The 72,089-nt window shown below is 28.0% G+C and overlaps 1 protein-coding gene across 1 annotated transcript; it reads left to right on the top strand.

The window, feature by feature from the left end:
- The first annotated feature begins 23,773 nt into the window (after positions 1–23,773).
- On the top strand, positions 23,774–69,711 carry LOC129981076 (rho GTPase-activating protein 17-like). Its single transcript, XM_056091723.1, has 17 exons — positions 23,774–24,084; positions 26,781–26,928; positions 28,263–28,339; positions 30,752–30,863; positions 32,597–32,673; positions 32,830–32,953; positions 38,961–39,111; positions 40,446–40,573; positions 40,653–40,700; positions 44,457–44,523; positions 46,316–46,397; positions 49,061–49,141; positions 51,419–51,547; positions 53,935–54,011; positions 64,307–64,391; positions 66,995–67,821; positions 69,196–69,711. Exons 1-16 carry the CDS (start codon positions 24,032–24,034, stop codon positions 67,818–67,820), a joined length of 2,265 nt encoding a protein of 754 aa, XP_055947698.1. The 5' UTR covers positions 23,774–24,031; the 3' UTR covers position 67,821; positions 69,196–69,711.
- The last annotated feature ends 2,378 nt before the right edge of the window (positions 69,712–72,089 follow it).

Genomic DNA, 72,089 nt, shown 5'->3' with positions numbered 1-72,089 from the left:
TTAGCCAAACTCCGATCAGCTGCTTTGGCTTCCTTCCATCAAGTGATTATGACAACATAAGAATAAGGTCCATTTAAAGTAATGCTAATAATTACTTAGAAAAGTAGCTTTGAAAGACGCCACCCTCTGAGTGGTTAAATTCTAAGTGTAAAACCTTTCTAAAATCGATAGCAGTGGAACTAGTAGCTGTTGTAAAAGCTCATGGGTTTTTTTCTATAGAGATGCCCTGAAAATGTGAGAGAGATTTTTTTTTTAAGTTTTTTTCCTTCTGCTTCAACCATTTGTAATCAATCAATTTGAATGAACTAGTCACTCTCAAAAACTTTCAAAGGCAGCTAAAAGATATAAACGATTCCCTTAAGATATCATATATAGGAATATTTTATTCTTCCCATTCTGATTCACTGAATATTATTATTCAAATTTTAATTTAAATATAAGTTTCTAACGAAGATCTCTCTTTTTTTAAAAATAAACGCAAATGATAATGATGTAAATTCTAATTCTCTTCCCATCTAAAAAAAAACATTGTTTACTACCAGATTTTCTAGCTTTATCTAGAAAGTAATTGACAAAAGTTTCTGTTACAATTAGGTCTATTTTTTTTAATTTGATGAATTAAATATGTAAAACCCATGTGTTATAAAAAAATAATTTCGCATCCTTCCATTTTCTTCCTTTTATTAGCGACCGCTTGGAATGGAAATAACAATGAATTGATATATTTTCGTTTGTTATAGTTTGCAACTGTGGATTAAATATAAAAAAGCTCTTTCACTTTAAATTGAACCCCAATGTTTTCCCAATGATTATTTATTAATCGTGTTTTGTCGACGTACTATTTTAACATCAGTAAATGTTTTAGAAGACAATAAAATAACGATACATTTTATGTGACAACGAATATTTTAAGAACCGAACAAATAAAAAAAACAGACTTAAAAAGTTTTAAATTTTTAAACTAAGTTTGAAAATCTTAAAAATAAATTTTTTTTCATGGATTATTTCCTTAGATATAGAAGGAGTGCTAAATTATATAAGCAAATGGAGCTGGTGCTGTTTAGATTTCAGTGATGCAATAATTTTACAAATATTTGCCAGTCTATTTGAAAACTCTCGAAAATAGGAGTAAGGCAAATTGGAGTTCCATGTTTAGAAGTATTTATCGATGTCGGCAATTAATTTCACTTATGATAGAAACAAGGCTTCTGTTAAAGCCAGAATTTCAGACATTCACATTGAATCAGTTTTGAAATTATAAAAGATAAAGAGTTCCCCCCCCCCCTGAAATTCATAAAATTCTACTTTGCTAATGCTTCTTGTAGGGCATAAGAACTTTTTTGATTGATAGAGCCATCATAAACCATCATATTCTAAATTAATCGTAGAGTCATCATATTCTAAATTAATCATAGAGCCATCATATTCTAAATTAGCCAGTAATTAACATACTTGAAAGATTAGGAATAATTTCTTATATATCATTATACTTATTTAAAAAAAATCTAAAGTATACATTTAGCAAATAAATGCACTCAATATTAAAAAATATAGTTTATTCATACATCTTGTTTCAGCTAAAGATGAAGTTATCTCCCAAAATAATTAAATAGATAATTTTTGTGTGGGTATTTCGTTAGTGGAAAGAATAATTCACATGTTCATAAAATTTCATACTTAGATACTATGGTCTTAGAAGAGGGGTGGCGAACCTTTATGGATCAACGTGACATTTTTTCTAATGAAATGTCTAATGAGATATCAAATAACCTTCAACCAATGAGATATCAAATGACCTTCAAATAATTTTCGCCAGCGATTTTCGGGAAGATAATAAAACTAAATACTTCCGCATTGAAAAGAGGCAGTAGACTCTCCATGTCCGAATGGTCATAGCACTGATCTCATAATCAAGAGATCGTAAGTTCGAATTTCGCTAGAGACAATGTTATTCACAGACTGTGTAAATATTTAATTCCTTCATTTTATGTTTTCCTTTATTTCATGTTCCAGCAGATTCTGGACCTTTCTTTAATTTACCAGATAAGTGTTCTGAACTTTTCTTACTGTCTCAGAAAAGTATTTTGGAACTTTCCCTGTTAGTATAAGAGCAGAAGCGTTTCAATCAATTCCAACTTTTACCCGGTTCCAATAAATTTTTGAATCCACATTGAACAAGACTGGAAATCAATCAGATGCATTTCAAATTCTTCGCTTTCCAACAAATCGAATTGGGATAAATTCAGTTTATCAAATGAAATCACATGCCAGCCATTTTGCAAACCGTTTTTATTGACGGCGTAATATTGTGTATAAATAAAATATTGTGACGCGTGCCACTGGTTCGCCATCCCTGTCGTAAAACATCTGTTTGTCTTTTAACAAAAAATTCAGTTAGCTTTCATCTATATTTTTTTTATCAAAAAGTAATGGTTGAGTTTAAACGATTACAATTACTGACTTAATTTCACAAATTTATCAAATTAAATATTGATAAAAAATTTTTATTTTACAATTAGTTTCCATTGATTTATGATGATTTTACTTCTGATTTGACTATTTCGCACTTTGTACTGTTTTTCCACCAGTTTGCTTCCACATTTTCGAAACCATATTGAAAATGTCGAAATGAAACATACAGCGGAATTATTTTCTTCAAGAACGTTCAATAGCAGCTAAACAGATTAACAACTATCTGAGGAAATTACAAACTATCATTTTTAAATAAATATTTATTTCCACATTAATTTCAGCTTGCTTAGAACTTAATGTCATAAAAAAATAATTGAAATTAAATATATTTTGAAATGTACCGATGTTTTGATGCTATTTTAGACATTTAATTATTTTTTGCCATGGTTTTAGAGAAAAATGTATAATTTGCTATATAAATAAATGAATTATAAACTGATACACTTAGCATTTTCTTAAATGTTTGGAGATTTAATAATCTTTTTTTTTCTTTGATTCTAACAAAGAACAAGTTATTGCTACATTTACAAAACTATAAATTTCTATACAATAGAAGTCTCACATAAATTGCCTTTTTTTTCTTGAAATAAATATCTAAAACATGGTTTGTGTACATATAAATTCACATCATCCTGTTTCTTGTGATATTGGGGAGAAAATATTTAAATCAGATCGTAAACAAAATAGCATTTTAATCTTATATTCTGAACCACATTTGAAATCTATTTTAATCTTTACGATTAAGTGGTGGCTTTACGAGTAAGTTATATGGCACAATAATTCTTTAATAATTTAACAATCTTATTATTAATTAATTAACAATTAATCTTTCTTAATAATTTAACAATCTCAAAAATTCTTAGCAAAAAAAATCGCTAACATTCATAATACGTAATAATATAAAAAAATTCACAATATGTAATAATCATAATAATTCACATTAAATAATTATCACAAAAAATTTACAATATAAATTAGAGCAACAATTGCAGTCTTATAATTGCGCCTGCTGTATATTTCACTATTTGTTCTTAAGGCAACATACAGCATACTAACATGACTGCATTCTCATTTTTATATATATCAACTATCGAATATTATAGATATTTTGTTGTAAGATACATATAAGGTAAACTTCCCTCATAATGTGGAAGTAGCAACGAAAGTAATAAAGAGTTGTGAATTCCCGTTATAGCCAAGAATCCAACACTTCTCAATATCGATTCGAGTAATTTGTTGCTCATTCCCAGCTGAAGCAATTATTTAGATTATTTCGCATTAGACTTCTATAGAAAACATTTAATTAAAATTTACGTTTACTTCATAGAAAGCTGCGCAACCCATACAAATCTAATGCATTTGCGAAGCTATTCGCTTTACCTATGCAAATTTTGTCACTTATAGAAGAAGGTTCAACAACATATCTATAAAAATATATTGCTGAAAAGAACTAAGGATTAATACATAATTTTTGGCGTTCTTATTTATATTTTTAGAAATGTTTTAAGCTCTATATTTTTATCCAAGAAATATATTGCAATTTTTTTTTTTTTTTTTGCCAAATATAAAAGAAAAAACAATCAAGTTTCAGGCGCTATCAGATTCTTACAATTCATAATAAATTTACTCAATCATTTCATTTAGTCTATTTTACTCTTTGTTTTCATCTGCTTTGAGATACATTAAGGTAAGTACTACTATGAATAATTTAAAAAAAAAAGTCTAATTGGTATTTTTATGAATTTAAAAGAAATTATTTTCATCTGTTCATTAATGAAGTTTAAAAATTAATCACATTTAAAAACTGAACACACACACACCCATATGTTTGCACGCATGTTGAAAAATTATAAAGTTTCTTTTTGTCAACGCAACATTAAATGAAATACTCACTATAAACTGAAAAAATGAAATTAAATCTGAAGACCGAAACTATCTAATAATATATATTAATATATTCCTTGAAATTTTGACTACTTTGATTTTTTTTATCATTTTATTTTGTGCGAAGAAAGAAACTGTTGGCAGAGATTAAAGTAAAAAGAACACAGTAGTGTCATAAAAATAATTGAATTAAGGAGGAAAAAATCGACAATTTAAAAAAATATGTTTAATTACATATGAATAATAGTTTGTCTCTTATGTCTCTTTCGAAATTCTCTTATGTCCCAATGCGAAGTTTAGTAACAAATGAGCGTAAAAATCTATTTTGAGTAAAACTCAAAGGAATTTAACAACGGCATTTCGATTAATCAAATTATTTTTGAAAAATCCTACATGATGGAAAATACAATTTTATTCTAAATCGACATACAGCCATTATGGCATACGCGGAAACAAAAATCTGTTCTCCTCTTTCCAAACATTGACCCTTCAACGTGAGTATCATTATAATGCCGCACGTCTAAAGGAACCTGCTGAACCTCGGATTCTATGACGTCTATAAACAATAGTAAAACCGCCTTATCGGAACTCATTGTGTTGATAACCTTTCAATCTATCAAAATTTCAAACCTTCTAGTTGGAAGAAATACATTAAAATACGCCTGAAACATTCTTCGAGCGGTATACGACCTACGTAATTATACGTACAAACCGAATTTGCTTCGTCAGTGCCCCTACATTTAATACGTGCACAACGTTCTTGAAGTCGGCCAGGCGTTACATCGAAATAAGTGTGGGAACTCTTAGAGGGTGAAATAAAGCAAAGATATGATTAAGAATTTGTTATGTTGCTTCCTAGCACGGTTAGTTCTATCGTAGGAAAGACCATTTTACGATCAGCTCTATTGAATGGTAATGGGATGCCAGATCAATGACCTTCGGGCTTGGCTAAAAACTTGACGATGAATTTGGCGACTTTGACTACAAAATGGATGATACTAGAATCTTCAGGAATTTTGGCGATATGACCACTAGGAGACGAGTTATGCTTGATTGCTCGAGAACCTTCTGTGCCCTACTCCTGATGCTATAAAATGCCGGCAGTCCAAACCAAAGTAATCTTATCGATAGTCAACGATGAATTAGTTGGATCAGTCCTGTGAAACGCGAGCGTTGAGTGGAGCTGAAGCGATTAGCGGTTTTAATGCTCAAAGAAAGCAATTTTTTATATTTTGATTTAAACACTGGCAAAAGCAGGCGATTAAATATTTTGATAGGAGAAGGAAATTACTTTGAATTTCATCTTAACTGTAAAAATATGTGAATATCAAATTAAATTTTGAATATTTATTAAAAATAAACTTAAAAAATGTAACTAAGTGAAATTCTTATCAGTAAAAATATAATCTTTTTTTCCTGGAAACTTTAAGAAGGTATAAAAACTATTTATTGAGATAGTAGTTTTAGAAGATATAGTAATCGATTTCCATAAGTAAATTGTAGCGATAATGGATTTCCATAAGTAAATTATAGCGATAATGGATTTCCATAAGTAAATTGTAGCGATTACAGATTTGCTGAAGGTTAAGTGTATTTTCGTTCTTGATTCAACTTTCTCATTGATGCCTATTTCCCCATTTCTTTTACATTTTGTTTCTTATGATTAAATGGATTTTTGGCTTTTTTTTTTTTCAAAGCATTTCTAATACTATTTTGCAGCTTCATTAATTAGCATTACATATCTTCTAATAATGAAAATTAATATGGTGTGCATCTTAGCGTTCTATAGGCCTGACCATTTGACTTAAAGCAACAAAATTTGGCAAACATATATTTCAAATGGTGGAAATCTGCACCTCGAAGCGATTTTTAAAAAAAATTTAATTGAAATTTAAACTAGATTTAGATGTTTTTTTAAACCTTTTTAAAGTCCAAAAATTATCTCTTCAATGATGCCAACCTATTTACTGTAAAACATTTTAGTCTAAATTTAGTAACCTTTTAAACATATTTTGAAGCATATTTCATCACAATATTTTCATTCTTGTAAATGAAACCTAAATCGTTTTCATTGTTTCGCAATTTTTTGATCTCGTAATTTTCTACAAATGTTAAAAAAGATTTTGTTTAATATCAGTATAGTTTTCAAGACGAGTAACAAAGTGCTGTTACAAGAATACCGATAAATTTAAACGATAAAAGACCTACATATTTACTTTTTTATGTGCGCAATGATATCATGCAATTGGTCTCCATTAAAAGGGTCCATATACGCAATAAACAGATCATATATGAGACGCCAAAGGTATTAGCTGGTTTGTGTACATAATTCCGGCGAACCACCTGTTAGGCTTGTAATGAAGATGAATGTGAGTGTAGGTGTGTATTGGCGCTCCACAAGCCAGGCTGTGTGGCCTATATCTACCAAAGTTGGTACATATATAACTTGCAGAGTGGAAATGTGCTCCTCGGAAAGATTTTTAAAAAAAATTATAATCGGAATTTCAATTAAAAATTAAGCTGAATTTTTGCGTTTTTTCATTGTAATTTCCCGAATTAGAGTTACATAAAAATAAATTTAACACCATTTAGAAATTTTTGAAATTATCTTTTAAATATATCACTTTAATAGAAGTAGGAAATTTTTCGGAATTTCGGCAATTTATTAAAAAATATATACTTTCATAAAAAATATATATAAAACAATAATAAAAAAATACTCCTTATGCTGTTGCCCTAAAATTTAAGATGTTTTCGTTGTTTCATCTAGCATTCAATGGCATAATTTTCCTCCATTGCTAAAAACCGGGGAAAATGAATTCTGTTTAAGATCTGTGAAAATTATAAGATGAATAAAAAGGTGAAATGATCATAGAACGAAATTTAGAAAACAAAAGAACCGGACCTTTTTTTAATTTTTTTTTATTAAAAGCTATATGACGCCATGGGACTGGTCTTCATTAGAAAGTTTCTTATAGGCAATTAGTAAAGCAGAAGATAATAAAAATAACATTGATTTAATATGTGACAATTTTAAGGATATATGGATACGTAATTGTATCTAAGCTCATTTGACTGGTTGACAATCGATTTCACTGCGATCAAATATCCTTTAGTCAGCGATTCCCACTCTCCGAGTGAAGGGATAAAAAAGTGTCGAGCTAAGACATCCTTTTAGAAGATCCCTATAATTACCTTGTCTAATTCAACATATGTAAGGAAATCCTTATCAGAATCTCATGGTATATAAGACCAGGGATCATTAATTTCTTTCTCTTTTACCTTCTTCTTTTGTGCCGCGCTGTGAACGGGCGTGCCTTGTCCGCACCTCTTGTAAATAAATCCTGCCTCCCATAAGAGAATAAAACGAAATTAAAAATTCAAAGTGCCTCCTCTATCTTCGGCCACGACTCTGCTTCAAAAATTAAATGTTTACACACACACACATACGCACACGCACTCATGCACTCACTCACTCTCTCTCTCTCTTTCTTTCTCTCATACACACACACATAAAACATGCATACATACATATCGATAAATAAATGCTCACTGTAATTTCTGAAGTATTAAAGTTTGTATCAGGCATGTACGTCTAATAGGGAAAATATTTTAGATAAAGTAAAGAATACTGTTTTATGCAGCTTGAATCAATACATGTTCTGATACATTACGAATTTACATTTTTATGCGGATTCTCCGTCCATTAAGACTTATTTAATAAAATATTTTTGAGTCTTTAATATTTTAAATAAAAAGAATGGTCCATTCTATTGCGATGACAACCGAGTGAGTTATGAAAATTTGAATATTCTTCTTATCTTATTTCCAAAAATGGTCCTATGTATCCTATTTAGTAAACTATTCTTGTAGCACTAATATTTTAAATTTAAAACATGTTCAATCTTTGGTGATTAAAACTTAACTGTGTCACGAAAATTTGAATATTACTATTCTGCAAAAATAACCGATTTTAGACCATACCGTTGACTCTTTCTGAAAAGATATGTCAGTATCTCTCAAAGACTGACTGATCTAAAAAATGAAACCATGGATTGTCCTGAAATAGTGATGTTAATAAATCTGCCAGATTTGATTGAAGGAGATTAAAATGTTTCGTGGTCCAAAAGTTAGAGGTTCAAGAATATTTTACTGAATATAACTCTTTATTATCAATGGACTGCATAAAATTTAGATTTCATAATGTTTTCAGAAGTACATTTTTTTAGAGAAATAAAAAAAAAAATATTGTATGCTTTAAATAATTGACCTTATACCTTTTGAAAGTAAAACTAAAAACTGAATTTTATAGATATTTTTTATAGAAAAATTCTTTAAAATATTGCATAAATTATAAAAATATTCAGTAGTGCACATAAAACTTCAATGCTGGATGATTCTGCATTCTAAATTTACATATTTTTTAATTTGTTTGGTTTTATCAATTTTTTAAAAAAATTGAAGTTTAATCAATTTGTTTCAATTTAAAGTTCAAATTTTACCAGAGATGACAGAAAATTAGAAAGTTACAAAGCACAATGAAAAGAAGTTTGTAAGGCTTCTTAATAATATAAGAGTTTCAAAATTTGGAGTTTAAAAATATTTTACTGAAGTAGCTATAAAACGTTCTTTGACTGTTTTTTTTTTTTTTTTGTTTGTTTTTTTTTTTCGAAAATTGGCAATCTAGAAGTTGATGCCCTCAGAAAAACGAACAGTTCTTAAGTAACCGTAATAGTTTAATTGCTTGGTGATAGCATGTATACCCATCATATTTAACATATGAGCTGAACGAGAAATGTATTCTGCCAATGAAGTCTTATTTTTGATCAAAGATTGAACCCATTATATTTACAAGACATATTACTGCAATGAATTTTGCATTTATTTAATGCTGGCCTCTCGTGCCTTCAACTGAAATGCTGCCTCTAAATTCTTTATTTCATTGAATGTATGATTTATTAATGAATTCAATAAATCTTGTTACAGGATTGCCATTAAATAAAACATATCGAAATCATAAGTTTAACTGATCTACATAAGTGATTTCTGAAATGGAATCAACATTTATGAAATAATTTGGGTTTTAATTTTTCGGTTATTTTATATAAATCTTTTTTTACATATAAGATCCAGAAATTCTATATATCTTGTTTTAACCTGGGATATCATATTTTCCATGTGGTTGTTTGAAATACCATCTTTTCTGAAATTAAGTCTGAAATTCCTAAATAATTTTCATTGTTGAGTGATATCCAAAAAATTCATGCTTCCGTTGCCTCTAAATACTGAATCACTAATGCCGAACAAAATTTTATTACATAACAACACTCTTTAATTTTTTCCAAAGAATTAGCTTTCAGAAAAAAAAAAAGATTTTTACATTATCTTTATATTCAGCACTTTATTAGCGCTCTGGAGTCCTTGCGTTTGCTTTTTGAATTGATTAAACTTTAAACAAAAGAATTTCTTTGCTACACAAAATAATTTACGTGATAAGTGGTAATCATATCCTTTTGAGTTCGCATATAACATCCATGCTTCTGTTTTCATTTTCTTTTTTCCCCCGATTAGAAAAATACATGATATAACCTATAATCGTAGTGTTAAGCAGACTAAGTTCCGCAGTCTGACCTCCACATGCTTTCCCTAATCTGTGCTTACTATTTCTTCGTTTATAACAGCAGAAACCTTTGAACAGGGAAAGTTATTTTATGATCACTTTACATTATATAATATTTGTCAACATTGTTAAAAAACGTAAAGTTTTATAATACAATATTGTAATGATGCTGCAAAATATTTGTAAAGGTAAATCTTTTAGTAAAAATTAGCAGTACACTCCAGAGTGTCCGACCTAATGTGGCGGAAGAACTGGCCAGATAACAAAGAAGTCGGATAGGTCGGCAGTTCTATGAACTTATTTCTTTGCCCACCTTATTGAGTACTAAACCTTCCATGCATTTCAAACCAGTCGCAGCCAGATGAATCATAGAAGCAGTTGTCGGCAACGTATCGATTAAAATAAAAGGCTCTGTACTGATAGTTTACATATGTTTATATACTGCATTGCACGTCTCAAGAATTTATTAGAGAAAAAGTAAGTTTAAAGGATATAAACTGTTCCCATTTTTACATAAATTCTGTAATGCCCAACTTAAATGCAGGAAACATAAACAAAACATTAATGTAAATCGTAGGCCTAGTTCTTAAGAAATTTGGTTCAGACTGATTTTAATTTTCACTGTTAAAGGATTACACAGATATGAAAAGGTAACCCTTGGATAACAGTCAAAACTTACAGTTTTTAGGTATAAAAAAAGTCCTTAATAGATGACTTAATAGACCCCTTTCTCGTTTAATTACGATAAAAGAAAACTAGGTCGGATAGTACTGAAGCCGGATATGTATTTTGATCTATACAACATGCCTACGAGGACAAAGTAAGTCCTCAACAAATATGGATCACTTCTGTAACTTTATTATTTACTAGCCGCCTTTGGCGACCAGCCGGTTAGCCAATCTTAATGTTCGTTTAAATTTTAATAATTAAATAGGTTGAACCGGAATACTCCGGTAGTACCATTAAATATTTTACGCAATTCCAACTTTAATAGATTCTTCAGCAAAATATTTTAAAACTTCAAATTTTGATAGTCATATAATTCACTCATAATATTAGAAAGGCCTTCAGTCATAGCGTGGTATGTATCTCTCTAATTTTCTGTTCCCCCTCGTAGAAATTATGCTTTAAATTAAAGTGTAAATGATTAATCTGCAATTAATATAATAATATTTTTTACTGAGACAAAGCATTTTTTTTAATAATATGATTACTGATAATAGAGTCACTGAGCGTTTAAACTTTATGGTCACTAAAGAATATCTTTCTTAATTTATGTAATATCTCAAGAATTTGTCAACAAAAATTTATCAGATTCATCATGAACAGATCAATTAATTAACAATGTTTCATTTTAAATGCATCAAACACTAAGAAAATAAAATGAATCGTTTAAAATAATCGGTCGAAAATAGGTTTAAAAAAGCTACTTAAAAAACGATGTACTTAAAACTATAAGCATATACAAAAAATATATAACTAACATAAATACAATTTACTTACAAAAGCATGCAACTAACCTAAAAATAATTTAAATCATCCGTTGGTTGTCATGTCAACAATCAGAACACAACGCGCATGCGTGAATTTTCTTCGCCAGTTACGTTAACGCAAATGCCTGAATTTTTCTACGCCAGTTGGGGTAACGCTATGCAGATTATACATTTTTAATTTCCTTTATTCTGTGTTATTTTAATTCAAAAGTACTTCAGAATGAATCTGAAAGATTGATTCATTAACAATGTTTAATTTTAAATGCACCAAATATTAAGAAAATAAACAGAACAGATTGAAATAATCCGCCGAAAAATTTTAACCCTAGCCTCATTACTGTTGGGAGAAAAAAAAACTGAAGCCTTTTTCGTTTGGAGCTGGGGATAATGGAAGATTTTTTTGGCGGAAAAGTTGGCGGCGGGGAAAATGGAAGATTTTTTTGGCGGGAAAGTTAGTTTTTAATTAATAATTAAAATTCTAATTAAAAATTCGAAAAAAGGGACCCCAGGTGCGCATTCCCGACCTCTAAGGTATACATGTACCAAATTTGATAGCTGCATGTCAAATGACCTGGCCTGTAGAGCGCCAACACACACACACACACATTGAGCTTTATTATAAGTATAGATTATTGCATCTTCACAAAATGGATGTGACTTGAAAATGGCTTAAAGGCATAGTATTACTTAAATAGATAAGCCGATTAACCGAGTTTATCAACTAGTATTTTGAAATTTTTTCATTATGTAAATCGATATTTTTTACTCATCCAATTCAGAAGGCCTTTAAAAGTATGTATATTAAATTTCGTTTCGAAATTCGTATTGATTCTTGAAATACGTTTAATTTTGTTTAGAGAAAACTCCACCCAAGCCACTGGGAGCGCATATTAAATAAGTCTTACCCTGCTAATAATAATAATAATAATAATAAAAAAGACCCCCCTCCCCGTTTTTATTTATAGGAATTTCGGATAAATAAAATAACAGGATTCAGATTTATCCTTAATATGAATATATTTCTACAAATTATGAATATGTTTTTTTAAAAATATTGATGCATTCCCACTCCTTTTTAAAACGACTCATCATTCAGCCATTTTAGTTGATCCCGCCCTACGAAATCATCATCAGGCTTAATCATCAAACTTGTATATCTGTGTCAAATGTTAAAATTTCATTTCTATTAAACGATAGGAATAGATTAGGGATTGCAATACCGGACCAAAATTTCAATACCGGTATTCGGTATTTTTAAAATCTTAATACCGGGATACCGGTTTTAATACCGGTATTAGAAATTTTAGAAAAAGAAAGAAAACACAGGTGTTTCTTTGTTTTATTTGCCAGTTTTGTTAGAAAGTGTAAATATCTCAAAAAATAATTTGTAACTTATAAATTATAACAGTATATAATCACAAAAAGTAAAAAAACATCTTATTTATTTAAATCACAAAAAAAAAGTGTAAATATCACTATTTAATCAGTGGTACTATTACAAATTTTTGAAATGTGATCTTAAAAAAACCTAATGCATCAATTGTACTGTCATTAAGCCTGAAAAGTAATTTTGTGTAAAAATTACCAGCTGTCGAAAACGCTCTTTCGGCATCAACGCTAGTTGGTGGTACTGTTAGCAATGCGCGATATACTTTTTCCAAGTATTTACCTCTAAATCCCTCATCTTCATATAAATCGATTTCTTGTCGGATGGTTTTAGATATAGCCAATTTCTGTATTGTATTTTGGTTCGTTGAAATCTTTTTATTTATCGCTATTTCTAATTTTTGTTCAAGAGACAATTCCTTTTCACTATCGACAGTAGTGACATCATAATCTTCGATAACTGAACCGAATTCTTCTGAATGTGGATAGGTTTGTGGGTAAAAAGTTTTAAGAAAATTTACTCTAAACTTTGTCAGATTTGAATTGGTTATTTTCTTTTCTTCTTTTTCATTTTTAAGATCATTATAATTATGGAAATACCATAAGACATTTTCTATTTCGGTATGCCTATCTTCTGTGTGATTTTTCAATGTAATGTATAATTTTTCAGATAGTGATGTGTGCTGTTCTTTCAGTGACTGCAACATGAAATTTTTTGTTAATTAGAATCTCTCCGACATTAGAATCTAATATTAACTCCGACTCTATAAATTAGAATCTCTCCGACATAATGCCTCAATAGTCAGTTTTATTGGAAGTAGAGCTGATATAGTTCTGGATATTAAGTCGAATTCACTATCTGAAAAATTAATTTACAGATTTAAGTCGATTATTTCTTTTTGGATTGGATTTCTCAGTTTCAAAAATCGTTCCATCATTAGGAGTAAACTGTTCCAACGTGTTTTAGAATCTAATATTAACATATATTCTGTTTTATTTTCAGTTAGTATATATTTTAGTAATATATCCTTTTTATAGGGGAACGTTTAAATATCTTAACTATTTTTCGAACTTTATAAATTATAGGAAGCAATTCTTGATAGGTTAATATTTCATCCTCATTAGCAATATCTTCTTCAACAATTACATTGTCACTATCTTCATTGTCAATATCACTCTCACTCTTACTCTTTTCAAAGTTGGAATCCGAAATTCCTCTATCCACAATATTTCGCTTCTTCTGTTCTTCATTTTTTTTTTTTTTGGTATAATACATCTGTTACTCCTAATTGAATTCCATGTGCATAGCACAACTGCTGATTTGCACCAATTAACTTTCCAACATTTTTCATAATTGTTGCCCCATCAGTCGTTATGGACACAATATTTTCTTTCAGGATAATCCATGTTTCTCTAATTTAGATTTAAGCAATCAATTAAGCCATTAATTATCTAATTAATTTCCCCCGTTAGGAAGACATAAAAACAAAAACGTATACTATTTTGGTATGTTCGCGATACCTGAACATATAATGGAGACAATTTTAAAAATTTCTAGTAAATACCGAAAAACCGGTATTTAAACTTTTGAATACCGGTATTACAAAATTGTACAAATGGCTCAAAATACCGGTATTCGGTATCCCGGTATACTGGTATTGCAATCCCTAGAATAGATAGACTGGGTGGGCCTAACTAAATATTGAAACTTGATTACTCGTAAGTGGAACATACTAGAAACGTGAAATTCGGTTTACAGTTATAACACCTAAAATTGTTCTATATCGAATTTAGAATCAATCAGTCGAAGAAATGCAAAAAAGTATACTGCATTGCAGTAAAAGAAGAAGTTTAACAGAAGCATACGGAAAAATTTTGGAGTTTAGTATCATTGAGTTGGCTGAAAATACTTAATGGATTACAGGAAACTTCTTTTTTTAATCTGTTAATATTTGTTGATTGGTATTCAATCTATAATCTGCGTGATGAGGCAAGTGAAATCTCATTGAAAGAAAAAGGGGAAAAATAGCACTATTAAGAGTTACTGTGAGAATGACAGAATGGTGAACATTCTTTTTCCTACGCAATGGCTGATGCAATCAAGATAAAAAAAACAAACAACCGAATCGAGTCCGAAATATTATCATACAACAGTTTTTCGAACTAGAGGCTTAAAAGTGCGTTTTTACATAAATGCAACTGCAAAAAGGAGAATACTTTATAACTCTGAGAAAAGCATTTTAAATATATTGTGAAAATAATCTCTACTTAATCAAAGAACTTTATGAGTGAGTGCCCAACATTAAACCATATGGGCTCAATATAAACCTATAATATGTCCCCAATTATCATTAGTGTTTAGAGTGTGTGGATACCCCTTGGACATAATATTAATTTTTTTCACCTTATCAAGACAATTTATTTTAAAAATAACGTAGACGCACTAATGATTTGTATCCATGGCGTCCCCAAAATTTTGGCACTAAAGTTATAAATGTACCCTTGTAGCCATGTCACTGTAACTGACAGAGAAACCATAAAATTCTAAATAGATAAAGCATAAACAATCTTCAAAGAATTTGTAATGTTCGCTCCCTGTAAGTATAACTTGTTCCTGTCAATTACAGTAATTTTCTTTTAATGTTTCCCATTTCTATCACTCGAAACACATTTTTTGGACAGTATCCGAGTTACTTTAAATTTGCATCACTCAGGGTAAATTTTTTTTCCCTTTCACGCGCAGTTCATGGAAATACTGTGTTGAAAGGGAATCGTATTCACATACATTTTTAAGTCATTTTATAAGTTACTGTTGCATAGGTTGCATAGCAAAGTTCTTGGATATATTCGAAATCCATCGAACTACTTTGATTAGTATAAGAACTTTTTATGACATAATTTTTTTATCTTAGATCTTAAATTTTCGTTAAAATGTTTATTATATATGAATGCAACCTCGAAGCTTTGAAAAAGATCACTTTATGACACTATATAAATTTATTAATGTCTGCGACAGATTTCTCTCAATTAAAATTCTGATATTAGAAGAGATATTAAAAAGTCCTGCAAACTTGTCAAAGCTACATTCTCTACATTAGGTGTTACATTTTTGTCGAATTCTCATCTTCTTTGTGAGCCTATCTCCTATCCTGAAAAGCAATTTTTCCAATGCATTTATTATATAGATTTAGAGAATTTTTATAATTTTGTAAGAATATTTAATGAATTTATTTATTCTTGCAAAATAATTATTTAGCTATATTGGCGAAAAATGCTGAACACAACAAATTAAACTTACTACTGCAGTAAATAAAATACAAATCATTAATATTTTCTCTAAGCCTGAAAATAAAACAAAATACCTATGTTATTTTTTATAACAGTTATTGAATACTGAAACCTGTATGTTATCTAAAGAACAAATTTATACACCACACACTACTTATGGTACATAAATTATTGATTAAAAATAAAAGCAAAACGAGTGAAAAAACAGATGTGCTGATTATAGAATTATATGAATTATAATGATCCATTATATAAAACTATGACCAGCTTTTATGAATGCTAGAGAAAAATGTCTTTTCCAACGAATTATATTCTAATTATAATTTTCCTTTCCATATCTTTGCTTCGAGAGAATTAAATTGATGGATTGGGTCATTGAAGTAAAATTTTAATCTCTCATATAGTAGGAAATTATTTAACTATAAAAAAAATAGCATAATGCTGAAAAATTTATATAGAATTTGTGATCATCCAGAATCAGCGTTTCTAACTTTTGCCTTTTGTATATATATATATATATATATATATATATATATATATATATATATATATATATATATATATATATATATATATATATATATATATATATATATATATATATATATATATACATACATATATATATATATATATATATATATATATATATATATATATATATATATATATATATATATATATATATATATATATATATATATATATATATATATATAAAGCTCAATGTGTGTGTGTGTGTTGGCGCTCTACAGGCCAGACTGTCTGACCTACAGCTACCAAATTTGGTACATGTATAACTTGGAGGTCGGGAATGTCCACCTGGGGTCCCTTTTTTTAAATTTTTAATTAGAATTTTAATTATTAATTAAAAAATAACGTTCCCGCCAAAAAAAAATTCATTTTCCCCACCGCCAAATGAGTAGGGCTTTTTTTTCCAACACTAAAGAGACTAGAGTTAACATTTTTCGGCCGATTATTTCAAACGATTCTGTTTATTTTCTTAATGTTTGATGTATTTAAAATAAAACATTATTATATAATCGATCTTTGAGATTCATTCTGAAGTACTTTTGTATTAAAATAAAACAGAATAAAGGAAATTTAAAATTTCTAATCTCCATAGCCTTAACCCAACTGGCGCAGAAAAAATCACGCATTTGCGTTACCGTAACTGGCGTTGAAAATTGTGTTCAATTGTATTCTGATTGTTGACAACGGATTCAACGGATTTTCAACGGATTCGGACTTGATTTAAATTATATTTAGGTTAGTTGTGTGCTTTTGTAATTAAATTGTATTTATGTTAGTTATATATTTTTTGTATAAGCTTATAGTTTTAAGTATATCGTTTTTTAAGTAGTCTATTTTAACCTGTTTTCGACCGATTATTTTAAATGATTCTGTTTATTTTCTTAGTGTTTGATGCATTTAAAATTAAACATTGCTAATTAATCGATCTGCTCATGATGAATCTGAGAAACTTTTGTTGAGAAATTCTTGAGATATTACATAAATTAAGATATATATTCTTTAGTGCCCATAAAGTTTAAACGCTCAGTGACTCTGTTTTCAGTAATCATATTATAAAAAAATGCTTTGTTTCAGTAAAAAATATTATTATATTAATTGCAGATTCATCCTTTCCACTTTAATTTAAAGCATAAATTCTACGGGAGCTAACAGAAACTTAGTGAGATACATATTACGTTATGACTGAAGGCCTTTATAATATTATGAATGAATTATATAACTATCAAAATTTGAAGTTTTAAAATATTTTGATGAAGTTATTAAAGTAGGAATTGTATAAAATATTTAATCATTAAAATTTGAACGAACATTAAGACTGGCGAACCGGCTGGGCGCCAAAGGCGGCTAGTATATATATAATATAAAGCTCAATGTGTGTGTGTGTTGGCGCTCTATAGGTCAGACCGTTCGGCCTACAGCAACCAAATTTGGCACATGCGTACATTGTGGATCGGGAGTGCGCACCTGGGGTCCCCTTTTTTGAAGCTTTTATTCGAATTTTAATTATTAATTAAAAACTAACTTTCCCGTCAAAAAAATCTTTTCATTTCCCTACCACCAAATGAGTAAGTCTTCAGTCTTTTTTTTCCCCGCGCTAAAGAGGATAGGCTTAAGAAATTTTCGGCAGATTATGTCAAAGGATTCTGTTTATTTTCTTAATGTTAGATGCATTTAAAATTAAACATTGTTAATTTATCGATCTTTTAGATTGATTCTGAAGTACTTTTGAATTAATATAAAACAGAATAAAGGCAATTAAAAATTTCTAATCTGCATAGCGTTACCCCAACTGGAGTAGAAAATTCACGCATTTGCGTTACCATAATTGGCGTTGAAAATTCACGCATGCGTATTGTGTTCTGATTGTTGACAATATTTGCAACAGATACGGACTTGGTTTTTGAAGGCTTAATATGTTTCCGACAGACCATCTCACACGATTCTGTTTATTTTTTTAGTGTTTGATGCATTTAAAACTAAAGATTGTTAATAAATAGATCTGTTCATGATGAATCTGAGAAAATTTTGTTAAAAACTTCTTGAGATATTATATAAATTAAGAAAAGTATTCTTTAGTGCCCATAAGGTTTAAATACTCAGAGTCTCTGTTTTCAGTACTCATATTTTTAAAAAATGCTTCGTTTCAGTAAAAAAAATATTATTATATTTATTGCAGTTTAATCATTTCTACTTTAATTTAAAGCATAAATTCTACGGGAGCTAACAGAAAATTGGAGAGATACATATTACGTTATGCTCAAGGCCTTTATAATATTATGAGTGAATTATATGACTATTAAAATTTGAAGTTTAAAAATATTTTAATAAAGAAGCAATTAAAATGGGCGTCAGTCGCGCCATTCTTGGCAACTCCGTCACTATCAAAGCCATACACGATTGGTTGAGGTTCATTTGCAAACATCTTTAGACCACTATCGTCAACACTTTCAAGCTGGTTAGAAACAGCTCACAATGACGAAAATCTGAATGGGCCGGTTGTCTGCGGGCATAAACGGAAAACTGTCCACGAAAGTGTAGATGTTATTTGCCCGTCTGATAAGGCCTTAACATTCATTTTTGGGTCTATGAGAGCCTTTATGGAGCGAGACCTCTTCATATCCAGTATTACTTCTAAATGAATATGTTTTAATTTCGTTCCTTACTTTCCCTCTTAACACAACAACCTTATACAATATTTAGGAAATATTGAACAAGATTGTGAAACTGAATGACGTATAAGCAATGTTGTACAATATCCAACAATAGTCAAAAGATGCTGAAATTTTAAAAGATATTGATATAGTAAAACTCCAGCACAAAAAAGGTTAATTATAACAATAATTCATCTAATTTGAGATTTTATTCCGAAAATATTACTTAGAACAATTTTAATATATATATATATATATATATATATATATATATATATATATATATATATATATATATATATATATATATATATATATATATATATATATATATATATATATATATATATATATATATATATATATATATATATATATATATATATATATATGTGTGTGGGATGTTTTAGTGGAGAAGGTTGCAAATTGGGATAGTTAAGTTACATCCACACATAAAGAATGAGCGACGACTTTTTTTATATAAAAATAAACATCTTTTAATTTTTAACGCTAACACATCGACAGACAACAGATTTTGTGAAAGACCGGAAATTTATCTTTTTAATTCGCACAGCTTGCGCGCTTGATCGTAGATAACTGCTTCGTACTTCCGGTGCGCAGTTAGGAAAATAGTTTTTCGAATACAGTCATTTTGATGGAAGCTGGATCGCCACAGTACTCCCCCCTCTAGTAGTGCAGCAGGCACTGAAGTTAGAGGTAACGAGTGTTGAAGCGAACTCGTCGGCCAGATCTGGTCACATAAGGTACTGGAGTAGAATTTGTAGGTGACACAGGACTCGATGGAGACAGTTCAGGTACTGGTTTTGGTGATGTCGGAACTGCAACTGGTGGTGATATTGCTGGTGCAGAGGACTGGTGAGAGTTCTCGAAGAACGCAGGCTTTAAGCGATCAATGTTGATCGTGGACTGTTTGCCGTTCTTTTCAATTGTGAACATTTTATCAGTTCGTTTGAGTACGAGGTATGGTCCATCGTATGGCGCTTGTAAAGGTTTTTTAACAGTATCGTGGCGCACGAACACATGTGAGCAAGTGTCCAGAGCTGGATGAACGAATACTTTCTTGGTGTCATGAGGTGCAGTAGCAACAGGTTTAAGTTTATCCATCAAGGTCCGTAAATTTATTAGGAACTCATGAGGCTCGACGTTAATTGAAGGGGATTCAAAAAATTCTGATGGTAGTTTAAGGGTTGAGCCATAAACTAGTTCGGCCGATGTGCACTGTAGATCTTCTTTTAATGTGGTTCGGAGTCCGAGCAAAACCAAAGGAATTGATTCGGTCCATTTCGTAGATGCATGACATCGGAGGCTTTGTTTAAGAGATCGATGGAATCGCTCGACTATTCCATTGCTTTTTGGGTGGTATGGGGTCGTTCGGATCTTTTGGACACCCAAGAGTTTGCTGAGCAAAGAAAACAAGTTGCTTTGGAATTGTATATATATATAGAGAGAGAGCTCAAATGAAGCTACTTCTAAAACAGAAATGAATTGAGACAAAAGTAATAAAAACCAAGTTAATAGGAAAAAATCAAAATTAAACCAAATCAAGATGAAACCAAATAAAAAAAATTATTTGGTTTAATTTTTATTTGATTTAATTTTGATTTTTTTCAATTAACTTATTTTATTTTTTATTACTTTTGTCTTTATATATATATATATATATATATATATATATATATATATATATATATATATATATATATATATATATATATATATATATATATATATATATATATATATATATATATATATATATATATATATATATATATATATATATATATATACAGTGGCTCAAAAAATTGAGAGTACACCTTACTTTTACTTCATAAATTCGACTTTCAATATAAATAACACATTAACGGGAAGTGCAAACATGATTTTATTTTTACACATAACAAATGGTTTAATTTAGAGTAAAAATAAAGAAAAATCAACGAAAAATTTCTAAATTGAAAATTTTCAGAAGCATTTTAAATAAACATACGCAAAATTTTGCCTCAAAAAATTGAGAATACACCAATGAAATTCTTGTAATATTTCGCATAGAAAGAAAGTGTCATTATTAAACTGCATGTCTTTTGGCTCTTATAATGGCCTTTAATCGTCATGGTAAAGATTCGACCCATTTTTGGTGGTATTTGAAAATATTTTACCCCATTCTTCATGCACCACTTGTTTTAAATGGGTTTTGTTTCTAATTTTGTGTTTTTGAACCCCTTTTTCGGGTATGGCCCACGAATATTCAATGGCATTGATGTCGGGGTACTGTGGTGGTGTGTGTAACTGCTATTTACAATGAAAATGACACCATATTTTGAAGGTATGGGTATTCTGTTTGGGGTCGTTGTCTTACTGGAAAATGAAATTTCCATCTAAACCCAAATTTTTAGCACTTTCCTTTAGATTGCTGCGAAGTATATCCAAGTAAACTGTATCATTTATAATGCCATCTAAAAAAATTAAATTTCCTACCCCGGATGAAACCATGTAACCTCAAATCATCACGGAGTCACCATCATGTTTAACTGTAGGATGTACATTTTTTGGTTACAAAGTAGTATTAGGCTTTCTCCATACAGTAAGATGGTTGTCACTGGCAAAAATGTTGAGGTTTCTTTCATTACTAAATATAGATTTCTTCCAAGGGTTATTGTCCTGCAATTGATGAGTGTTTGCAAACTTCAAATGCTTTTTCTGAATTTGCAAGCTGGTGAACGGTTTCTCTCTAACAATGCTACTTTTATATCCAGCTTGTTTAATTGCATTTAGCACAGTTTCAGCACTTACACTTCTGCCTATGATTTGAAAAGTTTCTGCAACAAGTTGGATGAACCATATGGTAGCAGCAATCTAAAGGAAAGTGCTAAAAATTTGGGTTTAGATGGAAATTTCATTTTCCAGTAAGACAACGACCCCAAACAGAATACACGTAACTTCAAAATATGATGTCTTTTTCATTGTAAACAACAGTTACACACACGACCACAGTACCCTGACATCAATGCCATTGAATATTCGTGGGGGATACTCGAAAAAGTGGTTCAAAAATACAAAATTAGAAACAAAACCCATTTAAAACAAGTGTTGCAAGATGAATGGGGTAAAATATCTTCAGATACCACCAAAAATGGGTCGAATCGGTACCATGACGTTTAGAGACCATTATAAGAGCCAAAAGACATGCAATTTAATAATGACACTTTCTTTCTATGCGAAATATTACAAGAATTTCATTGGTGTATTCTCAATTTTTTGAAGTAAAATTCTGCGTATGTTTATTTAAAATGCTTCTGAAACTTTTCAGTTTAGAAATTTTTCGTTGATTTTTCTTTGTTTTTACTCTAAATTAAACCATTTTTTATGGGTAAAAATAAAAACTAGTTTGCACTTCCCGTTAATGTGTTATTTATATTGAAAGTCGCATTTATCCACTAAACGTAAGGTGTACTCTCAATTTTTTGAGCCACTGTATATATATTCATTCGGCCAAATGCTTTCTTGATTTAGGCAACCTGGATTTTTCTTTCTCTATAGAGAAATAGCTGTCTATGCTGAATCGTCTGATATTTCTTCAAATAAATCCAGGTTCAATTAGCTCGAGACGCTGTACGATGTCTTTAAAGCATTGTTCTGAATGCTGAACAATGTCGAGAAAATATTGAGACAATCAGAAGGTGTTTTTGTCCGGTCCCGCTAATACATGATTTGTCATAATATATGCATTTGCCCAGGAGATAACAGCCTTTTTTCGCTATATCTCTGGACTATTTATATTTATTACATGCATTTGTATAATTTTTATATGGTATCATGTGCCATAGCTTATATTATATGTAAGATCAATATAAATATTTCTTGTAATCTCTGTCTTGTGCATGCATTTCTAGTACTTATGATATCACTTTTCTGTGATGTTCTCATGCAATTCTCACTTTTTATGTAATGTTGCTGATCTTCTTTGAATATCAATGCTTATAGATATTCTGCATAATGTAGACATGTGTTTCAGTTCGAAATATCGCAAAAGTGAGTATAGAAACCTGAATATATCATTTTAGCTGCTATTAATGATTATTTTGTTGCGATTATGGAGAAATAGAATCTTTATGCTCATTATGCTTTATTAGAAAAAGAGAAAAAAAAACATTTATTTTTTTCCATTTTTACTGGTGAACTTCAGCAATCCACACAAATTGCTGATAAATATAAAATAACTTAATTTTATGGAATTATTTAAAAAATCTAGAAATGTTTGGTGATACACAAATAAGAGAGATATTTTTTTACTGATAAGGATCGTAAAAAAAAGCGAAATTTTAAGTGACTTAAGTATTTTTTTATGAGGTTCACATTCATACCTATAATTTAATTGACGTCTGGTGTTCAAAGGGTCAATTTCTATTCACTTCAACTCTTCAACTTACTAAGTGACCAAAACATTTTTCTGTTTAGTTTTGTCATGAATGTTCTTTCTTATTATATGAAATATTAGCATTTTATAAATTTAATTTTCTTCTATTTATAGAAAAACGACAATTATTTCTGTTCAGTAGATAAAAATAGAGAATAATGTGGATTCACGTCATTTTAAAAACATAATTGCAATTTCTCTGAAGTATTGCAGTAATTAAACAATTGTCATTTTGTTTATAAAAGATCTTCTATCTACAGTAAGGATGAAAAAGCAATTTCTGCGAGTAAAGCAGATTGCAGATCAAACATTTTTAAGGTAAGTGTTAAACATTTATATCGGTTTTTGTATTCTGAAAAAATAATTTTACTTCAAATTTTAAAATCGATGTTCAAGGAAAATGGAATCATATTTTTATTAAATTAATGAAAATCAACTCCTAAAAGTGATTTATTTTCAAGCATCTTAGAGATTGCTAAGTACATTCAACTACCATACTGTTTAGGAATTTCCATGCACCAATAAATTTCAAATGTTGCATTCGTAAAATGCGTGCAAAAATCAAATTATTTTGTAACTATTTAGTATAATGAGTTTTTTGCGCATTATTTTATAATTATACTTAATTATATTTTAGTATCTATTAATGAACAGTTTGAGCTTTTGAACTTCCTTTTATTTATAAGATGTAATAAAACACATTTAAATATGTAATTACCAGTAATAGTTCTATTAAATTTTACTAAAACTATAATTTTTTTTTTTTTTTTTTTTTTTTTACTTTAGGAGTTAATGTGCTTTTTATTTTTTAAATTATACAATTAGAGTGCTGTGCCAAAATAATTTTGAGGACATAAAGAATGTGAAATTTTTCCTTCTTTTTTATTAGATTTTTTTTTAAAGGGATCAACATTTAAGAGTTCTTTCAAAATGAAAGCTTGATATTCAAATTGTTTGTTGGAGTGCTAAAATTGCAGAAAATTTTTTAGTTATGCACTTTTTTATCAACTGACTAAACTGTGATTATAAGATACAAGTCTTAGTGTTTCCTGTATGGACATAGTAAAGCATGAGAGTTGGGTATCAAATTTCTTGCCAAGGCAAAAGTATTCTTGCCAGCTACAAGAAGTAGCATATGGCACCAATTTTGAAAATGGCCATCATTATAATCAATAACAATTGTTGCACTTCAATAATATATAGACTTTTTAGTTCAGTGTAATAATTATTTTTTGCTTAATCTTTTAGTAGGTATATATTTTCACTCTCTAATTATCTTATGTTTGATAGTACTTGTAATTATACTGTACTCTCTTCAAAGAAGATAGTCATTTAAATTTACATTTTTATTAGTATTTATTATTAATAACATTATTTATTAAAAAATGTCAAAAACTATCTGATGTAGGGAAAAAAAAAAAATGCTTAACTGAGAAGTACATCCTTTTATACTATAATAAAGAAATTTTTTATTGGATGTCTTTCAAATTTTATATGCAAGAGAATGCTTATGATCATATTATTGGTTCTATGGAAAGCTATTTTTGAACTTAACAAATTCTTATTTATGTGATTACTTGATGTCAATTCTAATCAAAATAAATGTGCACTTAGCTTGAAACTTTGACATAAAAGTTTGAACTGATTTTAAAACATTGTAATAAATTTAGAATATTTAGTTACTGAATGTAAAAAAACCAGATGGAATAGCCTCTCCATAGTTTTTCACATAATCTCTAATAAAATTGTTAGAATGCCTAACATGGCATTGACATACAATGATTATGAATTAATAATCCCTGTCTTGAATTCAGTATTTTTTATTGAATCTATCATGTGATCCTTTGTGAGTTTTTGGCGATAAATCCCTGGCATGCAGCTAATAGATCCGAAAATAGAATTTATATTTTAGATTCATTTTTCTCAATTGATTGAAAAATTTTTTTAACATAAAATCCCATACAAAATTTGATATATTTAAGTCATGAGTTTTGGAGTTGCTGCATTAACATGTTTCTAAAAGTATGAACCAACAGATAGTTAACCCCCTTGTTAGATTTGGCTTAAAATTTGATGTTTGTCTACAGATGTTAAATCTGTGTACTCAATTTTATCTATTTACTCTTTTTGTTTTGCAGTTATCGTATTTATATTCAAACAGATGCATAGACAGACTTTGTCTTAACAGATTTGTGAAATTTGATTGGAATTTACAAATTTGGTATAAAGATATATTTCGCATAATTTCATTCATCTAGATCAAAGTGTTTTTGAATGATCTTTGTTGGATAGATAGATTTACATTTTTCAAAAATGTATATATCAGACTCAGGGAGGTCTAAAATCTAAAAAATTGTCAATATTTCGAATTCGATTTTTTTTGTTTTTTTTTGGCAATGACATTACTTCTTCTCTACTGCGTGTATGAGAAAGTAATAAAATGATTAAAAGTAGTATTTTTTTTTGTTTAAATTCTAGTTTTCTTTTGATCTAAATTTTATTTTATTTTCTGATTTTTTTGTCCTTTTATTGATCTTATAATTAAATTTATTTTGTTTGATTGTTTATTTTGTCTATCGCAATTTTATTTCCCCAAAATCTGCAATTACAGCTAGCTTCATATTTACAAAAAAAAAAAAAAAAAAAAAAAAAAGCTTACTAAAATTACACATTACTTACTGCTTACTAGATGCACATTTTAGTCTGTGTATTTTCTGTAGGCAGTTCAAGGGCACATTTTCTACCACGTTACTGCACCAGACAACCAATTACAAGGTAGAAAATGTGACCTTGAACCATCTATAGGAAATATACAGACTATAATAATTAAATAATTTTATTTCAGTAATTACCAATTGTAAACATGAATGAATTTCTTGAAATGTTTCATCTTATTTAAATTTCTTTGAAAAAATATTTCATTTTTATGTATTATTAAAACTCTTAGTAAAAAAACCCTTTCATTTTAATGCTTATTTTCTAACTTCCTTTTTATATATTTAATTTTAATGCAGAGCTGAGAAAAGTGATGTCCTGACAGAAGACTTATTAAATGCTGAGAAGAGAGTAGAATCTATTAAATTGTCTTGCCAAGCTACTCAGAAGAAGATAGCAGCATGTCAAATTGACTTTGGCTCTGAAACTTCTGTTGAAAAGCGCATGGTATTTTTATTCCCTAATTTGAACTGTAATTATTATGGGCACACATGTGAAATCCAAAATAATATAGAAAAAGCTAAGATTTCTGGTTTCTCCATTCATTATTCTATGTATTTCAATTTGAGACTGTTCTGATGGTCACTTTCCATTTTGACTGCAGCAAAATACATTAAGCCTAAATGCTAGTATAAAATATCATTTTGAATTGTAATTATTAAAATGTGTAGATTTAAGCCCATTGTCATTTTTTAATCAGGATGTTAATTACCAAAATGTATGGAATTATGCCATGAAGGTCGTGAAGATTATTTTTGTCGCTTATTGCTCTGGACATGTTTGGTGCTATTAAAAACAAAACAAAACAAAAACATGATTTAACCTATACTTATTTTCGTAAATGATAGAATGACTTGAAGAATTTTTTTTATTATATATATTTAAATTAAATTGTTTAGTTTTAATATATAATACAAAATTTTAAAAGAAGAAAAAAATTTTTTTTTCAACATCCAAGAACATAGCTTTATGGTATTAATTTAATTTTTACTAAAATTCTTTCTTCAAAAAAATGTGCTTGTGTATTGTGATTGATAAGTTTTTTTAAAATTTATTCTTTTTTGTCCTGAAAAAAAGACTATATTGTTGAATAATCATGTTTTCAATGATCTATAAGAATAGATATATAATTTTTTGTATATTAAAATATATTATTTTTTTATATATAAATTTGAGCTTTTAAGCCACAAATTAAATTTTTTCCCCAGATTTTCCTGTCTAATTGTGTAAAATAAAATTTTCATTTGTTTTGTACATGTTATTGTTATGAATTAGAGAAAGTTATGCCTTAATCAGTTAGAATAAATAATAATTAAAGTGCATTTTACGTATTATTAGAAATTTTTGTATTATATAAGGTTTATTAAATATTTAAGTCATTAAAATAAATATTTACTTATTTAAATATTAAAAAATATTTACTTATTTATCAGAAAATGGCTTAACTATGTTAATTAAAACTCATAGTTCTCAGTTTACATTTAAATATTAAGTTTTTTAAAAGCATGGGTGCTGCTGTTTTATTCTAATTCAAAACAAGCGAACAAATAAAACAAAAAATTTAATGCTGGAAATAATTTGATCTGAAAATGAATCTTGTTTATTTGCCTTAAACTCCATTAATTATGGTGCAAAGAATAAATCCATCTCTTTTATGATTGCAAAAGTTTACTAGATATCTTAAACTCTTTAACTAACTAACATCTTAATTTAAAGATTTTTAAGCTAATTTGAAAAGTTTTTGTATTCAGTTATATTTCCTGTTTTTTTCATTACTACAGAGGAAGATACCTCAAGTTCTTCTTGGCACATCAATGCTAGAGAGTGGAAGCAGCTTTTCTAAGAACTCTGTGTTGGGGTAATGACGATATATATATATATCTTTTCATATGTCTTGCCATATATAAGAGCCGAAACTGAATTTAAGAGATTAACTTTGAAGAAGTAACCATTATATTTTTGCTCTTTGGATAGCTGTAATTCTATGTAAAATTTAAAAAAATGATTAAATGCTCATGACATTTTTTTTAGCCAAACACAGAACTATGACAAAAACAAAAAGTAAATTTACAGCAGTATAATTTAATTGAACATATTTGTGTTTCCTGAGGTGAATAGAAATTCTTTTTTATTTGTTACTCCATTTTAAAATATTGAGCGAATTCATCTTTACATCAAAGGCATTAGCAGGGTTGCCACACTATTGGGAAACACAGGAAATTTAAAAATTGTCTAAAAATACCCAGAAAATGCAGAGTATTTTAAGGTTCTTATTTATTTTTTCCCACCTAAAAGAAGGTGATCTCTAAAGATTGCAAGAATAAAATATTGTAGTTACAACTTCAAAAAATGAAACAATACCATTTGCGATTGTGTAATGAGGAAACTCTGTACTTTTCTCCTTTCTCTCTCTCTCTCTCTTTTTTTCCTGTATAGATCAGTTTAGTTTCGATTTAAAAGACAGTTGTTCTTTTTCCATGAGATTCCTGAATTACAGCTAATAAGCTTGCACAAGACTTTTATAACTGCGTGAAAGAATAGAATATATTTTTTTGGCAGGAACATTCAGTCTGTGGAAACAGCATAGTAATATTTGGCCTACCATACTTGAGTTTATTGGATGGTTTATTTATTATTTGAGAAACTGTGAGCTTATTCAAAGTGGATTAGAGAATTTTTTAAAAACAATGAGCTGCTAAAAATAAGTATTTAATACAAATTGGATGGATAAAAAAAATCCTGATTTTGCTGAATGGGTTTGAGAAGTTTTGCAAAATCCATTTATTGTGTACTGTTCACTTTGTAAGAAGATAATACGTCCAAGTTAAATACAAAAACAGACACTTACTAGTCATGCCAAAACTGATAAACATACAAGACTGTCTGCCAGTTAAAAAGAGTTGATGTTGAACTTAGTACCTAAAAGAAATACCGAAAAAGATGACTTTTCAAATTTGAAAACATAATTTAACATCTGAAAATAAACCGATTTCAAACTTTTTAGTTCAAGAACAATAATTTAAAGCTGGATTTTTATGGGCATTTAAACTTGTTATGCCATATTTGACTTTTAAAGCATTCAATGATATATTGGTAATATTTTCACATTTGTTCACTGAAAATAAAATAGCTAAAAGTACATTAAGCCATACAAAAATGTCTTACCCTAATTTGTTAAGGATTAGCTCCATGAAACTGATTGAAAAATCTGCAGAAATTGATGTCCAAATGCATGAATCGACGAAGATGAATAAGTAAAAAAAAAAAAAAAGTAGTCTTGCTTTGTAATGCATTTTTTTTTTGGTTAAGTAATCATTAAATAATTTGTATCATGATAACAAAGATGTTTTGTATTTTATTTCACCTGAGTCCTTGATTTTGTGTGACTAACAGTTAAAGAGCATGAGAGGTAATGTACTCTCAGCCCAAATTTATAAATTGTGTCTTGCTAAACTCTAGATAATAATAATGAGAAATTATCTTTTTTTACATGTAAATATAAAGCTTTTTTTAATATGCTATTATTTCGAATAATGTTAAATTGTTGCTTGCTTTTCTTGCTTTTTCCACTTATTACATTAAAACTAGCACATGTTCTATTCATGCATTTCCTCATATCTTGAATATATATGTACAGGGAGAAAATAGAGGGGGGGGGAGAGATTTTTTTTTTTTTCAAGATTTGAGTGGCAACTTTGATTAGACTCACCACATAATAATAGTTCAGAAAACAGTAAGAAAAAAATTTCTACGCTGACTTATTGTATTTAACTTAAAAATAATTTATCTTTTTCATCGAAATTTGATTCCAAGTTGTAATCGAGTTGATTATTACAGCATGATTCAATAGATTGTTCTTAATAATAGAATTTAAGAAAATGAAGTGGACCATATTAAAATTTAAAACAATTCTTAAGATGAAAATTTATCATCGATATAATTTTGAATGAGGGATGGTTTGGGATTCTAGGAATCATTATTTAAGATCTGCATAAATTTTCTTGAAATCATGTCGTAAGGACTATTGCAATAACTAGACCTCTTGAACGGAATCATCATAGTCTTTTGCTGATATTTCTCGTCTATAAATGAGTGTTTCAAGGTAACATGAATTATTTTGAATCCTTTTTTGCATGCATTTTAAAATGTTAATGAATTTTAGTATAATTTCTCTGAATTATCTAGCATTAAAACAAATATGCATAGGTATTTTAAATAACTAGTCAATATTTTAATATTATAAACTTCACTAATTAAATTTCATTTTTAGTGATACATTACGTGAATGTGCTTCTGTACAAACAAAATTGGGCACTGAGCTTTTAGATCACAATAATGAAGTTGAAAAACTAGTACTGAAACCTATTTCTTCTGTATTAGATGTGAGTAACTTTTATTTTCCCTTTTACTTGAAGAATATTTATTGTTAATTTTTTTTTAACTTTAATATGATTAAGAAGAAAAGATTACTTAATCACATTAGATTAATACCTTAATTATTAATGTTCCATCCAAATTAATAATTAAGGTAGTTTGTATTTGATAACTTGGTTATTTGGAATTTATGGAAAATTTTCTATTAATCTATACTTATATAAAGCTCAATGTGTGTGTGTGTGTGTTGGCACTCTACAGGCCAGACCATTTTGCCTACAGCTACCAAATTTGGTACATGTATACCTTGTAGGTCGGGAATATGCACCTGGGGATCCTTTTTTTGAATTTTTAATTAGAATTTTAACTATTAATTAAAAATTAACTTTCCCGCCAAAAAATCTTTTTCATTTTTCCAAATGAGTAAGGTTTCAGTTTTTTTTTTTTTTTTTTTTTCCAACAGTAATGAGGCTAGGCTTAACATTTTTCGGTCGATTATTTCAAATGACTCTGTTTATTTTCTTAATGTTTGATGCATTTAAAATTAAAAATTGTTAATGAATCGATCTTTCAGATTCATTCTGAAGTACTTTTGAATTAAAATGAAACAGAATAAAGGAAATAAAAAATTTCTAATCTGCATAGCGTTACCCCAACTGGCGTAGAAAAATTTATGCATGCGCATTATGTTCTGATTGTTGACAATGGATACGGCCATTTTGAAGGCTTAATCTGTTTTCGACCGATTATTTTAAACGATTCTGTTTATTTTCTTAGAGTTTTATGAATTTAAAACTAAACATTGTTAATTAATTGATCTGTTCATGATGAATCTGAGAAAAGTTTGTAGGAAACTTCTTGAGATATTACATAAATTAAGAAAGATATTCTTTACTGCCCATAAGGTTTAGTTTAAATACTCAGTGACTCTGTTTTCAGTACTCATATTTTTAAAAAAATGCTTTGTTTCAGTAAAAATTTCCTCATATTAATTGCAATTTAACCATTTCCACTTTAATTTAAAGCATAAATTCTATGGGAGTTAACAGGAAATTAGTGAGATACATATTTTGTTATGGTTGAAGGCCTTTATAATATTATGAACGAATTATGTGACTATCAAAATTTCTAGCTTTAAAATGTTTTGATGAATAAGCTGTTAAAATAGGAGTTACATAAAATATTTAATTATTAAAATTTTAACGAGCATTAAGATTGGTGAACCGGCTAGTTTAGTACTAAGTAAAAAAAAGTATTTAAAGAATCACAAAATAGATTTTGATTGTTTAATTAAATTTTTATTATCTTTCAAATTAAGTGTCGCATGCATGGCTTTTAGTTAATAAAACATTAATGGTATGATAAAAATATATATTTGTATTCATATTTTGTCTTGAATTATTTATCATTTTTAATAATGAATAACCATTTTTTTCATATGAACTATTATGCATATCTGAACCATTATTTTCAATCTGATGATTGGCATATATGAGATATTTGATCTAATTTATTTTTATTCTTTTCGAAGTTTATATTTTACTCTACTTTTTTGCTTTTTTTGATATTTGATTTTCATTTCTTAACACTAGATTTTATATTTTGTTTGAAAAAAATCCTTTTAATCATCTTTCTAAAAATATTCATATTTCTTTTCTTTTTTCCTTTTATTTTTGGTAATTGTAATTAAATTTTATTTGCATTCAGATATAATCACTTATATTTATTGATATCATTCCAGAATGAAATACACAACATTAATAAACTGCGCAAGCAGCTTGGTAAATTAGTATTGGACATGGATTCAGCTCGAACAAGGTATATAGTATTTTATAAAGTTTTTATATTCTTGTAGAAAATGGCAGATTTATGAAGAATAATATTTATTTTGCATGTAACAGTTTTTAAAGAAACTATTATGTGAGTATACTATAAAACTTCATTTCATCAACTCTTTTTGTCTGTTACATGAAGATTCCAAACTGCTGAGAAGCACAGCATGCAAGCCTCAGTCAATAACAACTTCAACACTGTGGGCAAGGTTGATAATTTGAAGGAGGAATTAGAGGATGCTTCTCAGAAAGTTGATCAGTGCAGAGTGAGCTCTTCTAATTTCTTTTGTTCTTGATGATATAAATTAATTCAATTTTCAAATCTCATGTAGTAGTCTGTTTGTAGTAGTTTTTAATTTATTTTTTTCTACTGTGTTTTATATTCTCTCTGAGAGAAACATTTCTCTAATTGCAAGTATTGAATGCATTGTTTTGTTCTGAATCTCAGATTTTTCAATATTTATTAGTAGATACATGGCTATGAAAATCTTGTTGATTTCATTATAATTTGCTTTCTTTATTAGTACACCGAATTAATTATTTAATGCTGTGTCTTTAAAAATTTGTTGCTAACTTTTATCTGGTAAAATTGGAATTTGGATTTCCACAATCATTGAAAATCCTGGAAAACTTCTGGTGTTTTATTTTGTTGTACTTGGGATCCCTGAAAAATACTTGATTTTCCATTGGATTTTTGAAATGTCTTTGAAAAATAGATGAATTTTAATGAATGTCTTTGAAAAATAGACGAGGACAAAAAAAAAAAAAAAAAAAATACTAACTTATGTATTCCACCAATGAAATTCCTAATTTATGGTATTCCACCAATGAAAAAAAAAAAAAAAAGTGTTGAAAGGAACTCTATCTTGTGCAATTTTTTCTCTCTGTATGTAATTTAGAGGAAGAGAGAGAACAAGCATGATTACTATAACAGCTATCAAGGAATCTTAATACACCCAGTAGATAGAGAAATACTATTATGCCATTCATTGTGTCTTCTTATTGCTTAGATGCAAGACTGAAATGATCTTTGAAGTGCATGGAAGCTATTATTCATATAATTTTTCAGGAAGATTTCATGTTTGTTCTGCTGTGGGCCAACAAAATGCTTTTATTTAATTTCATTTAGTATTGCGTCATATATTAAAGCCATTTTTATTTAAATGTGTGATTGATGTGTATAATCTAATATTTGATGAAGCAGTGAACAATCTTTGGAAATTAAACTTTTAACATATCTTTATAAAGAAACAAATGTATTTATACATTTAATTTGAGAATGAAAAGACAAGCAAAAGACCCCCCCCCTCCCTCCGCCACGCTCTTAATAAAAGGTTGAAATTAGATATGTGGCTACAATTTCCATGGGTCATTTCATAACTGAAGATATTTTCTGAGAATTTTATAATGGGAAAATTGGATTTGAGTAAAGTTTTATGTATATTTATGGATGGTCCATCAATAAATTGGAAGTTCTTTAATTAGAGATAAGTTATTAAAAGATAAAATCAAATTTTCATTATTGTTAATTAATATATTTTAGCCTGCATTGTTATCAACAAATCATGTAGAGATTGTAAAATAATATCCATATGTTATATTGATCTCTTTTTATGTAATGTATATTATTTATTCAAAGATTTGCCATCAAGGAAGGAAGACTATCTAAATATTTAAGAGAGTGGGAAATTGCCCGTTAGTTTTTATAGAATCGAGTAGCTAGAGAATGTAGTTGTTTTTGAGCATTCAATCAAAATGTGGGAAAGGATGTATTGAGTACATCAAAAAGGACAAATTCCCTGTGTTTAAATTATATTCATTTGTTATTAAATATAGCAAAAATCTGATTTTTATCTATTGAATTGAAGATTTCTTGTTGATCAAAATTATACAATCATTTTTAATATTCTGCCAGAATGGCTGTCCATTTTTGCTGTTTTGGCATAAGATATAAAAGACATCACTGACTGTTTGAAAACTGTTCCTGTCATGGAAAATCTAGTGCTTGAAGGCTTAATGACTATAAATAGCATTTCTTAGATTCTTCTAGCAAATAATTCATGTACCAATTTAGTACAGAAAAGTATTTGAGGCACCACCTAGTAATGAATATAGCATGATTAATTTTATTTTTCATTTTGTTTTGTATATTTGAGATATTAGCTTATTTTTATAGCAAGATTTTATTTTTATGTTTACTAAACAGCAATATTAAATGTTAAGTCTTTATGTGTTCAGTATTTTTGCATTTGTGTCAAAATATGGCACATTTAAAATATTGTTTGGTCAACTAATTGATTAGTGCATATATAAGGCTGAAAAATTAGTATTTAATTTAATAATTGATAAACTTCCTACTTATTGGCTTTTTAAAAAAATGTGGATTTTAAAATTGTATTTAACCTTCCATTGGGCGCAACTAATCTGTGAGATGAAGTCACATTAATTGAGTACTCATATATACTCGAATACTCATACTAAATATACTCAAATGTAAGTGAAAAGTTCTGTTTAATATGTTTTTTTAACATACATTCAAAAATTGCATTAATTGGGTACATTAATCTCTTAGATGAATTGTGCCCGATCGTGTTAGGATTTGCATTGCGCCCGACGTAAGGTTAATAATTAAGGCTTAATTGACAACATCACAGTATAATATAATTAGCTTACTGATTATATTTAAAGGAAAGTCAGAATAATTGTTCTTTGAAAGTTGATCTACAATTGGAGGTTTATTTTCATTGATGCTATTTGCTATATTTGGTACCCACTTGTGGAATTTTGTGTTAAGTTTTATTGTCATTTTGGAATTGCAAACACTTTTATTGATGACAAATTTTTGATTCTATTCTTCTGGAAAAATGGGGAGAAGGGTAAGACTATTAATACAAAATCTAACTTATGTGGCCAGCTTTGCACTGAAACTTTCAAAGAAGATGGTTTCTATTAAAATACTATAAAATGGTATTTAAATTTGTACTGATTGCAGAAAACTTTCTGTTTCAATCACAGACATATATATATTTCTGAGGCCTTTGAAGAAATTGGAAATGAAAAATAACAAATGATCAGTTAAATTTGAGAAGGGTTTAGATATTCCTCAATTCTATGTAGAGAAAATAATTTAGATGCAAAATATTTTATTGTCAGGGCCATGTATTTAGATATGTAACAATTATTATTATTTTTTTAATATTGTGCCACTCAAAATGCTGAGGAATTTGTAGATCCAAGAATCAAATTGTTTTTATCTAAATATTTATAAAATCAAAAGCTGGTTCAAAAATTGTGAGAATTAATTAAGATTCTGATTATACTATTCCATAGGAGGTTTTTGTTTTAAAAAGACTCGCCTTAAACAGGGTGGCCAGTTGACTAGCAAACCGAGAATTGTCAGGGAATTCCATGACGTCGAGAAAGATCAGGGAAATTTATTATAAAACTGGAATTTTTTTTATAAATTGGTAATTTTTATTGAACATGATAATTTGCAGGTATTTTTTCATAAGTAGAATGAAACATTTTTTTCAACTAATGAAAATCAAACTTTTACTGATAGTCTTAAAACAGACTATGGAAGAGAAGGTTTAACTACCATATCTAATTTATTGCATTTATATATAAATACATAATATTTTTGTTTACTTTTTTTCCCCATAGTATGAAAATGGTTTTGCGTACTATGGGAAAAGATAATCTAACTAAAGCTCGGCTTCTGTTATTGTAATGATTTTAAGCTTTAATGGGTCTCTTTTATTTAAAAAGATATATATGAAACTGTTCCCCGCTTTCCGTTTTTTCCTTCGAGCATCAAATCCACCACATGTACGAGAGCCAAAGTATGAATTTTAGGCATTAATATTCAAAGCTGGTTTTAAAATATTTACTCATTATTATAATTCCAAAACAATTGATTTTTAATTAAATAAATATTTTACAATAATTATTTTTTTCTTGGAGTTTTTTTTTTTTTTTGTTGAATTATAAATTATTGGATGTTATTGCTATTCTTTTTGCAAAACATTTTTTTGTTTATTTTTAAACATTATGAACACAGATTATTAAATTCTTCTTATGAATGGATGTTATGGATGAAATGAAATGGACATTATTGCTAATAATGTCTTTTTTTAAACATTTTTTTTAAAATTTTGTGTTTGTTTAAAATTCTCCATACATTCAACAAAATGCTCTATACTTTAAAAACAATATTAAACATGAGAAATTCATTTATTTGATATATTAAAGGTACACTTTTTTTTTGAAAAAATTTTTTAAAGAAGAAAAGGGCAGTATTTTTTTTTACACAGTTTGATGTATATGAAACTGTTTGCCATTAAAATTTACAAAATTTATTCATACTATCTTTTTAAAATATCCTCTACAACATTTTTTTTATACAGTAAAGAAAAAAAATTGATAAGGATCAGTTTTCTACTTCCCCCCCCCCCCTATTTTTATGGGTTAAGCATTGAGCTAACATGCACACAAGTTATTTATTATATTTGGTGAACTAAAAGTCAATGCAATTTTGATTTCATTCAAGAATTTTTCTTATTTTGATGCAGAGATTTCATTTTGTATTTGTAAATGATTTTTTTTTTCTGTTAGTAAAATTATTGCTCAGTTCATATTGGCATGTTGGTAAACTGTATGTATAGGGGAGACCCCACTGGAAAGAAACAAATTATTTTAATCTTAAGGACTCTGCCAATGTGCATATATTTTTGCATTGCATTTTTTGTGAGTAAATTTTGACAAACAGTTATGAGATATGACTAATTGGCTAAAATTTGTTCTAGATGGGTTGTTGATTTGTATATCTCTTTTCCATTTACCTCATTATTCATGACATTGATCGAAGGTAACGTAAATTCTTGTGGACATTTAAATGGAATTTGTTTCATCTGAAGTGTAAATGCATTTATAAAATAAGCATTCAGTAATAATAAGTTTGAAAATAGTGTTAGTAATAACCATGAAATGACTAATGATAATGATGCTTATATTGTGATTGTGAACCCTAAGAACACCCTCAAACTGAATTTTCAATTGCAAGTTTTGTAGTTAGGACTAATTAATTGCAAAATGAGAATGACAAGTATCCTTAGTACATTTCACTTAAGCAGCTAGAAATAGCAAGCAAGAAAATAATGTCACGTCTGATTTTTAATGTTGAGTGCATACATATAATGATATTTTATGTATATGTAATGATATTTTAAAATCTAATTTAAAGCTTAGTTAATTTCCAAAACTTTATCTTAATTCAACCCATATTGACTTCATTCTAAAATGTTCACATACTTCCTGATCCAATTCCATAATTTTTTTAAATTAATGCACCACAAGTTCTGTAAATTCCTGAAATCAACAAGTTTCCACACTCTGAGTAAAGGGATAAAAAACTGTCGAGCTAAGCAAATTCTTTTAAAATATGCTTATTTTCCTTTTGTGTAAATCGACACGTGCAAAGAAATCCCTGCGAGTATCTCATGGTATATAAATAATAGAAAAAATATTAGTCTCTCTTTCGCTCTCTTTTGCTTTTATATTGCTTGTGAACAGATGCCAGTTTGTCAGTGCTTCTTGTACATAAATTATGCTTCCCGGGATGGAATAAAAGCATCAAGGTTTAAAATAAAGTGTCTTTTTTCTATTCGACCTCGACTTTGATGAAAATATGTGTTACACACACACACACATATATATATGCACATTCAAATTTAGCAAATGCAGTTGTATGTAATTATTACATTTTTATGCCTAAAGTATGTAATTTTATAATCTTTGAAATTTCTTAAAAATTGACTTGAATATCTCTTGAATTTTCCCCATTAATGAGATCCCTCCCCAGGACTGTGAAATTTTTTTTTTTTTTTGCCTATAATGGAGTGATGTTTAGTTGCTGTGGAGTAATCTATAGAATTAAAATTATAAAATTGTTTTCAAGAAGGGATTCTAATATTTATCTTTGCTGCCATTGGCAAAGTATTTTTGTTATAGTGATTGAGATTTGCAATAATCTTAATCACTGATGTTGAAGCATCATACAACTTGCAATGATGTTTGTAAGCTCTAAAATATATACTCATTTATCTTTATAATGCAAATGCACTGATTTATAAATTTTAATATCACTTCCAGATAAAAATATTTAGAAATCAGAGGGTGTTAATATGTCAAGCGATTAATTTTTTTCCCCCGATCATTCATAAGTTTTGGATTCTCTTCTTCTTTGTATAATAATTTTTTTTTTGTCTCGCACAGGATTTACTAGCTGCTGAAATGTTTTCTCTCATCAGTAAAGAACCACAGTTAGCACAGCTATTTGTTAGTTTCCATCAGTTGCAAGCTGCTTACCACCGCAATGCTTTAACTGCTCTTGAAGCTTCTCTTCCTGTATTAGAAAAAAACATTCGTAAGATATATATTTTTTTTGTTTGCATGAATAATTTTATTGCAGTTAGATTTTAAATTAATGCTATTATGATCACTGCTAATCTTACTAGAGTTATTTTTATTAGCAATGAATTTAGTATGTTATTTTAAATTAATTATATATTGCTTGTTAAATAATTTTGATTGAAAATAAGGTACTTGTATAACAATCACCGCAATCAATCACCAAAAATATCATATTAGTTCTATTATTATATTCATCAGTTTGATATGCAGTTAAGACTAAAGTTCACCAAGTGGCATATACTTAAGTCGAAAATTCATCAGTAACAAGTACCATTGGTTGTGATTTATATATGCGAAAAATAATAAAATGTTTGTATTCTTTCATTTGATGATCTATTGTTCTAGTTGTTTATTAGATGTTGCTTTTATGAACACTGTATACACAGCCTAATTGAGTTTGCAAATTTCTTGTATTCAGTTTGCTCAAATAAAAGAATTTCTTAGAGCTGGGGGTATTATGACATGATTTTTTCTGCCAATTTGAAATGCAAAAGCATTACAAATTCTCTCTTCATTATTAAAAACCATTGCAGTTATGTCAATGAAATTAGGTTCACAATATGTGACAAATAGGCACTGGGCAAAATATTTTAATTAATAAAAAACATCCTTTGTCTGCATTATTAAATTGAATGTAAGAAATTTGCAAAAGTTCAATGAATTGTGATACTATCTAAGAAATAATTAACTCACTAGAACAGTAGATCATCTACTGTTAGAATTCCCATGTTCCTTATATATTATAAATATCTAGTAATTTCTGTTTGTTCTGATAATGCATTTATTTTGAAATAATATTTTAAAAAATAGTTTAAAAAGGACTTGCATTCTAGAATTTACTAATTACTATTTTTATATTTGATGAATTTAAAATTTTCAAAAATTTGAATATTTGAAATTAAAGCAAATAGAATTTGATAAATTACATTATTGATTCTTCAGTAAGCCATTGATAATTTACTAAACAATTGAGAAAATGCAAAAAAGTATTTTGCCTTTTGATAGCTAAGAATTTTATTTTGAGTGTGTATTAATGTAATTAAAGTACTTAAATTATTTTAGTTCTTGAGACAAGCTGATAAAGTATGAATATTTAAAATAAATTATTTTGATTCTTTAGAAATAAATTATTTTGGTTTCTTTATTTTTAAAAAGTCTAAATAAATAATATGATGGCCATTATAATATGATTATGAATGGGAATAAATAAATAAAAAAGTGGAATTTATTTTACTATATTTGCTATATGTTTTTTATAACATTAAGGGTTATTTTTGTTTTTATCAGATAACTTTCCCCAGAAACCTGTCTATGGTTGTCCACTGGATGAGCATCTGAGAGTAACAAATCGAGAAATTGCCCAAGTTATAGAAACAAGCATTTCCTTTCTCTTGGAGTATGGAATCTTAGAAGAAGTAAATTTTATTCTTATACTTATTCGTTTCTCAATTTTATTGTAATGCATATTGTAGAAAATTGATGTTTTATTCACAGGGATTGCTGCGTATTGCAGGAAGTGCTTCAAAACTTAAAAAGTTGAAGGTGAGCATTGTTTTTTTCAATAAAAACTATTGTACTAAAAATCACACATTAAAATGGAAAAAATAGTAGAGATGTTTTTAATTTATATCTTTGGCGTTTATTAATAATTAATTATTATAATTATAATGGAAAAAATTCTAAGTTTAGGACTTTGCTAAAGAAAGAGAATGATTGGTTTAACCCGGCAGGACGCGCGCGGGGTGTTTTGGCACCCCACACCTGAAAATATTTTTCTACCTTCCCTCCCCATGAACCGAAGTGGTTGGGTCTATCAGTACCTGTTTCCAAGGTCACATTCCACAGATAGTTTAAGTAAACCGCAAATTTGGAACTATTTTTAGACTGTTAGATCGAACTGGGGTGTGCTGACACCCCGTGCGCGCGGTCGTGTTAGAATTTTTCAGTGCAATAGCATGGCTTCCTGCAGTCGTTCAGTTCGGTCTTTTCCTCGTTTGACTTATGATGAAGAAATGGAAAGACTTCGGAAGTTATTAGAAGAGGTTTCCTCAGATGAAGAAACCACTGAAGAAGAAATAGAGGATTCAGATAATGAAGACGTTTTCAGCGAGCACCAGTCTGAATCAGAGGAAGAATGCAGATTTTCAGATGATGAAGTTTGTGAACAAACTAGCTTTTTTGTCGGAAAAGATAAAACTACAAAGTGGCAGAAAGAACCTTTCAGAAATCAGAAACGCATACCTGTACAAAATATAATCAAAAAACTGCCTGGCAATACGCAATTTTCTAAACATGTTACTTCGCCAATCGATGCTTGGAGACTGATATTTGATGATTCAATAATAGAAATGATTGTGAAAAGCACTAATACTTATGTAGAAAGTATTTCTGGTAATTTCAAAAGAGAAAGAGATGCAAAACCTTTAGTAAAAGAAGAATTTTGCGCTTTTGTAGGACTATTATATATAGCTGGATTGCACAAATCTTCTCATGTGAATGTTAGAGACTTATGGGCGACAGATGGCACAGGATTAGATATTTTCCGTAAAACTATGAACTATAAGCGATTTCTTTTTATACTTCGTGTCTTGCGATTTGATGATATCAAAACTCGGAATGACAGACGAAAGATTGATAAATTAGCTCCAGTAAGAAACTTGTTTGAACATTTTATCAGGAACTGTCAGAAGTCATATCATGTAGATGAATACGTAACATTAGATGAAAAACTAGAGTCTTTTCGAGGCAGATGCTCCTTTCGACAGTATATGCCAAAGAAACCAGCAAGATATGGTTTGAAGATATTTGCTTTGGTCGATTCTAGGACATTTTACACCTACAACATGGAAATATATGCAGGTCAGCAGCCAGATGGCCCTTACAAGACAGATAACAGTTCCTGCGAAATAGCTAAACGCTTGCTAGTTCCATTATACAATTCTGGAAGAAATGTCACCACAGATAATTGGTATACCAGTTATGAATTAGCCGAATTTTTACAAAAACAAAAAATTTCTATTGTTGGAACAATACGTAAGAATAGAAAAGTTATCCCGCCTGAATTCGCCTCGCATAAAAATAGAGAAGAATATACAACTCTCTTCGGGTTTCAAAAGAATATAATGATTTTTTCTTACATGACGAAAAAGAATAATTGTGTAAATCTTCTGTCAATCATGCATAATGATAATCACATTGACGAAAGTACAGGAGATTTAAAAAAACCGGAGGTAATAACATTCTATAACATGACGAAAGGAGCAGTAGATGTTGTCGATGAAATGGGAGGATCTTACTCTGTTGCTAGAATATCTAACCGGTGGCCTATGGTGATATTCTTTTCACTGCTAAACATTACTGGAATAAATTCAAGGATCTTGCTGTTATCGACCAAAACCCCACCTGAAAAATTCAGAAACAGGAGGCATTTCTTGAAGGATTTAGCGTTTTCACTTTTAGAACCTCATATGAAATCAAGGCAAAAACAACAAGAGTTTCTGGAGGAACCACAAGCAAAAAAGCAAAAATTAAGCTACCGTAGATGCTACTTGTGTCCAAAAGAAAAGGACAAGAAATCAAAAACTACGTGTTTGAAGTGTGAAAAAAATATATGTCGAGAACATTCAGTAATTGAAGCAGTATGTACAAACTGCTAACAATCTAATGTTTCTGATCCATGTACACCCTAATAAGTTTGAAAATTTAATAAATATCACTCTTTTTATTCACAATAATGCGTTAAGTTTCGATTATAGTGAAAATTATAAGCAAAAAAGAAAAAAATCTTTAGAGTCGATATCATTAAAAGTCCCTTCAACAAGAAAAAAAACAAGGTGAGTGTATTCATTATTTTTTTACATGAATTTTTTTTTCTATTATTCGTTTTTAAAGAAAAAGGGTATAATTACTATAAAATTCATTAATTTATAGAATTCCATTGATTTCTTTCGTCTTATGCCATTTATTATGGCTGGGGTGTGCTGACACCCCATGCGCGTCCTCGTGTTGCGTTTCACAGCGCGCGTTCTGCCGGGTTAAGAAAAGACATGTATTTAATAGTCATATTTTACCATGAAATGTTTTGTACAATATTGTTATTTTTGTTCTTACCAGTGATTAAAAGTTTTCTTAAGATGAGAGAGATTTGATGTCTATGGTTAGAAACTAATGTATTTTTAGTCTTCATTTTTAAAATTATAGTAAAAATGTTCACTATAATCTTTTATATATTTAATTTTTTGTCTTTTATTTTTAATTTTTTGCCAAAATTTAATTATTAATATGCATTATTGTTGGAAATTATTTGTTTTATTATTTGACATTGTTGGAAATTATTTGACATTATTTCAAATTTCTACATTAAATAAAAAGTTTGCAATGTCATATTTATTTTTATTTATTTATATTCTGTTCTAATCAGTAATTATTAATTTTTTTCCAATCCCATCAAAATTCACATAGATATCCTTTATAAATTTTTTTTTAAATCTTTGGTTTTGGAACATGCTCTTGTGATGATTCTCTCTGTTTTAACCCGTTCAGGACCACGATCATGCAATTCTTCCTTCACGGCTCACAGTATCGTATGTGAGACAAGCTTTTCTCACTCCAGGGGCCAGTAATCATGTATATATGATTTCAATTTGAAACATTTTATTTAAATTTTTAATGGCACTAGATGGTGGTTGAAGTCCATTTATAATTTTGAATAATATTTCACAGAACATTGACCTTCAATATTCTCATTTGGTTCTGAGTTTTTTTAAAAATTTGATCCATGTATTTAAACATATAAATAATTACACTTTTTTTGCTCTCTCGAGAGGATTGGTTTAATTTATTTCATTTTCTTTAAATTTTGCAGTCATTTTTTTTATATATATTGTGACAATTACAGTATTTTCAGATACTATCAATCATTAATAAACTGTAAATTTCAGTGTATGTAATTGTGGTGATGATTTTATATGAATTTTTAATAAAATTGGGCTTAGTGGAAAAAAATTTCCCGTGCCAGTGTGTTCATACACTCTTGGAACGCATGGGCCTGGGATACTGCTTCCTTTTCCTTTCACTGATTTTGAATGTGTTAAAGGATTGATTTAAATTTAATTTTTTTCCTGTATAAATAATGCTGTCATTTTTTTAGTATTAGTTTTAATTAAGTTATTTTTATAGTTTTCTACATCTTAGTACCAATGCAACATTGTAATTAAATTTTAATCTCTATAATTTATTTTCTGCCGGTTTAAATATTTCTTATATATTCTAATTTATAATCTCTGTCTCTTCACTCAGAATGCATTTGATGCAGGAATTGAACCTGATTTAGTTGAATTTATTCGAGATCCTCATGTTGTATCAGGTTTGTTGAAGATGTTTTTATTATTATTTATTTAAAGCTATTTTTTATTAAAATTTTTTAGCATTATTCATGTTTATATATTTTAAGCAAGAAATTATTTAAATAAGTTGATTTCATTGAACAAATCAGTTTTGTGTAGTAAAATTAATTTTCTTGTATTATTTTGTTCTCTGTTTATTTAAAATTTGTTGATTGTTTTGTATTTGTTACCCACAGTTTAAATAATTTGAAATTTTGCATGTATAAGAATTGTAATTTGCTGTATTTACAATATTCTCTGCAATTTAAAAGAATTTTCAAACATCTATTATACAAGGATAAATCATTGATATTTGAAATCTTAGAACTGTTTTTGATTATATTGAATATGCTAGATTCAAATATGAAAACCAGTTTTCTCTGTCTGTAATTTTTTGTATTCATTGCAGCTAAATTAAGAAATATTTAACTATTTTGTATAATAGATTAATTAAATTAGTTATTAATCCATATTCATTTGTATATTTTTGCTCATGATTACAACATTATCAAGTGGTAAAAAAATGAATTCTGAATTTGTTTTGCCAGGTGGGGTATCTTATAAACTACAAAAAAGAAATTGCAGATAATCTTACTTGTCAACAAAACAAACTAAAGAACAACAACAACAACAACAACAAAAAACCTGTCTATAATACTTGTGAGAAAACACAGGCTGGAAACAACAGATTGAAGGCACAGGGAACAGAGAGGAAGCAACTGTCACTGATATTATAATTAGTTAAAAAAAAATCCATCTAAATGATTTTTAGAAAATGTCACTTAATAATTATTTGTTGAAATGTCACTTTCATACTTGCTTTTAATTTTCAAAATTTTAGCATACTTTGATTTATTAGCGAGTAATATTTTTTAGTAGACTAATTTGACTTACAACTTCTGCTTTTTACTTTAATATAATGTCTGCAGAATCAGATATTTTCACTCTTAAATCCAGATCAGAAATATTATAAATAAAAAATTTCTTTTTGATTTGACAGATGCTTTCTTTCTAATTTTCAAGCCATTAGATATAATTGAAGTTTTATCTTTTTTTTTTTTTTTTTTTTTTTTTTTGCATTTTGTGTCTGTACATTGGCAACATGCAACTAGATATTAGAATTATGTGTTTGAATATTAATGTATCATAGAAAAAGTTAACAACTTTTCTTGAGATATTTTTATTAAATAATATTTAAAGATAATGTAAGAACAAGTTTTGGTAAGAACATATAGTTACAATATACATTTTTATTGTATTGAGAAATACATTATACATTTATTATACATTATATATACATTATACAATATACATTTTTGAGTATTGAGAAATTGTGCTGAAAGAGTACTGAAATATTTTTCATTGTGAATATGGAGATTCTTTATAAAAAAGATTGATAGCCAGTACTTAAAATTAAATTTTGTTGAAAAAAATGTAAGCCTATTTAACTGAGTTTATAATATGTACATAACTATCTCTATCTAGTTATTAACTTTATCATTGTAACCTTGAATAATTTAACTGATATTTGATTGCTTAGAATAAAGAATTAAAATAAAAAGTGAAGGTATTTTAACTCATGTTCTCTATGCGCTCATAGCAATATACCTTCTGTGCTTTAGTATATTTCTTTATATATATACATAAATTTGCTATGAATTTGAAAGATGAATGAAATAACTGACTGAAAAGTTCTTTATTCTTTTCACTGTTAAATTTTATGTTATGCTATTTGAAAAGATTTTTTTTTTTTTTTTTTTTTTTTTTAAACAGGAGCTCTGAAATCCTACTTAAGAGAACTTCCAGAACCTCTTCTTACTAGTGCATTATATGATGAATGGATGAATGCTGCTAAGTATGTAATTTATTGACATCATTCTTCTTCTTTTAACACTTAATTGTGTAGTCTTACCAGTGTTTACAGAATGAAGTTTCAGATTTAGGAAGAGAAATTTCACTTTTTGGCTTAAAGGATTTGATTAAAGTACTTCTATTGATGATAATCTGCAAGGAATTTGGAACTATTTCTAGAACTTGGCTTTTATTTGCTTATTTATGAAATGATTTTTATAGTATATTAATAAAAATATTTGTTTGATTGATTCAATGTTGAGACTAATTCCTAGAAAATAAGATCCACATGTGAAAAATTATAACATATTAATTGATCTTTCCAGTATTGATTAGGTTGAAAATTCTTCTATTAAAATTGAATGATTGGATTTGTTGTCACAAAATCTTCACGAAGACTTTTTTTTTATGACTTAGTATATATATACAGTACACTCCCGATTATCCGCGAAATTGGGTGGCGTGGCTGCCGCGGATAACAAAAATCGCGGATAATCCGAAAAAAGCTAAAAACGGGTATAGCAAAAAAGAAAACAGTCATTCCAACTTTTAAAAATCGTTTTATGTACAATAAAACGTAAAATAAACAGCAGGAAATGTTTAACTAACGCTTAATATTTTAGTATATCACTCAAAACTAACCTAAATTGCATTTTGTTAATGAAAACAGAAAAGTGCTGTGTATTTACGAGAGGCGTCAAGGATACGCAGAAAAATTAATACATATGTACTGTTTTAATACTGTAATGTATTATGTAATTACAAAAGCATAACTGTAAAACTGCACCTTTTTGAAAAAATCAGTCAAAAAAAAAAAAAAAAAAAAAACTTTGTGCGGCAGGCGCGGATAACCCGCCCGCGGATAATCGGGAGTCTACTGTATATATATATATATATATATATATATAGGTCAGACTCCTGTGTAGTTAACAGTATTTAAAAAAATACTTATAACATCACACATGCTACTGCTATCAGATCAAATTTGCTGTCATGGGAGGAAATTAAAAATATCTCATTTCACATCATAGCAATAAATCTATGATAGAATTAATAGACAGGAGAGCACAATTTACTCTAAATGATTTTTAGTTTTCAGCGGTTGTTGAAAATATATGATTATAACTAAATAATTTTTAAAAATCACCAAGAACTGATTTTTTTCCCTCTTAACTCCATGATAAATTTCATATAGTATAATTTAAACACTGAAAAAAGAATTGCATATTGAAATCAGCAAACAAATAAAGTGATTTAAATTGTCAGTAATATTCAGAATGACAAAATATAGGCAATGATTTTTTTGTGCATGTCAACAATTTTTAAATTAATAATAATAATAAAAAAAATTTTTAGTTTCATAATTTTTGTACCTGATGATATTTGTTAGCAAAATTTGAAGAAAATTTACTCAATTATTCAATTAGTTGTAGTAACTATTTCGTTTTTATTTATGTGAAGAAAATGCCAATTTTGTAAGATTTTGAAAATAGTATGTGTCAGTTAATTAAAAATATTTTTTTTTTTATTTGAAATCTTTTTTATTTCATAAATCTTTATTTTAATGTTTCTATCTTTATGTCATGTTTTTAAATTTATACCATACTTGCAATTTTCATAATTCTATGTAAAAGCAGCATTTTAAGTCGTCACTGTGTACTTTTTCTTTTATAAAAATAATTGAGAATTAAGCTACTTTGCTATATTTGTCGATTTTTCATGGAAATTTAGTGGATTTGAATTTTTATGAACCCATAACTTAAGAACTCATTCATTTTTTGAACTTTCACCAAGAAAAGTAGTTATTGGATAATATGGCTATATTATGTGTAGGCATTTGTCTCAACAGTTATATTCTTGTTGTGATATTTTTCATTGTACTTAAATGATATACTTTTTCATCTGTTTCATCCTTAATTAGATCAAGAAATGTTTAAAGGTATATCCTTTACAATAACTAAATTAATAAAATTATGCATGAGATAATGAAAATGTAGGTAGTTATAGTTTTACTTTTGACTTGCTTGCTTCTAAATACCTGCTTTCTTTTTTATGGATTGGCATTTCTGCTGAATGATTCCTTCGGAATTCACAGAAATTTCTCTTAGTCATGCAGGTTACTGAATAATTAAGCACCTTGTCCGCCACAAGCCATTGATGCTAATTTCTCTTTTCATAATTTCCGATGTACTCTTCCTAAAAGTACCTCTAAAATGTTAATTGTGGGAATAGGTTTTCTTAGTAGAAATATTATTTTTTAATTTCAATTTATAATTAAATTAAAAAGAAATAAAAAAGTAAGTACACATAAATTTTAAAAGTAATAATTCTTGAATTTTCACAAAATGTACAATTTAGCAAGAAAAACAAGAAAAAAAAATTTAATTGCTTTGCTTAAGTCATTTTAAGAACAATTTCCTCTTTATTACCATTGCTTGTATTGGGGATTTTCATATCACTTCCTCTACAGTAACAACTCTGTTGTTGTGGGTATGCGCATTATTCAATTAAAAGTTTAAACAAACACTATAAAATATTTTAAAACTTTTTTCTGATATTTCTACAAGATTTTAAAATCTTGATTTCCTTTTCTTTCACTGAATAAAAATTAAGGAATATATATATATATATATATGTGTGTGTGTATAATATTTTTTTTCTTTGCAGAATTACCGATTTTGAAGCCAAGTTGCAAGCATTGTGGCAAGTTTTACATAAATTACCAATAGTTAATTTCAAAAATTTAAGGTAAATCTTTCTAAATTTATTATTAGTACAAGGTGATTAAAATTGAATTGACAGTACTCTGATTTTTGTGGCTCCATTTCTACAAAATTGATCCAAATAAAACTTCATAGATTTGTTACTTAGACCATGGGCTGATTTTTCTATCAAAAAGAAATAATTTGAAATTTTGCCTACAAGTGGCATTGTAATAAAATGAAAAGAAAAAGAACAGTTCAAAAAATATTTTATTTATCTGCTCACCTGTGTGCTTTATATGCATATTTTGTAGATTAACAATATCTTGAAACCATGCCATCTTGTTTTCAATGGCGACATGCAACATTTCAGTGGAAATGAATGAGAAATTTCTATTGGATTTCAAGTCTGGCTCTTTAGTTACATGTCTTTGATAAATACAATCTTTAAGAAAATTCCTCAGCCAGAAGTTACATGGGGTGAGATCTATTATCTCTGCTGACTATTGAGGTAGGAAAGTACGCAAGATGGCACATTTACCAAGGAAGTGAATTTGATTCATGCTCTTTACATCCCATGTAAGCAGTTGCACCATCTTGCATTAAATCTGTGATGGCTGCCTCTTGCCTTAATTCCGAAACTACATGATCCTTCAGGAGTCTGCTGTTTTGTCTCTGGTGACTATACATCTAATGAATCCATTCAACACAACTTCTTCCAGGAAATATGGGTTAACCATGAAATTTGCTGTAAATCTACACTAAGCTATGAACGGCTAGAAATGTAGTGGCTGTTGTTGCATGACATAAGGATTGGTGAAACCTTATATATGTCAGTTTTGTGTTCACAGCACCATTTGAGTGAAAATGAGCCTTTTCTGTCTATAAGAAAATTCAAGAAATTCAAGGCAAAATCAAGACACACAGAATAATCTTTCAGTTTTCAAGATGTAGGAAACACATATTGTAAGGGTACAACTTCAGAATTCTTCAATAAATCATGCACATTTTTGCATAGTCAATGTCCAGTGCTCATGTTATTGTGTGGAATTTGATTGTAACATATGAAGAACTTGTAGATGCTTCAGCTGTTGCAATGTTCTCTGCAATAGTCATCTCCATTGCATGTCGTTTTCTTCCCAGTGCAATATCCATAGAACTGTTTTTTTTTTTTTTTTCAAATTTTCCTGTCTTTAACTGTTTTTACAGACATGAATCTTTTCCTTAAGTTTTACATTGTCCCACAAACATGGAGTGTAACTGAAGTAGTATTTCTATTCTGATAAAAGTGTTCATATTTGTAGATTATCAATTTTTCAATCAATGCTCGCTTTTTCTTGGTTCGTGGCATGTTAACTGCGGGTGGATGGTTTCTTTAAACCATCTGTATAAATTTTATAATGAAATTAAATATACTGCTTATTAGCTTATATAGTTTCAAGCTGTATGGCATCATCAGTGGAAAGATTTGAAACTTCAAATTCAAATTCAAAACTTGAATTTGAAATTAAAAATTTGAAGTGGAAAAGGAATCAAGTTTTTGAGCACTGTAAGTTTAATTTCAATCACCTTGTACTTTGTATCATTTTAAAAAGCATCACTCTGTCATCAGCACCCTAAAAAATACTTTTTGGTAAAAATGCAAGTATTTAATACTAAGATATTATTAACTTCTATTTCCCTTATTTTTATAGGAATTTCATTGTTTTAAAAAATTTTTTGGAGGAAGAAGAAAATATTTAACTGATATTGAATAAAAGTTTTTTAAACATGCCTTACAGATTCAATGATTTACCTTGAAATTAAATTTGTCCATGCAAGTGAAGGATAAAAACAAATTTTTAATCAAAATTAAAAGATGCTGATCATATACATTTGCATTAATATTTCACAGATGCAATAATATGCAACATTTTTTTTTTGAATTTAAGCATTTTTTAAGAGAAGTTTAAATAGTTTTGGTGAACATTTAACAACTGAAATTTAAAAACTTATGAATTGTATAAAATATTTACAAGTTTTATAATTTAAATCAAATTATAGTTTTAGTATAAATTTTAATGGTAAATTTACTTGCTAAGGAATATAATTTTTAGAATACATAAATGCTATTTTGTTTGGCAAATTCATTTTGCAGTTGTAATCCTAACTTTCTTTATTTTTTTAAAGAGATTTCCAAGTTTTAGTTTTAAAACAGTCTTTATAAGGAAGAAATTAATTATAGAGGATTATTTTATTGTCAATATTTTGTTATTTTTATAATTTACTTGTTATTTATAATGCATTATTCTTCTATTGCATTAGTAGTTTTATTTCTTTACAGATATGTTATAAAATTCTTGTCTAAGGTGCTTGAAAATGTGGATACAAACAAGATGTCTTCACAAAACATAGCAATTGTTATGGCACCTAATCTAATATGGTCTCCTTTAGAAGATCCTTCTACTCTAGGGTAATTCTATAATAATGAATTAAGCTATTTTTTATTTCATAATATTAAGTGGAGTCTTTGCTTGAAAAATGTAATATAATAATTAAAAACTATTCATTATGAGCATAATCTTTTTTAATTAAATAAGAGAATACAGTATAATCCCTGATGATCAAATTAAATCAACTCAATTTTTATGGCTGTATGATGTTTTATTGTTATACAATGATTTATAATTCATTGTTATTTTGTATTTTTATTGAAGATAGATATAATAAAAATCTTAAACCGTTTTGGGGGCAGTTTCTTACATATATGTAATTTTTTAAAAAATAAACTAACATGGATGTTTTGTTTTTAGTATCAATCATATTATATATTTCATATTTCTTTACTATATTTCTAATTTTTATGTAAAATACAGTCCTGACTTGCGCTATTAAAATTTTCAATATTATTGTATATATTCTGGATTGTCTAATTTTTTAAAAAAAGAACTGGTATCAGATAAAGTTGTTAGTTAGAAAAAAAAAAAAAAAGATATTCTGACAACTAAATACCTATCTTACTAATTGAAAGCATTTTCAATTCCTTGCAAAATCTAAATAGTTTATAATTATTTATTGTTAATAAGGCAATGTTTCTGTAAATGTGAGATCTGAAATTTAACTACTTTTTAATATCAAAATTGTCATAACTTCTCTGATGAAATTTTTCCTATAAATGTTTTAAAGGTTATTACATGTCGCTAATACTAATAAAGATATTAGCTTGCCTATTTGTTGGCAAACTCTGGAGTAGATTGTTGAGACATAGAGCTACTAAACAAACAACTACTACTTAACACAGATATAGTTTGGAGTGTGGAATTATGCTGGAGGAGCTCATTTTCGGAAACCCTGATTCATATCGTTGAAATGAGTTAAAGTTTTTACCTCGTCGACTACTTTTTCTAAAATAATATGCAGAAAGAATTATTGCTTAAAAATGATTGTCATCATATTAGTTTAAGTATTAATGATGTTTATTATTTTTTTAAAAAAATATTGTAATCTGCAGCCAAAGCTGTTCAGGAAAAAAGCTGTATGTATTCCCCATACTAAACAAAGGGTAAAAAACAAACAGGTGTTAGAATAGAAATGAAGGAAGAAAATTTCATGGTTAATTTTTTAAAATGAAAATTTGAATGTTTTATAAATTTGTTTGTTGATATTTAAAAATAGTGACATTAGGCTTTTTGTAAGATTTCATATCAAATCTTTGGCTTATAATTTTAAATTCTTTGTAACAATCTTTTAACAAATTCAGTTAGGATATTTCAAATTAAGTAAAAACTCTTGATAAAAGATTAAATTAAGATAATATTTAAATAGATTGTTTTGCCCATTGGTTAAATGTACAAATATATATTTATTGTTTTCAGATAGCACATGATTATCTTTTATTCTTTAACATTGATTTGAGTTATAAGAAATTTTTATTTTAATTAATATCTCTTTTTTTATTTTTATGCCTTATGAATTTAAAACTACATTTCAAATTTTTCAATAATGTTACAAGAAATTAAAATCAAAGTCTGAGAAGTGACTGCATGACTGTATAACAACTACAATTTTGTAAACATCAAATTTATTTTACCTGCTCTCAAACATAGAAGTTTCTATGGTTGTACCTTTGATGATGATCTTTTTATTGTATGTATCTGAATTACATTTTTAATTTTGAAATTAATTGTTTCTTGAAAAGTCATTTAAAAAATTTGATTTATCATAATCATTTATTTGAATCTACAATTTTATCCTTTGTCTTGCTCAAAAATAAAAGTTTATTAGACTCAAAAATTTCAATTGGAAATTGCCTTGTCAGAAACCTTTGTTTTTTAATTATTAGAATTATGATTATAAAAAATAAACTTTTAATTTTTAGCTAATTTTATGAGCAACTTTGTTGATTGCCAAAGATGGCAATTAAAAATAATTCAGAAAATCAAAGAGCCGGTCCTAATTAACTGTTATTTAACTGTACCAATTTTGTATCTTTGTACCAATTTTACTAAATTTTATTTTATAAGAAAGCTTTTTACCTCTAAATTTGTTATCAATAGTCAATATTGCCTATCTTCTTTCCAGTATGAATTTCAAAGATACTTCTTCACTCTACCAGACCTATGAGGGGAAGAATTTGATAATTTTTTTTTCTTTTTGAAAACATGTGATTTTTTTTAGATACATCATCAATGATTGCCTGCCACAACTCGCCCTTATTTTCGGATATACAAATTACTTTTTGTTTCAAATAATTTTATCAATAATGCAATCTGATTTGTTTCTATTGTTCCAAAACTTTTCCGTTTAAATTGTGTATATATGTGTACATATGAGCAACTTAATGTCAGTGTTTAATTTCAGAATGAATATGTCAACTGCTAGTTTACATACTTCCATTATTGAAACATTGATATCATTTTGTGATTGGTTTTTTCAAGGTAAGTTGAGATTCAGATTATTTATATTAAATCTTATTTGAAATTTATTTTCGTTATCTACCACAGGGTGCGTAATGTCATGAAAAGTGCCTAATTTTGAAAAAAAGGTCCTTAAAAAGTGCTTAATTTTCTCAAAAAGTGCAAAGGCAGCATTTTACTCATTTTATTTCCCTACATGTTGAATAAGATAATTTGAAACCATAGTCATAAAGGCTTATTTATCAGATGTATCAAGAAAGAAAACCAAGAAAAGGAAAGAATTCAAGGAATTCAATATGAAATAGAGCCAGGGGTTCCGCAACTTGTTAAGATAACACTCATGAGACTTTTTTCTGCTCCCTTATTTTGCAACAATGTGCATTGCTGTTTATTGAAATACCGGAATAGTTATTTGGAAGAAGCAGTACGAAGTATATACTGTGCCACATTTGTTAAGGCTTAATAAATGTTTTTTTTTTTTTTTTTTTTTTTAAATTTCTGAAACACTAAAATTTTTTTAATGTTTGAGATGTTGAAGGATTTATATACATTATGGCTATTAATTGTATGTTTAACCTTTTAAGTGTTGTTTAAGAAGAATACATAGATTGGTCCAATTAGTGGTAAACAAAATACAGCAGGATGAATTTGGTGGGTCAAAGAGATACATGCTGTAAAAATACTTGCAGTGTAGCCTCTTTTAGCATATTACACATTCAATCATCATTCTCTTTAACATGCTGTTTTGGAACAATCCCTTGAATGATATATTAGATTGATTTTAATGTACTATATTGAAATATAATTAGCTGCAGTATGTAGTTATATTAGTCAATTGCATAAAATCTAGTATGATGAGATTTAAACTTGATGCCATAAGTTTTCAATGATCGTGATTTCATTCACGGTGTACTTTTTAAATGACCACATCTGTTTGAAAAGTATTATTGTTGGGTCAATCTCGCCAAATTTTAATTTACAAAGGAAGAAAACTGCTGGTTTCGATATTTAAAAATTTTACCGAAATAAAGAAAGTTTTTAAAAACATTTATTTTTCAGGGTTTAAACTGTATAATTTTATAAAGATTTTTCTTTTTCCTTCCTCTTTCTCTTTTCCCCCCGTCTTTTTAATTCTTATATAATTTTCCCCCAATGAAATCACTCTACATATAAAGGTTTGACCTGATAGAGAGAGCAATGCGAAACATAAACCATTTAAATTAGAACATGAAATTTAAAAGTTATTCTTGAGTATTAGAGGCCCATTGAGGATGAATATTTCAAAATTTTAAAAGTGTAATTTAAAAAATGAATAAAAACAGAATCTTAACGATTCGTCTCCATAATATCAAAGCATCATGGCATCATCATCATTTTAAAAGATTAAAAAATAGCTTTTCTATTATATCAATTGTTTAAATGAATGCACCCCCCCTTTTTTTAAATAATTTTTGTAAAATTAATTTTGTATATAATTTATAACAATTTTTATTATAGTGAAATTCAAAACAATATCATTGATTTCTAGATTCACTCAGTTGCATTATCTTACCGTCGTTAAAATTGTGATTAAAGAAAAAAGTGCTTTCTTTGCTTTCATTTAAACTTAATTAAAATTTTCAAGCAGTTCATTGAATAAAATTGTTTAGTTTTATATTCAAATCTTTTTTTTTGAAGGTCGGGATTCTTTAATGATTATTGCTTTTTCTTTTCTTTTTATGACTCATAGAAATTTTGTTCCTAATAACATTTTTCTTTGCAAATAAGGGTTTGTCCTGATTGACACAGAAGTTCAGAACATAAATCTTTGAAGTTAGGAATATTAAAATTTGACAAGTTATTTTTTTTTTGGCTATCTGAAGCTGACTAAACGTGGATTTTTCAAAATCTTAATTCGAAGTTTAATTAAAAAATAAAAACAGAATGTTAACATGTTTTTACTCTAACATCAAAGCATATTATTGCACAAAAAATATTTTAATCCTGTTTTAAAGGCTTAGAAAATATCTTCTCAATGATAAAAATTTTGTTTGAATTAATGCATTTCTTTCTTTTATTGTAGCAATTTTTGAAAAATTAGTTTTGAACTCAATTTATAACAATGGTTTTTATTATGAGGAAATTCAAAGCAATGTCATTGTTTCTTCAAATCGTCAAAAATGTTTCAACTAACATTTTTTATTTCTAGTTTGCTTCTAACTACAGAACTAGCTCTTTTTTAGTTTCATGAATTTGTTTCAGTTATTTATGGAAACTAGAAGTTCGTTTGATGTTCATTTTTTCTCAAAATATATAATCACATGTTTACAATTTTTGTAAAACTAAAATAAGATTATTATTATTATTTTATATATATCAGTTATAAAGCAAGTTTTTATTAAATTTTCGGTATGCAAAAAGATTTGAAAAAAGGTCTTTACTAAACTTCAGAAGTAAGAAGCAGTGAGGCAGTTTTTTTATAATCTGATCATTTCTGGACACTGCTATTCTTTTCTATTAAAAAATCATTTAAGAAATTCACTTAGAGCATGACTTTATGACATTGTCAATTTCATGGCAATTTTGCCAGTTATATGATGGTAGCCATTCCCAAATGCTTAATTCTTATCTTTATAAGACTGCAACAAAACTTTCTAAATATATCAAATTAATACAGTTCCATTCCAGCTGCGTCGGAAACAGAAGTTGTTGTGCAAATATTTCACAAATACAGAAATACATATTAAATTTAAAAAATACACATTTGAAATTAAGTTTTAAAGAATTTGAAAAAAAAAAACAAAAAAAAAACTACACGTTATTATTAAACAGAAAATATGATATGCTTAGAAAATACGCAGGTTTACAAAGGTGCTTAATTTTTTTCACTAAGGTGCTTAAAAACTTAAATGTAAGTAATTTTTACAGCAGTTTCTCACTATGCACCCTGTACCATCTTCAAAATGTTTGAGCTTGGATGCTGAAAATGTGTTCATATCTATTTTCTGCTCTCTAATATCCAAACTCTTTATATTTGATTTGATTTTTAGTGTTTACTTTAACTTTCAAATTATTTCATAGTTTCATTTGAACTAATACATTTCATTTTTAATATTTAACTGAATTTTTACATATTTGTAATTCATCATTGAACTTTATAATTCAAGGCTTATTATTATTATTTTGCAGTTTTGTTTCTTTAATTTCATAATTATTTTACCAAATATGTTCAGTATGTTTCCTTGGAAGAGGTTGTCATTCTGAAAATGGATACTATCTTCTATATAATGCATCATATTATTGATCTGCTTCATGTTCAATCTCTTAATTGTGATAAATTATCCATATATATGGAATATACAGACAGACCCACAACTAAAAGTGGTTTAAATGATCTACAACCAAAAATGATCATTGCTAAGATTAGACAAACATTAACTCTTTAACATCCAAGCACTTTTCAAGTGGCACTCCCTTTAACATCCAGACTTTCTCAGCGTGTCTCTGAAAGACATGGACTCTTCCTGGCTGAGGGGCAGTTACCCCCCGCACTCTGAAGTAATAAAACTGTCGACGCTCTACCTTGAATAATTGCCTTGTGGTTCATTTTCCATCGGCTTAAGAGTTTTATTCTAATGTATTTATATTTTTTAGTGTGAAGTGTTTCGCTCATCATCTTTGTGGGGTATTTTTTTTTTTACAAAAAATTTGAAATTTATTCTATAATTTAGAAAATAGTTTTTTTTCGTAAGTTTCATGTTAGGCTTCCAAACCATTTAAATAAAAACTGGCTTTACTAGCAATTTCGAAAATATCTTTATGTTTTATTTAATTCTCAATAGACTTTTACATTTTTTTGTTGCCAAAATTAAATAATATGTCATATATTACCATGTAAAAAATTTTTACATAGTAATGTAAAACATATATTATACATATATCAATGCAATTACTACATTTTTTTTTTACATAGTATAGATGTCAATGCTTTTCAGTGATAAACAAGATAATGTTTTAAATCTTCATTTAATACCGAAATAAAAAAAATTGTTGGATAAAAAAATGTTATTGCTCTTTCTGAAAGATGTTTCGAAAATAATATGTTCTTTCAACACTCAGCTAAGATTTTTTTAATTGTCTTTAGCATTTTTTTTTAGTATAAACGATTATCTTTATTGAATTTTCAAATATAAAATATTATTTTGCATTTTCGATAGTGATACTAAGAGAAAAGTTTTAAAACTTTAATTAAATTTTTAAAGAAGTTTTCACATTTTTTTTTTCCAAAACCTTACGCATTCTTACTTTTACATTAAATAATCGAAAAAGAATGTAGGGTAAATATAAATTCCAAAAATATCTTCATTTTGCCACTCATTTTTACTAATCTTTTAAAATATAACTATTAAAATTTTTTTCTAACCAAGGGAATATATTAAGTCAAACGTTATATATCTCATCTATCGAATTGTTTCGATAGGTGAGATAACATATTTTAATATTTCATTTAATACTGAAATACAAAAATTTATGAAATAAAATTCGTGGGAAAAATTACTCAGCGAAATATATTTCAAAAATAAATTCCTTCAGTTTTCAGCCTGAACATTTTACTAAAACATTACATTCTTCATAAACGAAATATGAAGATTTAACACATTTAAAATTACATTAATCATAAATATTACTTTTTTGGTATGAACTGTCATGTTGAATTTTTTGAAGCTGAATTTCTGATTTTAAAATGTTATGTGAAGTTTTCTATAGTATTGTTAAGACAAGATAAATTTTTGAACGAAAGCTTCATATTAAATTTCCACAAATTTACACACGAGGGAATCATTTGCAAATTTTTTATAATATGTACATTATATAACATTTTTTGACTCCTCGTCTCTATCTCTCTCGTTCATCTGACCCTCGTTAGTTTCATCTCCTGCTTCTTTGCTTAGAATAAACGAGAGATCAGCTAAAGTATCATTTTTTGGCCAACCATCATCTTCTCTGATAGATCACTGTCACTTTCATCAGAATCAAGTAAAACTGCTTTAATTTCTTCTTCAGTGTGTTCACGATTTCTTTTACTCATAATGAAGAAATAATAATCGTTTCAATAGAAAAATTACTCTGATAATCCAAACACCCGATTCACAGTACATAAAATAAAGAGTAGAAATTCACAACTGAAGAGAAATTTTCAGAATGGCATTCTAAAAAGGAACTCAGTATTTATATAACTTATCTCACTCTTTGAAGAGGGCAATAAATAATACTCCCAATCTTTTTTTTTTTTTTTTTTGTCTTTAAATTCTATTTTAAAAGCGGTAGTTTGTACACGGCCTCAGAATTTCCGACAGTCTTTTGATGAAAGAATAAGATGCTTGGAGTGTAAAACGACTTCCTTCCATAGTAACAAGTGTCGCTACCCATTTTGTGAGAAAACTGCGATGTGAATAGGCCGCATTGACAATGCAATGGTTTTTCTTTATATCATTACAATAGTCTTACTACTGAAAAGGGCTTCTGATGCTTGTCCGAAAAATAAACAACGTGTCGGTATCCTTATATATCATTCATCGTTACCAGAGAACTTCAGTGGAAAATTTCTTTTATAAATGGCCATAAAATCTTTCCAATTTTGAGCTAACAACACGTGAAAATAGAAACTAAAACCCTTTCAAAATACAAAATATACGCCAACAACCTATTTAGTTAATTCCTCCTGAACCCCTACTGCCCTACGCCACAGGGGAAACTACTGTGAAAAAGCCGCGATTGTCGAAGATAACGAGGACCTCCTGGAGTGTTCAGTAGAGTAGCCGCTTTTAATACCCATCTCCCCTAAAACGGCTAGCAGCCGCCCCAAACCGACCCACGTGGATGTTATAGGGTAAATTTTCAAACCGCCCCGCTGGAATCGAGAGGGTTAAGATTATATCAATATTAAAAGAAGATAATTTGTCTAGATTTGATATTTGTTGGAAAAACCAATTGTAAATATTAAAAAAAAATGTAATTAAATATTTTTGCATTAAAATATCTAATTAAAATTAGATAATTATGAAAAAAATTCTGGTTTTTATTTATATTATATTGCTAAAAATTTAAAGGTTACAAATCTTTTATTACCATTGGAAAAAAATTATTTGTTTCGTATATACCTTTTAATAGCTATGGAAATTAAGTGAAAACTGTGGAATTATGAAATGAAGAACTGCAAAAGAATGAACATATATATATATATATATATATATATATATATATATATATATATATATATATATATATATATATATATATATATATATATATATATATATAATATGCGAAACTACAAAAGTGCTGAAAGTATCAGTTTCTTGAATCTTCTCTCACAGTGAAAGGAAGGGGGAAAAAAATGAAAAACAGGAGCTTGTTACAATATAAATATAAAAACTCTGGAGTCATTCCTTATAACAAGAATGAATATGGGAATTTTTTATGATTATACACTGCACATTGAGGACTTAAGAAAAGCAAAAATGCTTGCTATTTAATGAAACAAAATTATTAATGTAAAACAAATTGTGTTAATTTATTTGATCAACAAAATCATGTTGTGCGATTAAAAAAAATCACTTATATATTTAGTAAATAATAAGTAAAAAAAATTCCTAAATAATTTGCGGTAATAACTTTAATCTTATGTTCATTAATAATGATAAATGGAAATAATTTTGAATAATTTTTAAAAATATTTGTTTTAACTAATTAAAATTTTTTGGAAATATTTATTCTTCAATAATTTGTTGATATTACCTTATATGTAATAAATCTGTAAGAAATGCTACTGATGACTGAGTAACCAATGTTGGAGGGTATGTTTTTGTAATGTTTAACTTTCTTTCTTTTTTTATAAATCGATTTCTGTGTTTTAAATAGTGTCATATAAAATGGTATTGCATTTGATTCATTTACTTTCTTTATAACTAAGCATCTATCCCTTAATTATGATCATCGTGTATTTTGCTTCTGTCATATGTTGCTCTCATATTACCTTTTTTAATAGTGCTAAGAAAAATAGTTATTGTTAAAAAAAGTTGAATGTAAAAAGTACAGCAATATTTTGAGGCAAACTAAAATTCTTTATTAAGTAAAATTGAAAGTTCTTACATAAAAAGTTAATTATAGGAAAGGAAGATTAAAATGTCTATTTGGAATTTTTGCGCATCGTGATCTGTATATCATGTTGCAAAGAAGCAATGATAGAAAATATATAAAAGCAAAAATACTAAAAGATTTTGAAGGTTATTGATATGATAATTTTGACTCAGAGATCGAACCTTATGAAGAATTTCATATCAAATTTTGTGTGACATTCAGAATGGAAGTAGAAATTTTAAAATTTTACTATTTTAAACTTTTTTCATTGAATGTTCATACTTAAAATAAGGAGTTCTGTAGGTTAACTTTCCTGTTAGAAAATCATATTCTAAAAACAATATAAATAAAATATCATCTTCATAGTCAAGTAATATTAATACAGTAAAAAATAAAAAAAATTGTATATATATAGGGCTTCCGAATTTCTATGCCATTGCCAAATGATATAGAAATTTGGAATAATGTTGCCAGCAGGAATTGTATCCGGTTTATCTAAGAAAGTTTGGCATGCTTTTATTGCTGAAACAAGTGAAACCAAGTCATGTGTGAGGAGTCTATTCATAAAGTAACAAATGGAAATGAAAATTCAGATCAAGAAAAGATTTCGTTGCCAGCTGCTAACAGTTTCCAGAAATGAAATTAATGGCAGTAATCAAACTAAAGAAATTAGTGAAAATCAAATAAACAGAACTCAAGAAAATGGAAAACTTATCCTAAGTCTCGAAAGTGAAAGAAATGAAGTTATAGCAAATGATATTCTGTTCGAAAAATAGAAAATATTTCATTAAATGTTACAGCGGAACGTCCCCAATAGAGCGTTTTATGAGAAATACTTTTATCAATTTTGTAAGCAACGAGAAAAATAATTGAAGACAACACTGGTTGTGCATGGGGATTCTTTATCAGTGAAACATTATTGCATCATATTCAACAGTGCATTAAGAAATCCCAAAATCCAAATTGGTGTTAGTCACGCAATGCATTAAATACTTCCATTTAAGTGTTGTATGCTTTTGGGGCTTTGGCTCCAAAGGACTAATCTGTTCTCAGTTTATGGTCAAAATCTTAAATCTATGCCCAACCACTGAGACAGTGGCTAGGTGCAGATTTCTGGAAGTTATAATTTTCACTTTGACATGAAATCAACTAAATTCCTAAAACTCCGAATAGATGAAAATATAACAGCGGAGGAAATGGTAAATAAACATGCACTTTTTTATTTCATGGAATCTTACTAGAGCATTATGAGAAATCTGACAGTAAATAATTTCTTTACTTTGCCTGAACTTAGTGAAATAGGTGAGGTCTGCAGGAGTAAGCTGTGTTAGCATAGTAAATCGTTCAAAGAGAGAAGTACCTTATTTGTTCAAGAGTTTAGGTCTATTCTAATGCGACTGCTAAGTGTAACAGTATATTCCTGGAAAAAATATTAAAAATGTTCTTTACTGAACTTTTAATGAGCTCCCTTCCTCAGTCATAAATGCAAATGGAATTTTACAGTTCAGCAAAGTATGGAGTATATACTTTAGATTAGATGACCCTCAAACTACTCAGCAAAGTCTTCATCCAGAAGTTAAGTAGTTCAAATTTTAATATTTTGATTTGGCTGTGAAAAGTGCTTGAATAAACAACCAAATATAAAAACGTAGCCTTTATGGTTTTATTTTGGGTAGAACTGAAGAACTTCAAAAACCATACATTTCATCGAAACTCTTCAATTATTCTGCCTGTAACTTAGAGATGATTGGTTTTTGTTAAGAAGCCAGTAATCTGTGTACACTGCTAAATTGAATAATGCATTTATATAGTTTTTAATAAGTTTATTTCATTGTGAAAATTTTTATAAAGCAATTTATAAAGTATTGAATAATTTAAAGACAACTAAGTTTTTTTTAAAGTTTACTTATATTCTGTTTTCATATGCTGATATTTGAAAACAACTAAAGTAGTTTTTATATTTTAACTCTCGTATATATTTAATTATCCTTTAAAAATTTTTTTACTTATTTAATCAAACAGATTGTATAAGTTTTAACTTTACATAATATTAGCAAAAAGCTCACCCTCTTTTTTCTTAGGATAAGCAACCAGATTAAGCTAAATGACCCTAATTATAATTAAATGAGAAATCCCGTAATGCTTGTGTTAAAGAAGAAAAGTATGTTTAGTATGTGCAAAATTTATATAAAGTATAAGAAGATCATGTTATAATATTGTGAAAGCCAGTCTGCAGTCAGATAGATTAACCAGATAATTACATTTTTAAAGACTCTCTGATTGCCATGGATCTGGTACCCTTAGGAATATTTATTTTTGGTGTAAATAGAACAAGTGCAAGGCTGTAAAAATAATATGGTTTAATGTCTCAAAATCTGACATGTCAGAAAAGAATCCTGAACATGTTCAGAGAATCATGAACATTGAATTATGCATCATCAGGTATAACTTAATATTCCTACCTGACTGCTTGTTTGGCTTCTGTAAGATGGCTAGTTAATAATAAAGTCAGATAATATTCTATTGATAAAATCTAAAATATTTGTATAGGACAAATCTTCCAAGGACCAGGTTTAGCCTTTTTTTAAATGTATTTTTGAGGATGGGAATGTACACCTTGGAAATTAAAAATTTTTTTAAAAATTTAATTAGAAATTGATGCAAAATATGTTTTTGTCGTTTGTTTCTAAAAATACTGTCACACAAAAATAATTTTGCCATTACCTTAAAATTCAAAAGATTAAATTTTATTGATACTACATTAATTTCCACACAAGAAACTTTATATAACATACATATGAAAGTTATAAGAAGAAAGTCCTGTATTTCATAGGGGACAAATAATGAATAAAAACCATATATTACAAACATTTTGATATTTATTTGGCATCTATTGATTAGATAAGCCTAATTCCTGTTCAACATGTCACATGATAGCTATTTAAGAGATTGCTATATTTTAAAATTGTTATGGTATTGTTATTTATTTGGATAAATTTTAATGGATTTTTAACAGCATATATATCCTTCTCATGTAATTCAGATTAAAAGAAAAGCATTATATCTGCCCCCCCCTTTCTTTTAAATGAACTAGTTATAAAATTCTTTCTAGCAATATTTTATATAGTTAGTAAAAAATTGTAATTATATTTCATTTAAAGTTGGTAATTTAATGATGCTATTTTTCTTTCTCCAAGAATCGGAAGATGGCAGTTCTTCTGTGATGCCTAGTCTGAACTGTAATGAAGCAGAAGTCAATGGGAATAATCTCCAAGTAAATGGGTGAGATTGCTATTTATCAATCATTTTATAAAGTAGATCATCCACAAGAATATAAACTTTTGATGTAATTTAAATAAAATTCTTTAGGCACAGTATCTGCTAAGAAACATTTATTGTATTATCTCGCATCTTCAGTAAAAGTAGCAAGGCAGAACTAAAAATTGCATTGATAATATCTATCAATTACCAGTTAAGAAATATAATGCATTTAAAGATGATGCCAGTTAGATGACTTAATAATTTATTTTTATAGTAATATGATTAATTCATTCGGAAGACACAACAAATTAATAAAAGTTCTATAATTTATGATTATAATCAATTTATGTACTATAACAGTATATATATTTCTAGCTTCTGATGTTTTACTGCATTTAGACCCATAACAATTAATTGTTTTCATAAATGAAAGGTTCAGTTAAAATATAGGAAACAGAAATCAGCCATGTTTCATTCCCATTCTAAAAACTGTTTCTATAAGATCTTGCCTTTTCTATAATATTTTCCATTTTTATCAGCTTTCTGGAAGGTGTGCTGCTGTATTAATATAGTTTTATTGGGCTGTTTCTTTCATTTGCAATAGAATGGGGAAAGAAAATATAATGTTAACTATAACACAAAGTGATTTTATGTTTGTATTCTCACGAATATGACACTTTTTTTCATAGGTATTCATTTCTTCTTGTTCATATTTAATTTATATGGAAAACTAATTGATATAACTGACATTTGCTTGCTATAAAAATCCTTTAATGTATGGTATTTTTTATGTAAGAGCTAATTTTGCATAAAATATTATGCACAACCTTTTTCAGTGTGGATATATATATATATATATATATATATATATATATATATATTACAGTTACCATGCTACTGGGTGTACCTGGAAAATCTGGAAAGAGCAGGAAATTTGAAAATTGGCAGAAAAAACTGAGAAATCTGAAAATTTTCATAAAAACCAGGAAAATACAAGGAATTTTAAGTTTCTTAATTATTTTTCCCTGTCTAGGAAATGCCAATTTCTAACAATTGCATGAATAAAAGATTGTTGTCACAGCTTCCGAAAATGAAACAATATAATTTGTGATTATGTAATGCTGAAATTTGTCTCTTTTCTACCAACTCCCCCTTTTTTTTTGTAGAGATCAGTTCAGTTTCGAATTGCAAGATAGTTGTTCTTTTTCCATTTCTTTCCCGAATTACAGCTAATGAGCATGCACGAGACTTCTGCAGCTGTGTGAAAGAATATAATAAGGAATAGAATATGTTTCTCTGGCAGGATTAGCAATATTCAATCTGCGGAAGCAACACAGTAGTGTTAAGTCTAACATACTTGAGTTTATTGAATGGTTTGTTTATTGTTTGTGAAACTGTGAGATTATTCAAAATAGATTAGAGAATTTATTTAAAACAATAAGCGGACAAAAATCCTTATTTAACATGAATTGGACGGATAAAAAAATCCTGATTTTGCTGAATGGGTTCAAGAAGATCTGCAAAATCAATTTTTTACATAGTTCTTGCTTTGTCAGAAGATAATAAGCCTAAGAAATATGAGAAAATTGGCATTTATTAGGCATGCCAATCATTGATGTTATTTTAGAAGGAATGCAGAAGAAGATGACATGTCAAATTTAATGTTCGAAAATAAGCTGATTGAGAGATCATCTGTCCCTTTTCGAGAACGGTCATTTAAAGCAGAACTTTTATGGATGTTAAAATTTGTTGCATCACATTCATCCTTTATACATTCAATGATATAGCAGAAATGTTTTAGTATATGTTCACTAATAGTGAAACAACTAAAAAACGTACATTAGGCCATACAAAAATGTTATACTTCATTTGTTATGGATTCCAATATTTATTTTTGGTCTTTCTTACAAAAAAGCCTATAATTTTGAAAATTTCAAAGAAGAAATTGTAAAATTTTCACCTGCACTGTAGTATTGTATTGACTTATTTTACATTTACTTATTAACACTAAAATTAGCTCATTTTTTAAATCCAATTTGCTTTCAATATTCAATTGCAGGCAACATTGATTTATGACTGTTCAACAAATTTCAAGTTAGAACTGGCAGCATAGCAGAATGTTTAAATTTTTTATTTCAGACCATTCTAATCCAGACAGAAGAAAGACAACTCATGGAAAAAAGATCCCTTGATATTTCCATCTAGAAACTTTATGAATATCAGTCGTTAAAGCTAGTTAAAAATGTAAAAGCAGTTTGTTCCCAACCTGAAAGCAATAAACAATGGGGGTACTACTCTAAACGAAAATATTTGTTTACATTTAAATATGATTTTATGCCCAGGGAACTTTAATTACATAAAGCGAATGATAACATGAACTTCTTTCGCATTATATGATATCCATTGGACTCAGTATTAGTTTTTAGAGTTTCTAATTTTCATTTTGATCTGTTTGAATATACTAAATTTTTTTTATTAAACATTAAATTAATTGAAAAAAATTGTTAAAAATTAATTTTTACAAAACATGCTTAAAAGTGATTATTAGAATAAATCAAGCGAAAAAATTAATAAATAATAATTATGTTTATAATTTAGCTATAGCAATTTATTTACTTGTTTAGCATGGACCCTTGTTCAAGTCCTCGTTCTCCTCATAAGAGCTTGAAAAAGCCTACAGCTCCTCTGCCACCTTCCCCGAAACTGTCTGATGCTCCTATTGGAGAACTGATTGATCTCACTGATAACATTTTGTCTAAAGAATGTACTTCAGCTTCTGAAGAGGCAAAAGAAAGAACAATTCCTATTGAAGTATTGAGACGACCTAATGAAAATGTTATCTCACTTTCTGGTGAAGCTGTTGCTTTTCGACCAGAGAAACCTGCCATTCCAGATAAGCCAAGCTACTCTTCTTGTTCCTTGGATCGCAAGTCTTTGCGGCAATCTGTAAACAATCCTCGTCTGTCTCGGACGAGTGGCAATCGTTTAGCTGATTCAATGACCCGAAGCCACATTGAGAGACCATCTGTCCCACCCCCAGAACGACCTGTGAAGGGTTCTAAATTTTCTAGCTCTGAAAATTTGACATCCCTTGCAGAACATACAAAGCCTTCAAAGGCTGACTTGGAAGTTCAACTGGATGCCTGCCAACAACTTGGTGAGAATAACACTGCAGCAGGCCTGCAGCATTCAAGGTCTACTTCAAAAATAAATCGATTTGACTTTCTAGTAAACCAGAAAGAAGAAAAACCACCTGAGCGACCTCCTCGGGTAATGGTAGCTGCTGGTGAGCCCTCAGAAAACAAATCGGACTTTTCTCAATTAAGTTCGAGCTCTTTTCCCATAAATCCTCGTCCTGGAGAAATGGAGAAACCTAAACCACCAAGACCTCAACCTCCTGTACCTGTCAAACCAAAACAATTAGTACAGAATGAAAATACTAATTTATAAGGTAAATGTACATTCTTTTCAAAAATATTTCTCCATCTGTTTTTATTAACATCTAATGATGCAAGCACATAATTGAAGATGTAATTTCATTTTCATAATTCATTTTTGGATCTAGATTTTACATCTGCTTATCATTATGAAATTTTGATTAGAGTGACTGTTTTTGTTTGCTTTTAGCTTAAAAATATATTTTTGAAAACTAGGAATGAAATTGTAGTTAAAATTGGTTGTCTTAATAATTATTTATCCAAAGTATTTATTCAAAATTATTATTTTATTTATTATTTTTTCTTTCTGCTTTTTCACCTTTTGTCTGTTTATGAATTTAGAATTTGATTTTTATTGCCTTGATTGTTAAAAAGTATTTTATAGTTGTTTTACTGCTTCACAAAGTGAAAAAATTGAAAATTACTTTTATTTATCTGTTAAACACCAATATTTAAAGATTGAATAAAAATACAACATTTTTATTTAGTTCTAGAACTTTATATTTTTCTTAAGCTATCTGTAAAATTTTAAGCAAATCATTTGATGAACTTCTAAATTAGATGATTTTTGCTTTAAACCTCTTTATAGCTCCCCTCTCCCCAAAGTTTTCTTTTTTCAATTTTTTTTTTTTTTAAATTTGCTGTTTAGCTAATATAAGTTGGTTTTATAGCGAGTTTTTTTTCGATCTTTTTTATGCAGATATTAAAAAATATAACCATATTTGAAAAATTTATCCCAAATATTGCCAAATTCCTTAAATGGTTAAAAGAAAAAGCCTTTACTAAAATTTAAAAGTCAGAAACGCTAAGATCTTCTTTTCAAAGCGTGTCCACTTCTGAATGTTTCTATTCATTCCTATTAAAATAAAAAAATGATTTAAAAAAACTTAATTCAGAACATGACATTGCTCTGTCGTTAATTTTATTGAAGTTTTGCTAGTCTTATCATGGTAACTATTCTGGAATATTTTGTTATTATCTTTAAAGGCTGCAACTAAAATTTCTAAATGTAGCGAGTTAATGCAGATGAAATTTACACTTTCTATCCTAGCCTTGTTAAACCTAAATTTGTCCAGGCAATATAGTCTGAAAATGTCTTTCTTCCATTATAAATATTTTAAATGAATGCAAAAGCCAACCAGTCTAGTTTTGATAATATTTTCTGAGCATTGATTATTTGATACATATTTTTAGCATGTTTTTCCTTCACACTCTTTGTTATATGTCACCATTTTAGATTTCCTCTTTTTTGCCTTTTAGTAAGTCACATCCTTGTCAGACAGAGTGTTTGAATGCTTTTTACATTGTACAGATTCAGGAAACTGAAAGACGTTATTTTAAAGTGCAAAATATTATTTGTTTTCATATATTTTTTTCTCTCTTTTTAGAATGACTTGGAGATTGGGAAGATTTGTTATTCCATGCTAGTCATTGAACTTGGGAAAATGCTTATTCCCAACATTCTCATTTAAAGCCAAGAGAGAACCTGTTGTAAAGATGTGACCTTGTTATACTACTTGGACTTTGTTGTAAATAATGAAAATTTTAAAATTTTGTTGCTATTTCGATTTTACAACCCAGGAACTAGTGGTTGGATTTGAAGAATAATATTTTATACTAACTGCAGATAGTTGAATGGTTTTGGCCTTCTTTAATATTATTTTTTAATGCAAACTGTTGAATCTGCTTTTATTTATATGATGAAACAGTGAATTACACTGATTATAGAGTTGAAAATTAGAGTGAAAAATTTCTATTTTTAAATTTTTTTCTAATTGAAATTGTTATGCTTTACTTAATTTAATCCGCTTGAATATACAAAGTCATATTTTTGATTACTTGCATTAAATATATATATATATATATTTCAAGAATTGGAAACTCGTTATTTTGAAGGGAAATTTTTTTGTTTTGTGGAATTCATTGCTATGGTTTAAAGTGTATATATATATATATATATATATATATATATATATATATATTCATTCATTCTTTGAAGTGTACTTACATGTAGATTTTACTTAAAAGATATATTAGTCCCTTGCTGAGTTAAGCAAAACTTTGAATAAATTATATAGTTTTTGAAGGCATGTCATTGCAATTGACTTCTGCAGCTTATATTGTTCCTTAGTTTTACTAGCCTTAATGCTGTTGTTATATTTTGTTAGTGATTTTGGCTCCAGTTTTATTTTTATTGCAGTATATTTTTGATGATATGCTAAAGAAGACTGTAATGTTTCTATACATAAAGCATCTATCTAAAAATCTATAAAATTAATTCAGCTCTCACAAATAATTACGATTTACAGAAATGGCATTCAATAGCTTGAAATGGATATAAATATTGTTCATTTCTTTTCTTTTTTTTCTTATTGCATAAAAATAAATTTGATGAGTTTATGAATTTGCATTAAAATGAGTTTTGACTAGACAGCTATTAAGATACTTGGGAAGTACATAAATTGTTTACTTACCTGAATAAGTGCCTTTCATTTTACTAGGGGGTTGAAATTTTCTTTTTAACATGGTTACCAAGATTTTGGACATCGACAGTGTTTGCCAAAGAGCTAGTTAGCTATTAATGCAAACAATCTAGCTTAATTATTTTTATCACACATTACGATGAAGTCCATTTTATTGTTATTAATGATGCAATTTACCAGAAATGGCTTTCAGCTGATTATTATCTGATTGGTTTTTTTTTTCTTTTTAGAAGGAAAGATAGCTGAAATAATCTTTCTCTCATTGTTTATTAAAGTTAAACATAACTAAATAAACAAAAAATATTCTTTTATTTATATGTTAAGTCAATAATAAAATGGGTGCATTGATAAAAGCATTTTTCACTGAATAAATTATTTTATTTTTTTAATGATCAACTCGGATATTATTGCACTGTTTTTCAGAATATTTAGAACGCATTATCAAGCATAATGGTGCTGAATATTGATTTTAGGCTTTATAAAAAGTTTACAGAAGTGTATATCCAATTATATAATGCAGTTTTATAGTGGCAGTAGTATTTTATTGTGTTTTCTGAATTTTTTTCAAATATGTATTTTATTTCCAAATATTTTGGTATTAGTGAATTTTATAAATTTTCATGTCCATAAATTTAATTTTGGAGCAATTTTATTTACACGAAACAATAATTATCAATAAAGAAATCAAAAGCTGTCAATAATAATTATTGTGAAAATGCAAAGGGTGTAAAATAATTAATGTTTTTCTTTAATTATTATGAACCAAAATATATGTGATCAAAGGTAGACAGTGAAATCAGTTTGGTTATGTCTATTTTGATGGTGATATTTCCTATTAAGCATTTAGATCTTTTTGTACAAAACGTGCTTTTGTTATTGAATAAGAATATATAATTTTAAAAGAAACAAAAATGTAGTATCTTATTATTTTTTTAAAAAAATTTGTCAACATACAAGATATCAAATTACAAACTGCTGTATCTGTGCAAATTGCTGGATGTGTTTATTTATTGTATATATGAAAAAGTAAATTTCATTTTCGATTTCTTGTATTCAAATTTGTAAGAGGTTTTAGAACTTCGAATTTTAACATTTAACTTGAAACAGTTTTCGAGAACACAGTATAAAAGATTACAGATTTGAAGGTAACGATAAAATTGTTTTCAGACACTTAAGTACTTCCTTGATTTAATACTTGATACAATAATACTTGTAGACATCTTCATATTAACTACTACTAAAAGCAGAATCTCAGTAATTACTGAATTCTGGTAAGAATTATGTAAAAATTTCCAAAGAGCAAATTCCAACATGCAATCTACAGATTACCAATGTACCTGGAAAAATATTTTGTTAAATATTTTTTTGTTGAAATATTTTTGGTTCCTGACAGTTCATGTAATCCAAATTCATATCCGTAATGATTTAGCAGTAGTAATATTCAAATTTTCTTAAATATGTAATCAAATATTCAAAATCCATTTAGATGTTAAACCCTGATTATATGACCGTAATGGTTGGCAGGGGGAAGGGCGGAGGACTTAGTAGACACTTCAAAGTTCGCTCTAGATACTACAAATTAAAAAGGAGTTAAAATTCTATAGCAGATAAAAGATCAAAGAAAGTGCCCATTGGCATACTTTAAAAAGTATGATTTTGAAGTTGTTGCGATAAAGGCATAATAATTCAGTAAAAATGAAATTGTCCTGAGATGAAAAAGTAGTCCTTAAAAAGGGACCAAATGACTCATTAAGAATTTGAAAATATGAGCAAAAAAATGAAGCTAATTAGTAAAAGAA

This window comes from Argiope bruennichi, chromosome 8 (assembly GCF_947563725.1).
Source record: "Argiope bruennichi chromosome 8, qqArgBrue1.1, whole genome shotgun sequence".
NCBI lineage: Eukaryota > Metazoa > Arthropoda > Arachnida > Araneae > Araneidae > Argiope > Argiope bruennichi.
This window is presented reverse-complemented; position numbering and strand designations above follow the sequence as displayed.

What these genes read in the sequence shown, in the direction of transcription:
- LOC129981076 (XM_056091723.1), top strand. Translation starts at nt 24,032, where the DNA reads ATGAAAAAGCAATTTCTGCGAGTAAAGCAGATTGCAGATCAAACATTT. An exon ending in CTTCTGTTGAAAAGCGCATG is followed by an intron (nt 26,929 to 28,262) that starts GTATTTTTATTC and finishes TCATTACTACAG; the next exon opens with AGGAAGATACCTCAAGTTCT. An exon ending in GAAGATCCTTCTACTCTAGG is followed by an intron (nt 51,548 to 53,934) that starts GTAATTCTATAA and finishes GTTTAATTTCAG; the next exon opens with AATGAATATGTCAACTGCTA.